Here is a 72,089-nt window from a genome sequence, read left to right as displayed (position 1 = left end):
ATAATGCATGTTCTCCTTGAAGGATTTAAAAACAACAGTAATTTTAGTAGTCACGCTTTGTGTGCTGGGTGTTCAGAACTAAATTGAAAGGCTGGTTGTTGTTATAATAATATTTGGTATTAAGTAGTCCTATTTTTGTTTTTGTTGGAGTGGACATTGCACATCAGCCACATATTCTACATGTTATGGAGTTTTAAGGAATATGTATGTCCTTTGCATGCTAGAAATCAATTTGTTGTAAAGTTATGTTAAGGGAACTTCCTTTTGTTGTAATTTCTTTAAGTGTTGTGTCTTCCTCGAAGCGAGGATTGAGCATGCACCTTTTATCAGCAGTCAGACGGATGCATCTTTCTGAAGATGGGTTTAAACATATTTCATGAGCTCATCATTTCAACAGAATTGGCAACAGGGATCGTTCTTTTGAAATAACTTTGCACAAAGTAGCTCAAACGTGCTTTGGAATGAAATCTGTAGAAACTGGGTTTTGGTTGTCAAATCATCCATTCTCCCTTTTAAAGATTTCTATCAATATCCTATAAACATTGTAAAATTCACTAGAACATGTTTGTTAGAATTGCATGGGGTTGGCTAATATGTTTGATGTGCACGATGTATCTGTGAGAAAGTAGCCTCTTTCTAGCCTTGTTACCCCCACTTTTGGCCTGTTTGTGAGTATATGTCAGGGTGTTTTCACTATCTCACTGGGATCCTGCTAGCCAGGGCCCAGTGCTCATAGTGAAAACCCTATGTTGTCAGTATGTTTATGTGTCACTGGGACCCTGCTAGCCAGGACCCCAGTGCTCATAAGTTTGTGGCCTATACGTATGTGTTCCCTGTGTGATGCCTAACTGTCTCACTGAGGCTCTGCTAACCAGAACCTCAGTGGTTATGCTCTCTCTGCTGTACAAATTGTCACTAACAGGCTAGTGACCAATTTTACCAATTCACATTGGCATACTGGAACACCCTTATAATTCCCTAGTATATGGTACTGAGGTACCCAGGGTATTGGGGTTCCAGGAGATCCCTATGGGCTGCAGCATTTCTTTTGCCACCCATAGGGAGCTCTGACAATTCTTACACAGGCCTGCCGCTGCAGCCTGAGTGAAATAACGTCCACGTTATTTCACAGCCATTTACCACTGCACTTAAGTAACTTATAAGTCACCTATATGTCTAACCTTCACCTGGTGAAGGTTGGGTGCAAAGTTACTTAGTGTGAGGGCACCCTGGCACTAGCCAAGGTGCCCCCACATTGTTCAGGGCAAATTCCCCAGACTTTGTGAGTGGGGGGACACCATTTCACGCGTGCACTATACATAGGTCACTACCTATGTATAGCGTCACAATGGTAACTCCGAACATGGCCATGTAACATGTCTAAGATCATGGAATTGTCACCCCAATGGCATTCTGGCATTGGGGAGACAATTCCATGATCCCCCGAGTCTCTAGCACAGACCCGGGTACTGCCAAACTACCTTTCCCGGGGTTTCACTGCAGCCGCTGCTGCTACCAACCCCTCAGACAGATTTCTGCCCTCCTAGGGTCCAGGAGGGCAGAACAAAGGACTTCCTCAGAGAGAGGGTGTTACACCCTCTCCCTTTGGAAAATGGTGTCAGGGCTGGGGAGGAGTAGCCTCCCCCAGCCTCTGGAAATGCTCTGCATAAACCAGTCTACACCGGTCCAGGGATCCCCCAGCCCTGCTCTGGCACGAAACTGGACAAAGGAAAGGGGAGTGACCACTCCCCTGACCTGCACCTCCCAGGGGAGGCGCCCAGAGCTCCTCCAGTGTGCTCCAGACCTCTGCCTTCTTGGAAACAGAGGTGTTGCTGGCACACTGGACTGCTCTGAGTGGCCAGTACCATCAGGTGACGTCAGAGACTCCTTCTGATAGGCTCTTACCTGTGTTACTAGCCTATCCTCCTTCCTAGGTAGCCAAACCTCTTTTTCTGGTTATTTAGGGTCTCTGCTTTGGGGAATTCTTCAGATACCGAATGCAAGAGCTCACCAGAGTTCCTCTGCATCTCTCTCTTCACCTTCTGCCAAAGGATCGACCGCTGACTGCTTTAGGACGCCAGCAAAACCGCAACAATGTAGCAAAGACGACTACTGCAACCTTGTATTGCTGATCCTTCCACTTTCTCGCCTGTTTCCTGGTGGTGCATGCTCTGGGGGTAGCCTGCCTCCTTTCTGCACCAGGAGCTCTGAAGAAATCTCACGTGGGTCGACGGAATCTTCCCCCTGCAAACGCAGGCAACAAAAGACTGCATCACTGGTCCTCTGGGTCCTCTCTCAGCACGACGAACGTGGTCCCTGGAACTCAGAAACTCTGTCCATGTGACTCCCACAGTCCAGTGACTCTTCAGTCCAAGTTTGGTGGAGGTAAGTCCTTGCCTCCCCACGCTAGACTGCATTGCTGGGTACCGCGTGATTTGCAGCTGCTCCGGCTCCTGTGCACTCTTCCAGGATTTCCTTCGTGCACAGCCAAGCCTGGGTCCCCAACCTGCAGCGCACAACCTCCTGAGTTGTCCTCCGGCGTCGTGGGACTCCCTTTTGTGTCTTCGGGTGGACTCCGGTTCACTCGTCTTCCAAGTGCCTGCTCCGGTACTTCTGTGGGTGCTGTCTGCTTCTGTCAGGGCTCCCTGACTTGCTGGACGCCCCCTCTGTCTCCTCATCCAAGTGGCGACATCCTGGTCCCTCCTGGGCCACAGCAGCATCCAAAAACCCTAACCGCAACCCTTGCAGCTAGCAAGGCTTGTTTGCGGTCTTTCTGCGTGGGAACACCTCTGCAAGCTTCTTCACGACGTGGGACATCCATCCTCCAAAGGGGAAGTTTCTAGCCCTCTTCGTTCTTGCAGAATCCACAGCTTCTACTATCCAGTGGCAGCTCCTTTGCACCCTCAGCTGGCATTTCCTGGGCATCTGCCCACTCTCGACATTGTTGCGACTCTTCGACTTGGTCCCCTTGTTCCACAGGTACTTAGGTCCGGAAATCCACTTTGGTTGCATTGCTGGTGTTGGTCTTCCTTGCAGAATTCCCCTATCACGACTTCTGTGCTCTCTGGGGAGTATAGGTGCACTTTACACCTACTTTTCAGGGTCTTTGGGTGGGCTATTTTTCTAACCCTCACTGTTTTCTTACAGTCCCAGCGACCCTCTACAAACTCACATAGGTTTGGGGTCCATTCGTGGTTCGCATTCCACTTTTGGAGTATATGGTTTGTGTTGCCCCTATACCTATGTGCTCCTATTGCAATCTACTGTAACTTTACATTGCTTCCATTACTTCCTTTTGCTATTACTGCAATTTTTGTTATTGTGTACATATATCTTGTGTATATTTGGCATCCTCATACTGAGGGTACTCACTGAGATACTTTTGGCATATTGTCATAAAAATAAAGTACCTTTATTTTTAGTATATCTGTGTATTATGTTTTCTTATGATATTGTGCATATGACACCAGTGGTATAGTAGGAGCTTTGCATGTCTTCTAGTTCAGCCTAAGCTGCTCTGCTATAGCTACCTTCTATCATCCTAAGCTGCTGGAAACACCTCTTCTACACTAATAAGGGATAACTGGACCTGGTACAGAGTGTAAGTACCCCTTGGTACCCACCACAAGCCAGGCCATCCTCCTACATTGGTTGTGCAGCGGTGGGATAAGTACTTGTAACTACTTACCACTTTGTCATATTGTACTTTTCATAAGAGAAAAATATACAAAACAAGTTCAGTGTATGTACACCTAACCAAAAAGTTTTGCTTTTCTTCTCTTACACTATCTGCTAAGTGCTGAAAAGTACTCTTAAACTTTGAAAAAGTTTCAAAAAGTTGAAAAAGTTTTTTTTTCCTGTTCTTTAAAAAGTCCTAAAACTTTTTCTCTCTTTTATCTCTCCCTAAACCTTTTTCTATCATGCCTGATGTAGGAACTCCTCTTAATTTGGTCAGTACAGCTTATGACCACATTAACTTTAAGGGCCTAAAGAGTCTCTGCATTGATAGAGATTTGGTGGTAGGAAAGAACCCCTCTAGAGAATTATTGTCTGACATGCTTATTGAAAATGATAAGGCCTTAGCTGGCAGTTCAATTGAGAAGTTAGGAGATAGCTCACACTCTGACTCAGGGGAACCCCCAGTAAAAGTGTTAGAGGGTGCCCTTCCTAATCTGCCCCTTAGCAGACCACCTAGCAATGCTGGTAGTAATAGAAGCTCCCATCACAGTAGGGATGTTTTTGTTCCTGCAGGCCAGGTTGCTAGAGTGCCAACTGTTAGGGACAGGTCTCCCTCTGTTCATTCTCATCATGCTTCTGTGTCAAAACATTCCCAACCTACCCACCCTGATGACAGGATGTTAGAAAGGGAACTCAATAAGTTGAGAGTGGAAGAGTCCAGACTGAAGCTTAAACAGCAACAGCTGGCTCTAGACTGGGAATCCCTAGACTTAGAAAAAGAGAGACAGAGGTTGGGGTTTGGACCCCATGGTGGCAGCAGCAGTATTCCAGATTGCAATCCTGTGAGAGAACATGATTCTAGGAATCTGCATAAGATAGTTCCCCCTTACAAGGAGGGGGATGACATTAAAAAGTGGTTTGCTGCACTTGAGAGGGCCTGTATGGTACAGGAGGTCCCTCAAAGGCAGTGGGCTGCTATCCTATGGCTATCTTTCAGTGGAAAGGGTAGGGATAGGCTCCTTACTGTTAAGGAAAGTGATGCCAATAATTTTACAGTTTTGAAGAATGCACTCTTGGATGGATTTGGCTTAACCACTGAACAATTCAGGATTAAGTTCAGAGAAACCAGAAAAGAGTCCTCACAAGACTGGGTAGACTTTGTTGACCATTCAGTGAAGGCCTTGGAGGGGTGGTTACATGGCAGTAAAGTTTCTGGCTATGAAAGACTGTACAATCTAATCCTGAGAGAGCATATTCTGAATAACTGTGTATCTGATTTGTTACACCAATATCTAGTGGACTCAGATCTGACCTCTCCCCAAGAATTGGGAAAGAAGGCAGACAAATGGGTCAGAACAAGAGTGAACAGAAAGGTTCATACAGGGGGTGACAAGGATGGCAAGAAGAAAGATGGTGAGAAATCTCAGGATAAGCATGGGGATAAGGGTAAAACCAAAGATCCTTCTTCAAATCCTAAACACTCTTCAGGGGTTGGGGATAAATCAAATTCTTCCTCTCCTTCACAACCTACACACATTAAAAATCCTTGGTGCTTTGTGTGTAAAAATAAAGGCCATAGGCCAGGGGATAAGTCCTGTCCAGGTAAACCCCCTGAGCCTACCACCACTAATACATCAAACTCTAGTGCCCCTAGCAGTAGTGGTAATAGTGGTGGGACTGCTGGCAACAGTCAAGCTAAGGGTGTAGTTGGGTTCACTTATGGGTCCTTCATAGAAACTGGGGTAGTCAGTCCCAAGACAGTTTCTGTCACACCTAGTGGCATTGGCCTTGCCACACTGGCTACTTGTCCCCTTACAATGGATAAGTACAGGCAGACAGTTTCAATAAATGGTGTTGAGGCCCAGGCCTACAGGGACACAGGTGCCAGTATCACTTTGGTGACTGAAAACCTAGTGGCTCCTGAACAACACATCATTGGACAACAGTACAAGATTATTGATGTCCATAACTCCACTAAGTTTCTTCCCTTAGCTATAGTTCAGATTAGTTGGGGTGGAGTTACTGGCCCTAAGCAGGTGGTAGTATCACCTAGCTTACCTGTAGACTGTCTCTTAGGTAAAGACCTACAGACCTCAGGTAGAGTTGTATACCCATGCAGCCATGCTGGGTATCCCTGAGGAATTGTTCCCTCTCATTTCTACTGAAATGAAAAAGCAAAGGAGAGAAAAAGGCCTGAAAACTCAGGATCCCTCTCCAACAACAGGTAAAAAGGGTATCTCAGTATCCCCTACCCACCCTGCCATTCAGGATACCATTCCTGTGGTGGGAGAAACCTCTCCTGGGGTGGCACCTGTACAAAGGGAATCATCAGCTGGCATAGCTGTACTCCCTGAGGTAGAAGTACCTCTCTGTGGGATAACTAATATTGGTGAGAAAAAGAGCACCATTTTAGTTAACATGGAGCATTCCTCCAACCCTCCCAGGGAAACTTTAGTGCACAAACCCTGCACTGCCTCACAACACTTAGGACAGCAGCCCTGCCCTAGTGTGGAGCTCATAGGACAGCACCCCTGCCCTGCTCCAACTCAAGAGAAACAGCATCCCTGTTCTCTCTTCCAGCCATATGGACAAAGCTTTTGCCCAGCTATGGCTTTAATGAGACAGCAATCCTGTCTGGCATTCTCATCACTAGAAATAGGTCCAGTGGACAATTCCCACTGCTCTAAACTAAAACTTACTGATAGAAACTCTGAAAATATATCTTCACATTGTTGGTTAGCTAAAAAAACTTCAAACAGAGTGGTTTACATCCCCACAGGGAAGTAACCATATAGTGGATGATAAAGGGCGTAACCAGTCTATTGCAGAGCTACTCTCCACTTATCACCACTTAGACAATAAATCTCAACTGGCCAAGGTTAGCCTTATTGTCCTTCGTTGGGGGGGCAGGGGGGGGGGGAAAGTAGCCTCTTTCTAGCCTTCTTACCCCCACTTTTGGCCTGATTGTGAGTATATCTCAGGGTGTTTTCACTGTCTCACTGGGATCCTGCTAGCCAGGGCCCAGTGCTCATAGTGAAAACCCTATGTTGTCAGTATGTTTGTTATGTGTCACTGGGACCCTGCTAGCCAGGACCCCAGTGCTCATAAGTTTGTGGCCTATATGTATGTGTTCCCTGTGTGATGCCTAACTGTCTCACTGAGGCTCTGCTAACCAGAACCTCAGTGGTTATGCTCTCTCTGCTGTACAAATTGTCACTAACAGGCTAGTGACCCATTTTACCAATTCACATTGGCATATGGGAACACCCTTATAATTCCCTAGTATATGGTACTGAGGTACCCAGGGTATTGGGGTTCCAGGAGATCCCTATGGGCTGCAGCATTTCTTTTTCCACCCATAGGGAGCTCTGACAATTCTTACACAGGCCTGCCACTGCAGCCTGAGTGAAATAACGTCCACGTTATTTCACAGCCATTTACCATTGCACTTAAGTAACTTATAAGTCACCTATATGTCTAACCTTCACCTGGTGAAGGTTGGGTGCAAAGTTACTTAGTGTGAGGGCACCCTGGCACTAGCCAAGGTGCCCCTACATTGTTCAGGGCAAATTCCCCGGACTTTGTGAGTGCGGGGACACCATTTCACGTGTGCACTATACATAGGTCACTACCTATGTATAGCGTCACAATGGTAACTCTGAACATGGCCATGTAACATGTCTAAGATCATTAAATTGTCACCCCAATGCCATTCTGGCATTGGGGAGACAATTCCATGATCCCCCGAGTCTCTAGCACAGACCGGGTACTGCCAAACTACCTTTCCCGGGGTTTCACTGCAGCCGCTGCTGCTGCCAACCCCTCAGACAGGTTTCTGCCCTCCTGGGGTCCAGCCAGGCCTGGCCCAGGAGGGCAGAACAAAGGACTTCCTCATAGAGAGGGTGTTACACCCTCTCCCTTTGGAAAATGGTGTGAAGGCAGGGGAGGAGTAGCCTCCCCCAGCCTCTGGATATGCTTTCATGGGCACACATGGTGCCCATTTCTGCATAAGCCAGTCTACACCGGTTCAGGGACCCCTCAGCCCTGCCCTGGCGCGAAACTGGACAAAGGAAAGGGGAGTGACCACTCCCCTTTGGAAAAAGGTATCTGGGCTGGGGAGGAGTAGCCTCCCCCAGCCTCTGGAAATGCTCTGCATAAGCCAGTCTACACCGGTCCAGGGATCCCCCAGCCATGCTCTGGCGTGAAACTGGACAAAGGAAAGGGGAGTGACCACTCCCCTGACCTGCACCTCCCAGGGGGGGCGCCCAGAGCTCCTCCAGTGTGCTCCAGACCTCTGCCATCTTGGAAACAGAGGTGTTGCTGGCACACTGGACTGCTCTGAGTGGCCAGTACCATCAGGTGACGTCAGAGACTCCTTCTGATAGGCTCTTACCTGTGTTACTAGCCTATCCTCCTTCCTAGGTAGCCAAACCTCCTTTTCTGGCTATTTAGGGTCTCTGCTTTGGGGAATTCTTCAGATACCGAATGCAAGAGCTCACCAGAGTTCCTCTGCATCTCTCTCTTCACCTTCTGCCAAAGGATCGACCGCTGACTGCTTTAGGACGCCAGCAAATACCGCAACAATGTAGCAAAGACGACTACTGCAACCTTGTATCGCTGATCCTTCCGCTTTCTCGCCTGTTTCCTGGTGGTGCATGCTCTGGGGGTAGCCTGCCTCCTTTCTGCACCAGGAGCTCTGAAGAAATCTCCCGTGGGTCGACGGAATCTTCCCCCTGCAAACGCAGGCAACAAAAGACTGCATCACTGGTCCTCTGGGTCCCCTCTCAGCACGACGAACGTGGTCCCTGGAACTCAGAAACTCTGTCCACGTGACTCCCACAGTCCAGTGACTCTTCAGTCCAAGTTTGGTGGAGGTAAGTCCTTGCCTCCCCACGCTAGACTGCATTGCTGGGTACCGCTTGATTTGCAGCTGCTCCGGCTCCTGTGCACTCTTTCAGGATTTCCTTCGTGCACAGCCAAGCCTGGGTCCCCGACACTCTAACCTGCAGTGCACAACCTCCTGAGTTGTCCTCTGGCGTTGTGGGACTCCCTTTTATGTCTTCGGGTAGACCCCAATTCACTCCTCTTCCAAGTGCCTGCTCCGGTACTTCTGCGGGTGCTGCCTGCTTCTGTGAGGGCTCCCTGACTTGCTGGGCGCCCCCTCTGTCTCCTCATCCAAGTGGCGACATCCTGGTCACTCCTGGGCCACAGCAGCATTGAAAAACCCTAACTGCAACCCTTGCAGCTAGCAAGGCTTGCTTGCGGTCTTTCTGCGTGGGAACACATCTGCAAGCTTCTTCACGACGTGGGACATCCATCCTCCAAAGGGGAAGTTTCTAGCCCTCTTCTTTCTTGCAGAATCCACAGCTTCTACCATCCAGTGGCAGCTTCTTTGCACCCTCAGCTGGCATTTCCTGGGCATCTGCCCACTCTCGACATTGTCGCGACTCTTTGACTTGGTCCCCTTGTTCCACAGGTACTCAGGTCCGGAAATCCACTTTGGTTGCATTGCTGGTGTTGGTCTTCCTTGCAGAATTCCCCTATCACGACTTCTGTGCTCTCTGGGGAATATAGGTGCACTTTACACCTACTTTTCAGGGTCTTGGGGTGGGCTATTTTTCTAACCCTCACTGTTTTCTTACAGTCCCAGCGACCCTCTACAAGCTCACATAGGTTTGGGGTCCATTCGTGGTTCGCATTCCACTTTTGGAGTATATGGTTTGTGTTGCCCCTATACCTATGTGCTCCTATTGCAATCTACTGTAACTTTACATTGCTTGCATTACTTCCTTTTTCTATTACTGCAATTTTTGTTATTGTGTACATATATCTTGTGTATATTTGGCATCCTCATACTGAGGGTACTCACTGAGATACTTTTGGCATATTGTCATAAAAATAAAGTACCTTTATTTTTAGTATGTCTGTGTATTGTGTTTTCTTATGATATTGTGCATATGACACCAGTGGTATAGTAGGAGCTTTGCATGTCTCCTAGTTCAGCCTAAGCTGCTCTGCTATAGCTACCTTCTATCAGCCTAAGCTGCTAGAAACACCTCTTCTACACTAATAAGGGATAACTGGACCTGGTACAGAGTGTAGGTACCCCTTGGTACCCACTACAAGCCAGGCTAGCCTCCTACAGTATCACTCTATTTTCTTGTATTGGCTCTAAGAATAGCTCCGCCCCATTTTTTCAAGTGTTAACCATTGGCTGACCTCTAAGCCCAACCTTCTCCCAAGTTCAGGTGTAGTTGTGCCCGTGGCCTGAACCATAGTCACAGTCCATGCAAGACAATGACAGAGCTTTCAGACTCGGCTCTAAGAAGAGTTTGTAACATAATACCACACTATGATTGACATCTGAAATATATGAACAGTCACACATGCAGTAAGAGTATAGCATGTTCTGCCGACGACACAGTGACTGCAGCCGTAAGCTTGAGTTGGTTTCATTCACATCAATGCTGGGTACTGCACCATAAACCCAGGCCCAGATGGTTCAGATGAATGACAATTTTAGTCCCAGGCTCAATGACCGTAAAGCTACATAAGGGGCATTAAAAATCGGTTCGCATTGCTGATTTGGGTGCAGACAGGAGTTTTTGCCCAACTGGTAAAACTAGGACAGCAGTAAAGTATTCCCACTGGGACTCAGAGGACAATTCCACTAGATCAAACCTGTTAGGAATTTGTATTTGCAGAAAAGTCTAGAATTAATGAATATTGTGTTGAAATCGGTGTCATGGGACCATTTCCACTTATTATCTTCTGCTCCATAGAGGACCTCCATAGGATCACTTATTATCCCACTGTAGTACCATACCACGAAATGATCAACTCCCACAATATAGGAAATTCCAGGTGCATTATTACAGCAGTTACCACGTTGATCATAACTGGGACTTCAAAGGGAAACGTGAGCACCTTATTAAATGTACTTTCAAAGACTTCTCAATAAAAACGTATTGTAAAAGTCTTATAACTATAGATTGTTGAAGTACCATACCTCGGATAGTTGAAACAGCTTTTATAAAGACACATTTTCCTTGCTGTAATGTTTCTCTTTACTATTTTATCTGAGTATGTCTATTTGGACGCTCAAAGGTTACTCGCGCTCTGCAGCTCAAGCAATTATCTCATTTAAGTGTGTCCAGGTCTCTTCCCTTGGGAACAGCCTTTACAGAGAGGGAAAAGACCAAGAGATAGATGATAATGCAACAAAACAAATCACTATTGTCTTCATAATAAACATTGACAGTACATAATTCCCTTTCTTCCACCACTCAGGGGATTCTGAGTGGGTTTTCAAATGCCGGAAATTACGAGGTTGTGAAGTCTAATGGCTCTAGACGTTGGGAAAGAGGTCGTGTGATAAATTCCACCCTCGGCGCTGTCAGAAAAGGGAGGGGTGAAATTGGAAGCCATTTTGGAGAATGAGAAAGGCAAGAAGAGAAGAAACCAGAGGTTGCTCAGATGGTTGTGCACTGCAGGCTTTTTTATGGTTGTTCGTTCAGAGCCTCACACGTGTTTATAATTGTAGAGAAAAAGAACTGACAACGACCTTATTGACTCACCAAATCTACAATAGAACTTTAACCCCCAAGCCCTACTCATAACATTCCTTGTCTGTTTTCAAAGATGGTAACAGGGTGGCACAATTCCAAGAGTCAGTAACTCATTTTCCACCTATGGACATCAAGACACCAAAGTTTAGAGTTAACGGAAGTGACGTCATAGTAGGGCTCCCTGCCAAACCCTTTGCCCTTCAGTAGACTTCTATGGATGTCAATTCACCAAAATGCCTGGAATAACAGAGGTGACATCGTACACCCTTTGACCCCTGATGACATCATACGTTGGACCCATTGGCTACCATTTAGCCCCTTAACATCTTACTGTTTGTTCTAGAGAGGGGGTAGGCAAATTGGGGTAAGAAAGAACTATAGAAATACATCAGGGTTGTTTGATCCTTGTTTACTCTTTCTACTAGCCACTGGCTTCTTCGCCTCTGAGAGAGTGCTGGGGTTACCAAAGAGCAACCACAGATCCACATCTTCCATTCCTCGTTACTCCGTATTGATGTTCAATCAGCCTCCTCTTTGCTGATTTGAGCAAGGGTAAGAGAAGGCACTGGAAACTGGAAGGTTCCTCTCTGTTCCTTTCATTGCCTTCATGGCCCGAGCGATCTCAGCTAACGGAGGACAGTGCTTGGTGTTGCAAAGGGTTAGGCCGGGATTGCAGCATATGCTCCTTTCTACCGTATGTATTTACATCCATGCTTCTACACATGGGAAGTAAACAACTAAGTAAATGGTGAATTTACTGTTTATGTTGCCCGAAACTAAAAACAAAACCGTGCAGCATAATAAAATAACTGGAATAAAAACTCAGATTTAATTGTTAGTGCTGATACCTCTGTGATTCCCTAGATTGTGAAGTGGATTCTTGGACTGGAATCAGTCAGCCGTCATTGGTAGGACTATGGGCCAGATGTACAAAAATTAGGAATGTAAGAAGCCTTTGGACTTCTAATTAGCTACTCTTAGTGGTTCTCAAATTGCCCTACCTCATGAATATTAATGAGGTAGGTCACAGTTGGTGACCCAATAGGATGATGGCCTGCTGGGGTCAGTAGACCACCGCGACTGTGATTGCTTTTAAATAGAGCTATTTGTTTTAATGCAGCCCATTTTTCTTGAAGAAAAACAGGATGGGTTTAAAAAAACAGAAGTGAAACTATAAAGTTTTATTTTTAAGACGCAGTGGTCTGCTGGTCTTCAAAATATTTTTTGTCTGTTCTCAAAGACGAAGGGTTCCCTTGGGGATGCCTTCTCATTTGCAAACGGGTTACCTCCTTCAAGGAGGTGGTTAAACATGAATGTTCTGCGACTATAATTAGGTTGCCAAAAATTAATACATACCACTGCGATTCAGTATTTGAAAGGGACGCCCTAGACATGCAACTTTCAAACAGCAAACTGCAAAACCAAATTGCAATTCTGTAACAAGCTACTGAATCACACTTTGGCATTAATACATTTCAAAATGCTTGTTTGCAGTTGCAAATGGGCCGATTCTGGTAACTGGGCCATTTGCGACCTCCAAAAAAGTTTTGTACAACTGCCCTACATATTAAGGGCTTAATGTACAAAGACAAGTATGCACGTCAGGGTTTTTTAACACAGCTGGTATTGCAACCCTGCACTCAATTTACAGTAAGACTAAGGTGGATCATTACCTGCTCCATTAACTCTCTCTCCCGATTCACCAAGTGGAAGCTAGTTGATTGTCGGTAATTCAGCAAGAGCAATTGTGGTTGCTAAGTACTGATACATTTATTTTTACTTGCAACGAGGAGGGAGACCACCAAATGATGTCTTGTTCTTTAAGTGATTCGGAATAAGCTTCAAACAACACTTCCCAATTCTAAAAGTTTTTTCTACATTGAGACTTGTGCTATTGTCGTATAAAAACCTGAGCCTTTGTGAATAGCAGTCAAAAGCAGTATCTACTTGAGTTCCACAAAGTCACTCAAGGCAATTCAGAAGATACAAGGAGGCCCAGTGTTTACCCTTTCACAATTTTCTCAGTTTTTGTAGGGATCAATGGTGGCGACAAGTGAAGCCATGATACAGGTGCAACTTGAAGACTCTTGTACAGTGTTTGGTTTCTCTGATGTGTGACTTAAATCATTTAAAGTTTTGCTTAATAAATGCACCAGGAGGCATTCATTCATGACCCATCTTTTGGAAGTACAAATTCACCATGCAGTGTAGCTGACACTCTCACCTAATTGTAGCACAGAACTACACACTACTGACTGCAGAGTCTCACAAAAGTAATCTATAAAAAAAATGGGTTCCTGTTTAATTAGGGGTGAAACCCTTTTCACTCAGCAGCCACAATCCTTGTCAGGGTGCAGTCATAAGCAAACTCCAAATTAACCTGTGATCCACCCTCTGGCAGCTTGGCACTGAGCAACGAGGCTTAACTTTGAGGCGATGTGTAAAGTATCTATACAGCACTGCAAACAGTGATAAAGTGAAAATACAATACAGGAAGAACCCCACACCAAATTAGAAAAATAGAGTAAATAGTATTAAATAAATTCAAGAATAAAACAACAAAAAATCTAATCAGCAGAACCAGAGGTATGCAAGTTTAAATATTTAAGTGAAAATAGCACAAAAAATCACAAAGCGCCAATTAAGATTATCTGGTTGTGCTGAACTGGGGCAAAGGCTGACTGCAATGGAGTGCAGGCCCACTACAGGGACCCACTGAGGTCCCGCTGAACACATTACCTTGTTAACCACAGTAATTCTGGTTGCCAAGAAATGCGGAGTCCCTTCTTGAGGATGCATGGTGCAACAGGGATGATGTGAAGTCTGAGTGAGAAGATGCACTACGTAGCAGCGGCTCCAGGGAGATGCAAAGTGTGAGGTGGTGTCAGATGCGTTGCACAGCGGCAGTTCCATTAGGCTGCGTTAGGTGAGGCGATGTCCTTGCAAGGAGATGAGTCATCTCTGATGGGTTACAATAGCTGATGCGATGTCCCTGTGTCCGGGACATTTGCACGGCACTCGATGCATCAGCTCCACTATAGATGCACTGAACCACAGAAGAGATGTGCCAGTTCTGCTGAATACACAGATGGGCTGACAAAGCACATGCAGGCCCACTTCTAAGGTCCAGGACTGGTGTGGCACCACTTAGGAGGGCAGGACTCTTGGATGGCAGATTCCAGGTGCAGGGTTTAAGGTTGTTTACAGCATGTTCTGTCCCTGAGGCTTCTGATCAGGAGGTCAGCCAAATAGCCCTTGGAGTCACTGTGGGAACCTGGGTTTGGAGATGCACATCCGGTTCTTGTCACCCAGGCAAGAGAGCATCAGAGCAGCAGGTTAGCACAGCATGGTAGCAGTAATTCATGGGAGCATTCCAGTAGAATGACAGTCCTTACAGCAGCACAGCAGTCTTTCTTCCTAGCAGAGTCCATAGGACCAGACGTGTACTAATGGTTTGGGTGTAAGGGTCCAGCATTTATACCCTGTGCCCACTTTGAAGTGGAGGAAACATCTAGAGCTTTCCACACCCTTGAGGTGTCAGGCATCCCGTTCTTCTCTTTCTGGGTCCCAGCTTGCCTGGAGTCCCAAAAACAGGCACAACCCCTTTGTGAGAGTTCTCAGACGTATCCTTTGTGATGTGCAAGTATGTTAAGTGACAGCTCCTCCCCCTTGTTAACTCAGAATGGCCCATCCTTCCTGCCAACACCTTTCCTCCCTTTGTCTCAATGTCTGGAGCAAAATACAAAGACCAACTGCTAGCTACATTTAGTCATGTGACCCAGGATCATGCTGCAGGCACCAAATGGTTAGCACAAGTAAAATGCCAACTTTCTAGAAGTGGCATTTTCTGAATTTTGATTAAAATCCATCTTTACCATTAAAGGGGGCTTTAATTCCAAATCTTTAGTTACCTACCTACTTGCTCCCAGTTGGAAGTTACAGCTTATTGTTAGAAATGGGGTCTCTATACACAAGTAAAGATACACATTTTCGAAGGTTAAATCTTAGTAGAGTACTTAGAAACACAATAGCTCCAATTGGGGCTATCACAGCGTCTTGACAGAGTCAATCCCAACAGTCCAACCCTACTCACGAGGGAGGGTGGGCTGGTAATGGAGTCACACAGGTCCTGGGTACAGTACCTTGGAAAACGATGAGGGAACAAAGACTTTGCACGGAGTTGGGGAGGTGAGGCATCGCTGGAGCCGGTGTGACATTGGTTCCTTACTGCTAGCTGGGAGGTGAGGTGTCATTTCCTTACTGCTAGGCAGGGAGGTGAGGCATTGGTTCCTTATGAAAAGGCGGGGTCGATGGATCCAGCAGGTCAAGATGCAAAGCATCAACTTTGTGGTGTTGCGATCACAACATGGGGCCACAGGTGCTGCAGCAGAGTCATGTGCCATGGATGTCAGTGACACAGCACTCGAGAGTCACGCTATGGTGGGACTCTGGTGGTGCTGTGGCGGTGTTGGGCCTGTGATGCAGGTCACAGTTGTTGCACTCAGTGGGGACCAAGACTCCGGTGTAGGCAGCAGTGTGAAGTCAGACAGCGGCGCTGGTTCCAAAGTTACTCTGGAGTCGTTGTGCTTAGTTTCTTCTTAGTTGCACCAGTGCTGACTTCCAAGGACCCAGGAACTGGAATTGGCACCACTTTGCAAGTCAGGACTTTCAGCAAAAGAGCCCAGCCACTGGCAGATTAAGTTTTTGATGTCCCTAAGACTTCTTAACAGGAGGAAAGCTCAGTTCACGCCGTTGGAGAACCTTGGAAAGCAAGATGTAGAAAGCAAAGTCCAGTCCTTTCAGTCGCAGGATAGAAGCAGCAAGCAGCAGACCAGCACAACAAAGCAACAGGTAGAGTGGGAGTCCCTCATACCGCATCCAGCTCTTCTTCCTGTCAGAAGTCCAGAAGTGTTCTAACTTTGTGGTGTCAGAGGTCCAGTACTTATACCCATTTCTGTCTTTGAAGCAGGCAAACTTCAAAGAGAAGGCCTTGTAGTGCACAAGACCTTGCCTTTCCCTGCCCTCGCCCCAGACACACTCCAGGGAGTTCGAGACTGCTTTGTGTGAGTACAGACAGAGCCCTATTCAGGTGCAAGTGTCAGATCCTCCCACCTCTCCAGCTCAGGAAGACCCACCAGTCTGGTGATGGGCCATTAGGATATGCAGGGCACACCTCAGCTCCCTTTGTGTGACTGTCTAGAGTGAATGCACAAACAGCCCAACTATCATCCTGACCCAGGTGAGTATTCAGCAAACTTTCAGAGGCACAGAATGGTTAAGCAAGAAACTGCCCACTTTCTAAAAGTGGCATTTTCAAACATACAATAGAAAAAACAACTTCACCAAAAGATGTATTTTTAAATTGTGAGTACAGAGACCCCAAACTCCACATCTCCTTCTGCTCCCAAAGGTAAATTACACTTAAAAGATATTTCAAGGCAATTCCTATGTTACTCTATGGAAGAGATAAGCCTTGAAATAGTGATATCTGAAATTAGCAGTATTTCACTATCAGGACATGTCAAACATTTCAACACATGGCCTACCTTTTAAATACCCTGTACTCTGTCCATTGGGCTACCTTGTACCTACTTTGGGGTAGCTTACAGGTAATAAAAGGGAAGGCTTAGCCTGGCAAGAGGGTACACTTGCCAGGTCGAGGGGGCAATTTAAAAGTGCACACACAGGCACTGCCATGAGAGGCCTGAGAATTGTTTGCAGGGCTACTCACGTGAGTGGCATAGTCAGTGCTGCAGGCCCACTAGTAGCATTTGATTTACAGGCTCTGGTCCACCTGTGCACTATACCTAGGACTTGCTAGTAAATCAAATAAGCCAATCAAGGAGAAACCGATCACCAACACATTTTAAACAGAGTTCGTATGCACTTTAACACTGGTTAGCATGGTAAAGTGCTGGGAATCCTAAAGTTAACAAAAACAGGTCAGAAAAAGTAGGAGGAAGAAGGCAAAAAGTTTGGGAATAACCCTGCAAAAAGGGCCAGGTCCAACACTTATTAAATATATTAAGGTAACTCCAGTCTTATCCTATGGGAGAGGTAGGTCTTGCAGGAGTGAAAAACAAATTCAAGCGTTTTTCACTAACAGGATAAGTAAAACTTAAAAGTGCATGTCCAACTTTTTAAATACACTGCACCCTGCCATCTGATTGTTTAGGGCTTACCCTAGAGATGACATATGAATTACAAAAGAAAGTTTGGGCCTGGCAAAAAGTTTATTTTTCCAGGTCGAAATGGCAGTTTAAAACTCCACCCACAAGCTGCAATGGCAGGCCTGAGACATGTTTAAAGGGCAACTAAAGTGGGTAGCACAATCAGTGTAAGAGGCCCACTAGTTGCATGTAATATACAGGGCCTTGACTCAGGGAATGCCACTTTACTGGAGACTTACAACTAAATCAAATAGACCAAATGGGTGTACACCAATTCTACCATGTTTTAAGGAGAGAGCACCACCTCTTTAGCACTGGTTAGAAGTGTTAAGTATGCAGAGCCATAAAGCCCGCAAAAATAAAGTCAGCAAAACAAGAGGGTTGAAGAGAAAAAGTTAGTGGAGACCCACACCAAGGATGCCAGGTCTAACAGAATCAAAAATATGCCTGCGATGGAATACACAGAAAATAGCAGCTTCTGCCTGTGGAAATGCTAAATGGCAACAACAAGTAACTATATACTAGTAAGGGATAAAAGGTAGCTTCTACTTTGGCTGAGCAACAGAAGTGTGCAAATGTCATGCTTCAAAATGGAATTTAGCTGTCACCCTGATAAAAAGACAGCTACAATTTCCGTGGCTCGATCAGTTAAAAATGTACGCCCTGGTTTAATGTTTGGTGGATGGAGCAATGTCTGTTAGCCTGGTGGAGGTATTAACGTTCACCAGGCCAAGACTACTCCGACCGCTAAATTTATAAATGACTGTCAAGGCAGCGGTCATTTCTAAAGCATTGCCAGGAATCCCAACCACAGCAGTTCCTGTCAATGCTTTTTAAAGTTTGACACATGGCTCCGCACACGATCAAATCGTCCATTATATTTTTTGAATTTATTTTAATAAAACAAATTCCCTACTCACCATGGGAGCTAACTCCCATGGTGAGGGGGGCATTTGGACAGTTTGCACTGCCTCTTTCCATCAAATTTCAACTCAGCTTTTGATCTCTTTTTCTATGGCAAAGTTTTGTTGATCTCACATTACAGTCATACATGCTTAATGATAGTCATTATTAGTTTGGGCAACTATCGCCCCACCTTTGTCTGCTTTTTTAATGATACAGTTTGTTCTTGTTTTTAGTTGTGTGTCGCTGTCCTTTGCTCTCTAGACAGATTGTGGTAGGATACTTTTTTTGGGTCGAATGATTCAATATCTCTTACGACCGCTTCTTCAAAGGCAAAAATCTATGGTGGTATTGCATCAACATTAGAAGTTTGCATTCATTACGACATAGTGCATGGATGTAGATGCATGGAATCACATTTTGATGAATAGAGATAACATCTACATAAGCATGTGCTGGAAAAGCTAAAATGCACACTCATAGGTGCTGGGTATTGCAAGAAACATTTGTTTATTGAACAGACAGTGGGGTGAAGGATAACCACAAAAATGGCATATGTTGAGCAACTTATAACAAATATGTTTGTAAAATATATGTGTTGTTTTGTCTATTCTCCTTTCTTTTTTCAGGCAACCAAAGTGGGAAGTCCTGCACTGAACAAAAGCAAAAACTGTCTTTAAAGTATGTTGTATGTATCACATGTGTGCCTTGTTTGTAATTTAGGATTCTGTAATCCAGACATAAAAAGGAATACGATTTGTTCCAGGGCATACAAACACTTCTTAATAGTCCTGATTAAAACCCTGGTCCAATTGGCCTAGTAGAACAGTAGCTGAAACATATCGACTAATACAGAGAGGGCGTGGGATCACTATTTCCACATATTCCCTAAAAACTTATTTTAAATCATACCAGAAGCACCACCAATAAAAGGGATAATTTAGGTGTTTTCTAGGTATTTTTGGCATAGGGCCCCAGCAGGAAAAATAATCCTAAGTGCTCCCAGGAGCATGGTTGAGCCCATCCTGGTTTTTAGGGACCAGGATGAAGAATGACACCAATATGGGTTGTGAGGGTATTTTAAACAACAAAAAAATGATATTGTGACTGTGGACAGAACTCCACTTTACAGAAAACTATAACCCTCCACTGGGAACGGTCAATAGGTGCAGGACACTTGAGGTGAGATTGGTATTGAAGGGAGTTTGTGTCCAAGACCTCCTCTCCTCTCCCCGAGGATGAAGCATGACACAAACTTGGGTTGTCAGGGTCTTTTAAACAACAAAGAACGTGGTATTGTGACTGTGGACAGAGCTCCACATTACAGAAAAATATAACCCTCCACTGGGAAGTGTCAATAGGTGTAGGAAATTTGAGGTGAGATTGGTATTAAATGGGGTTCGCGTCCAAGAGCTCCTCTCCTCTCATCCCCTCTGGTTCTTGGAACATTGTTTTAGAATTTGCAGTATATATGTGGTGACATTAAAGGATTTTTTGACCGAAAGCCAAAGTACATTTTGCCGGTAGGGCTTCTCCCTTGAAGTCCAAGCCCTTAGTCCTAAAACTTGCTCTGCACTCCAGCATGGCTGTTCTCTCATGGATAATGCAGAAGACATTTTCAGCATTCTGAGTTTACATGAGATACTTTGATTTCTTGCATTTGTGTTTTGTTCTTAAATAATCCATTTACACTAAGCTATTATGCACAATTCTTTCACTGCACTTATTTTTCCTCACCTCTCTTTACTGCCTTCTCTTTCTTCCCGCTCACTCACATTGGCAATTTCATTAATGATAACATTGTGCTTAAGACGAGGGGTTATATACAACCAGATTGGCCTCCTAACTATGCTCCAATGCAAGAGAACAATTCAGAACACTATTAAATGTGAGTACACAATGTTACATTTGGTTCCATCTCTAGAATCACTTTTCTGACCAAACATAATACTCCTAACTGTACTCATTTCAGGTTGCCCTCTAGATATTCTGTTACTTACTGTGAGAAAGTAGCCTGTTTCTAGCCTTGTTACCCCCACGTTTGGCCTGTTTGTGAGTGTATGTTAGGGTGTTTTCACTGTCTCACTGGTATCCTGCTAGCTCATAGTAAAAACCCTATGTTTTCAGTATGTTTGTTATGTGTCACTGGGACCCTGCTAGTCAGGACCCCAGGGCTCATAAGTTTGTGACCTATAGGTATGTGTTCCCTGTGTGATGCCTAACTGTCTCACTGAGGCTCTGCTAACCAGAACCTCAGTGGTTATGCTCTCTCATTTCTTTCAAATTGTCACTAACAGGCTAGTGACCAATTTTACCAATTTACATTGGCTTACTGGAACACCCTTATAATTCCCTAGTATATGGTACTGAGGTACCCAGGGTATTGGGGTTCCAGGAGATCCCTATGGGCTGCAGCATTTCTTTTGCCACCCATAGGGAGCTCTTACAATTCTTACACAGGCCTGCCACTGCAGCCTGAGTGAAATAACGTCCACGTTATTTCACAGCCATTTTACACTGCACTTAAGTAACTTATAAGTCACCTATATGTCTAACCTTTACCTGGTAAAGGTTGGGTGCTAAGTTACTTAGTGTGTGGGCACCCTGGCACTAGCCGAGGTGCCCCCACATTGTTCAGGGCCAATTCCCCAGACTTTGTGAGTGCGGGGACACCATTACACGCGTGCACTACATATAGGTCACTACCTATATGTAGCTTCACAATGGTAACTCCGAATATGGCCATGTAACATGTCTATGATCATGGAATTGCCCCCTCTATGCCATCCTGGCATAGTTGGCACAATCCCATGATCCCAGTGGTCTGTAGCACAGACCCTGGTATTGCCAAACTGCCTTTCCCGAGGTTTCACTGCAGCTGCTTCTGCTGCCAACCCCTCAGACAGGCTTCTGCCCTCCTGGGGTCCAACCAGGCCTGGCCCAGGATGGCAGAACAAAGGACTTCCTCTGAGAGAGGGTGTTACACCCTCTCCCTTTGGAAAATGGTGAGAAGGCAGGGGAGGAGTAGCCTCCCCCAGCCTCTGGAAATGCTTTCATGGGCACATATGGTGCCCATTTCTGCATAAGCCAGTCTACACCGGTTCAGGGACCCCTCAGTCCTGCTCTGGCACAAAACTGGACAAAGGAAAGGGGAGTGACCACTCCCCTGACCTGCACCTCCCCTGGGAGGTGCCCAGAGCTCCTCCAGTGTGCTCCAGACCTTTGCCATCTTGGAAACAGAGGTGCTGCTGGCACACTGGACTGCTCTGAGTGGCCAGTGCCAACAGGTGACGTCAGAGACTCCTTCTGATAGGCTCCTTCAGGTGTTGCTAGCCTATCCTCTCTCCTAAGTAGCCAAACCCTCTTTTCTGGCTATTTAGGGTCTCTGTCTGTGGGGATTCCTTAGATAACAAATGCAAGAGCTCATCAGAGTTCCTCTGCATCTCTCTCTTCACCTTCGGCCAAGGAATCGACTGCTGACCGCGCCGGAAGCCTGCAAAACTGCAACAAAGTAGCGAAGACGACTACTGCAACTCTGTAACGCTGATCCTGCCGTCTTCTCGACTGTTTTCCTGGTGGTGCATGCTGTGGGGGTAGTCTGCCTCCTCTCTGCACTAGAAGCTCCGAAGAAATCTCCTGTGGGTCGACGGAATCGTCCCCCTGCAACCGCAGGCACCAAAGAACTGCATCACCGGTACCCTGGGTCTCCTCTCAGCATGACGAGCGAGGTCCCTTGAATCCAGCAACTCTGTCCAAGTGACTCCCACAGTCCAGTGACTCTTCAGTCCAAGTTTGGTGGAGGTAAGTCCTTGCCTCCCCACGCCAGACTGCATTGCTGGGAACCGCGACTTTTGCAGCTACTCCGGTCTCTGTGCACTTCCGGCGGAAATCCTTTGTGCACATCCAAGCCCGGGTCCACAGCACTCTAACCTGCATTGCACGACTTTCTAAGTTGTCCTCCGGCGACGTGGGACTCCTTTGTGCGACTTCGGGTGAGCACCATTTCATGCATCTTCATAGTGCCTGTTCTGGCACTTCTGCGGGTGCTGCCTGCTTCTGAGAGAGCTCCTTATCTTGCTTGACGCCCCCTCTGCCCCCAGACGCAATTGGCGACATCCTGGTCCCTCCTGGGCCACAGCAGCACCCAAAAACCCTAACCGCATGATTTGCAACTAGCAAGGCTTGTTTGCAGTCTTTCGGCGGGAAAACACTTTTGCACAACTCTTAACGGCGTGGGGGATCCATCCTCCAAAGGGGAAGTCTCTAGCCCTTGTCGTTCTTGCAGAATCCTCAGCTTCTACTGTCCAGTAGCAGCTTCATTGCATCCACAGCTGGCATTTCCTGGGCATCTGCCCATCTCCGACTTGCTTGTGACTTTTGGACTTGGTCCCCTTGTTCCACAGGTACCCTCGACTGGAAATCCATCGTTGTTGCATTGCTGATTTGTGTCTTTCCTGCAGAATTCCCCTATCACAACTTCTATGTCCTTTGGGGAACTTTAGTGCACTTTGCACTCACTTTTCAGGGTCTTGGGGTGGGCTATTTTTCTAACCCTTACTATTTTCTAATAGTCCCAGCGACCCTCTACAAGGTCACATAGGTTTGGGGTCCATTCGTGGTTCGCATTCCACTTTTGGAGTATATGGTTTGTGTTGCCCCTATCCCTATGTGTCCCCAATGCATCCTATTGTAACTTTACATTGTTTGCACTGTTTTCTAATACTATGACTGCATATTTTGGTATTGTGTACATATATCTTGTGTATATTTGCTATCCTCATACTGAGTGTACTCACTGAGATACTTTTGGCATATTGTCATAAAAATAAAGTACCTTTATTTTTAGTATATCTGTGTATTGTGTTTTCTTATGATATTGTGCATATGACACTAGTGGTACTGTAGGAGCTTCACTCGTCTCCTAGTTCAGCCTAAGCTGCTTTGCTAAGCTACCATTATCTATCAGCCTAAGCTGCTAGACACCCTATACACTAGTAAGGGATAACTGGGCCTGGTGCAAGGTGCAAGTACCCCTAGGTACTCACTACAAGCCAGTCCAGCCTCCTACACTTACGTTCTATAATACAGAGTGATTCATGATGCCTGCTACAGTCCGCCAATCTATTTGTGTTTCTGCACCCTGTAAATATGTTGTACTGTCCATTATGTGGAAGGTCTTGTGACCAGGAAGGCTTCTTTGTGACTTTCTGTGCAGCACAAAGCAGGCCACAGAAATTCATGAAATTAGGTTGCAGCAACGAATACTATGATTTGTTGAGTCCTGATGCTAAGGGGGTCGGAATGCCAAAGCCCTGATGGAGCGGGGTTCCTTGAATCTCAAACTCAAACTCAAAGAAAATCTCTCACTGGTTGTATGGACATTTGATTGTCGACTTGAGCTAACATCAGCAATACATTTCTCAGGAGCGAGGAAACTCTACGTTGAAGGTGTCAGCATCAGATGAACCAAGTTTAAGGTTCAGGGGAAAAAGTATGAGTGTTCAAGCATAAAGGTCAGCACTCCGGCAGGGGAAAGCAGTAGAGTTGAGAAGTTTTCTTCCAGCGAAATCAGGACAGGATCTCCGGAGCTATTCTAAGGAACAACTAATTAAAGCAGGGAAAAAACTTCTGGAAGGCTCTCCATATCAGATCCCACCAAATGGACCAATCTGGAATCTGGGAGCAGGTCAACTCCCCAGTTTCCCAGTGAGGGCAATGCAGTATACATCTGTGAGACCTTGGATGTAACATCGGTCTGGTCTGCCTGATTTAGGAGACCCTGTTCCACCATCAAGGTCTGTGCAAGTGTATTAAGCATTGCATTTGTGCTCCATTACCTCCTCAATGGTCGTGCTCATCACAGCCCTTGCTATGTGAGGTTTTTCCTCTACCTAGAGACTGGGAATCTAATACTCCTTGCAAGAAGGGAGTCTTGAACTTTATATCTCAACATCCACTCCTCATCTCTTTCCTTTACCCTTGTGTTTTGACACTAACCGCTGCCATTCCTACTTCCTTTAGAGGACTATGAGGAAAATTACTAAGAATCAGAGGTATGAAGCTTATGCTGTAGTTGAGTGTGCTATTATCCCCTCATCCGCCTTGTTCATCACAGTCCTTCTTAGTGCAAGTTAACAAGCAATTGAACAGGCCTACCCCACAGAGTTAAGTTAATGGAGCAATAGTAGAAGGAGATATCTCAGATGATTTCTTTATCATGTTTTGTATGCATTCCTTTGAGTTGAATTACAGCTTATTTCGAGAAAGCAAAGAGGATTTTTGTTAAAGAATGAGATATGCTCTCCAGGGTATACTTTTTGGTGGGGAGTTTATAATATGGCTATTTGTTTCATTGTTGTGCATGATGATGAGTTGTTCTCTTATCATGTTCTTTGTTACTGCATGTAGTGGTGGTAGCTTCTCCATAGGGCATTTAAATTCTGCCCTGACACTTTAATGACAGCTGATTGATCTTCAGTCAAAGACAGCAGTGCCTTGTTACGTTGTTTATTGAAGATAAATGACCAGGCACTATTGCCATGTCACCTCACTCTTTCTAGGCTTTGAGCAGTGATGCAGCCTGTGCATGAGTGGGGCTGTGGCTTCAACAGTATACAATATCCCCCAAGAAGCCCAGAAGTTTCTGTAGAACTGTTAGAAATGGAGTCTTTGGTTGGCAGTCAGGTTACCCCCCTGTCTAAGCAAGGACCCTCTCTCTAGTCAGGGTAAAGGAGAATCACTCTTAGTTAACCCCCACTCACCCCCTTGGTAGCTTGGCATGAGCAGACAGGCTTAACCCTTTGGCAGCCAAGGACGCAACGGTTACGTCCTTGGCTGCAGCGCAGAGGCGCCAAGGATGTAACTGTTACGTCCTGGTACTGGCTCATGGGGGCAGTGCTCCCCTTCCACCCCCGCGGCATCTGGTGACGTCAGGGCGTGATTGTGGGCGCTGACCTCATCAGAGGCCTGCCACTCGGATCAGAAGAGAAATGCTTTTGCATTTCTCTTCCGATCACTGGAGGGCCCGAGAAAGCCATGAAAGGAGAGGAAAGGACTTTCCTCTCCTTTCATGTTTCTCTCAGCATTTCTGTTGCCCACTAGACCCCAGGGAATTTTTTTGGTAATTGGCATGAGGGGAGTGGCCCCTTGGGTAAGGGGCGCTCCCCCAGGAGCCTTTTTTTTTTTAGCCCATTTCTTCCCCCTTGGGAAGAAAACCCCTAGACACCAGGGATATTTATTTTATTTATTTTTTTATAAGTGGGGAGCGACCCGGGGGGCCACATTAATTTTAGGCCATTTCTGCCCCATGTAGGGCAGAAACCACTAGACACCAGGGAACTTTTTTTTTATACTTGCGCATAAGGGGAGCGGCCCCTTGGGCAAGGGCTGTTTCCCAGGGGGAAACAATATTTTTAGGCATTTTCTGCCCCCCCCTTGGGGCACATCGGCCTATTATAATTAGACCGATCTGCCACCAGGGGGCAGAAACCTCTAGACACCAGGGATATATATATTTTTTATTTACTTTATGTTTTTTTGTATGAAGAGCGGCTCCTTAGGCAAGGGTCACTCCCCTGGGGGGCAAATTGTATTTAGGCCAATTCTTCCTGGATAGGCCTATTTTTGTTAGGCCAATCTGCACCCAAGGGGGGGCAGAAACCACTAGACACCAGGGATTGGTGTGTGTGTTTTGTTTGGGGGAGCAGCTCCTTGGGCAAGGGTGGCTCCCCATGGGGGCACATTACTGTTGGCCATGGGGGAAGATTAGCCTATATTTGGAAGGCCCATCTGCCTCCAAGGGGGGCAGAAAGCCCACCAGAGACCAGGGAGGATTTGTTTTTCAAAATAAGACCCCCACCCAAATAAATGGTGCCAAAGTTGTTCTGCCCACCAGTGGGCAAATTGGGAAATTACCTTAGATCCACACCCCTGGGGCCAGAAAGACTACTAGATGCCAGGGAAGAAAAACAAAATAGTGGGGTGGTGGCTACCAACCAGTATGGGCATGGTTATGCCCCCACCCCAACTGAAGGGGGTAACAGTCTTTCAGCTCTCCTCCACACACTAAAACATCTTATCCCACAGCAAGCAAGAGGACATTTGATTATCTGGGGTTTTGGTTTTACATTTGGGCGATGAGAGCTTGTCTAACTCTCAAAGTTGTCCCACCTGGAATGGTGAGGGCTGCAGTTTTTCGACTTTGGGACGCTGCCATGTAGAAAAAGCTACGAGACCTAAACACAACTGAAAACTAAACATCTGCGTGAGTCCAGGGTGGTGTGCTTCACATGCACCTCGCACCATTTTCTTACCCACAATGCCCTGCAAACCTCCAACTTTGCTGGAAATCACACATTTTTCCCACATTTTTGTTCTGAACATTCCGGAATCTGCAGAAATCCACAAAATTTCTACCGCCCAGCACTGTCGCATCTATACCGATAAAAATTCTGCCCCACTTGTCAGCCTAAATTTTTTTTTTCATACTGCCCTTTTGCACCCTCTTTGGTTCCCCCTCAATTTTGACATGTTTTTGGCTCTTCCCTGTCACAGGCACTTGGCCCACCTACACAAATAAGGTATCATTTTTACCAGGAGACTGAGGGGAACATTGGGTGATAGGAAATTTGTCCCGATGTGATGATCTCACACAGAAATGTGGGAAAAATGTGATTTTGTAGCTAAATTTGAGGTTTGCTGAGGATTCTGGGTAAGAAAACATAAAGGAATCCACGCAAGTCACACCTCCCTGGACGTCCACTGGTGTCTAGTTTTCAGAAATGTCTGGGTTTGGTAGGTTTCCCTAAATGGCTGCTGAGCCCAGGAACAAAAAAGCAGGCCCCCGCAAAAACAGGTAGTTTTGTATTTGATAATAGTGTTTTGGGGCATTTACTTTCTCGGGTGCTAGGCATACCCACACAAGTGAGGTACCATTTTATCGGGAGACTTGGAGGAACGCTGGGTGGAAGGAAATTTGTGACTCCTCTCAGATTCCAGAGCTTCCTGTCACTGAAATATGAGGAAAAGGTGTTTTTTTGGCCAAATTTTGAGGTTTGCAAAGGAGTCTGGGTAACAGAACCTGGTGAGAACCCCACAAGTCACCCCATCTTGGATTCCCCTAGGTGTCCAGTTTAAAAAAATGCACAGGTTTGGTAGGTTTCCCTAGGTGCCGGCTGAGCTAGAGGCCAAAATCCACAGCTAGGCACTTTAAAAAAACAGCTCTGTTTTCTTTGGGAAAATGTGATGTGTCCATGTTGTGTTTTGAGGTATTTCCTGTTGTGGGCGCTAGGCCTACCCACACAAGTGAGGTATCATTTTTATCAGGGGACTTGGGGGAACGCTGGGTGGAAGGAAATTTGTGGCTCCTCAGATTCCAGAACTTTGCAGCACCGAAATGTGTGGAAAAAGTGTTTGTTTGGCCAAATTTTGAGGTTTGCAACGGATTATGGGTAACAGAACCTGGTGAGAGACCCACAAATCACCCCATTGTGGATTCCCCTAGGTGTCTAGTTTTAAAAATGCACAGGTTTGGTAGGTTTCCCTAGGTGCCGGCTGAGCTAGAGGCCAAAATCCATAGCTAGGCACTTTGCAAAAAACAGCTCTGTTTTCTTTGGGAAAATGTGATGTGTTCACGTTGTGTTTTGGGGCACTTCCTGTCGCGGGCGCTAGGCCTACCCACACTAGTTAAGTACCATTTTTATCAGGAGACTTGCGGGAACGCTGGGTGGAAGGAAATTTGTGGCTCCTCTCAGATTCCAGAACTTTGTCACTAAAATGAGAGGAAAAAGTGTTTTTTGGCCAAATTTGGAGGTTTGCAAAGGATTCTGGGTAACAGAGCCTGGTGAGAGCCCCACAAGTCACCCTATCTTGGATTACCCTAGGTGTCAAGATTTAAAAAATGTGCAGGTTTGCTAGGTTTCCCTAGGTGCCGGCTGAGCTAGAGGTCAAATTTCACAGCTAGGCACTTTGCAAAAAACAGCTATGTTTTCTTTGGGAAAATGTGATGTGTCCAGGTTGTGTTTTGGGGCACTTCCTGTCATGGGTGCTTGGCCTACCCACACAAGTGAGGTACCATTTTTATCGAGAGACTTAGGGAAACGCTAGGTGGCAGGAAATTTGTGGCTCCTATCAGATTCCAGAACTTTGCAGCACCGAAATGTGAGGAAAACTTTTTGGGGGCAAAATTTTGAGGTTTGCAAAGGATTCTGGGTAACAGAACCTGGTGAGAGCCCCACAAGTCACCCTCTCTTGGATTCCCTGAGGTGTGTAGTTTTCAAAAATGTGCACGTTTGGAAGTTTCCCTAGATGCCGGCTGAGCTAGAGGCCAAAATCTACAGCTAGGCACTTTGCAAAAAACACGTCAGATTTAAATGTAAAAATGTGATGTGTCCATGTTGCGTTTCCTGTCGCAAGCATTAGGCCTACCCACGCAAGTGAGGTACCATTTTTATCAGGAGACTTGGGGGAACACTGAATAGCAGAACAAGTGTTCTTGCCCCCTGTCTTTCTCTACATTGTTCCTTCCAAATATAAGACAGTGTCTAAAAAAGATGTCTATTTGAGAAATGCTCTGTTATTCATATGCTAGTATGGGGACCCCAGAATTCAGAGATGTGCGAATAACCACTGCTGCTCAACACCTTATCTTGTGCCCATTTTGGAAATACAAAGGTTTTCTTGATACCTATTTTTCACTCTTTATGTTTCAGCAAATTAATTGCTGTACACCCAGTATAGAATGAAAACCCATTGCAAGGTGCAGCTCATTTATTGGCTCTGGGTACCTAGGGTTCTTGATGAACCTACAAGTCCTATGTATCCCCACAACCAGAAGAGTCCAGCAGGTGTAATGGCACATTGCTTTAAAAAATCTGACATCGCAGGAAAAAGTTACAGACTAAAATGTAAAGAAAAATGGCTGTTTTTTCACCTCAAGTTCAATATATTTTTATTTCAGCTGTTATTTTCTGTAGGAAACTCTTGTAGGATCTACAAAAATTACCCCTTACTGAATTCAGAATTTTGTCTACTTTTCAGAAATGTTTAGCTTTCTGGGATCCTGAGCGTTGCTGCTCGAGTTGATTTTGCTGCCACTTGAGTTGATTTTGTATTTGAGCGGCAGCTTTCTCACCATGGACAGTCACGACCGCTTGCAACCGTTCGCAGTGAGAAAATCTTGCCAGGTGCCCCCCTAGCACCTGAAAATCATGCAAGGAGATGCCAATTCTCACTACACTTGCTAACTGTCCCTGGGTGAGCTGCATGTGAGAAAAAACTGTACCTCGAGGTAGTTGCTGGAAGGAGGCTGAAAACACAGAAAATAGTAAAAATGGGGTATGTCCAAGTAAAATGCCAAAATTGTGTTGAAAAATTGGGTTTTCTGATTCAAGTCTGCCTGTTCCTGAAAGATGGGAAGATGGTGATTTTATCACATCAAACCCTTTGTTGATGCCATTTTCCGGGAAAAGACCACAAGCCTTCTTCTGTAGCCCGTTTTTCCCATTTTCTTTTTTTAAACAAAACTTTTGCTGTATTTTGGCTAATTTCTTGGTCTCCTTCAGGGGAGCCCACAAACTCTGGGTACCTCTAGAATCCCTAGGTTGTTGGAAAAAAAAGGATGCAAATTTGGCATTGGTAGATTATGTAGACAAAACGTTATGAGGGTCTAAGCGAAAACTGCCCTAAACAGCTAAAAAAAGGCTTGGCACCTGAGGGGGAAAAGGCATGGCAGTGAAGGGGTTAACTTCAGAAGTAAGGTGCAAAGTATTTGTGCCAACACACACAGTAACTCAGTGAAAACACTTCAAAATGACACAACACTGGTTAAGAAAAATAGGTAATATTGATCTATATAAAACAATACCAAAATGACAAAAATCCAATGTACACAAGTAAAATTATGAATTAAAAGGCAAAAATAAAGCCACATGGGCTAGTGTGCACCGAAAAAGGCCAGCGATGTGTCGTTTTCTGACCCACAAGCGGGAACGTGCGTCGTTCCTTCTCCAGTCGTGTCGTCGTGCGTCGTTTCTTCTCTCTCGCAAGAGAGTGATGCATCAATCTGGGCGGGCACCTCGGATCAGGCCAGGCTTTGCGTTGATTTTTTGGAGCCAAGCGGTTACTTCAAAATCCAGTCACACGGTGTCAAGATACCGTGATGCATGGGGGCTTGAGTCCCTAGCAGCAGCTCCTGCGGGTGTTGCACGTCATTGATCCAGCTGCATTGCGTCGATCTCAAGCCGCAATGCAGGTGGAGCATCTATTTTAGCCAAGAGGCCGGCGAGGCGTCGTTTTTCAGCTGCGAGGCAGGTGGTGTGTCAAAACTTTCCCTGTACGGCGGTCTTTGCATGGATTTCTGTCCTTTTCCACCAGTTGCACCTTTCAAGGGCCCAAAGGCAGGTTAGGGCACCACTTGGCAGGCACGACTCTCAGCAGAAAGCACAAGTGCTGGCAGAAAGTCTTTGATGTCCCCGAGACTTCAACAACAGGAGGCAAGCTCAATTCAAGCCCTTGGATTCTTCACCAGTGGGAAGTTGCACAAAAGTCAGTCTTTGTCCTCCCTCAGGCAGAAGCAGCTACTGCAGGCCAACCCAGCAACGCACAGTCACAGGAAAAGGGGCAGTACTCCTCCGCCAGCTTCCAGCTCTTCTCCTTGGCAGAGGTTCCTCTTGGATCCAGAAGTAATCTGGTTTTCAGGGGATTTGGGTACTCTTTTTATACCCCTTTCTGCCTTTGAAGTAGGCCTACTTCAAAGAGAAGTCTTTGTTGTTTAGAAGATGGCCCCTTGCCCAGGCCAGGCCCCAGACACACACCAGGGGGTTGGAGACTGCATTGTGTGAGGGCAGGCACAGCCCTTTCAAGTGTCAGTGAACACTTCTCCCCTCCTCTCAGTCCACATGGCCCATCAGGATTTACAGGATACACCCCAGCTCCCTTTGTGTTAATGTCCAGAGGAGAGGTCCCAACAGCTCAACTGTCAAACTGACCCAGAACGGGAATCCACAAACAAGCAGAGTCACCGAATGGTTTGAGCAAGTAAACACCTACTTTCTAAAAGTGGCATTTTCAAACACACAACCTAAAATCCAACTTCACTAAAAGATGTATTTTTAAATTTTGAGTTCAAAGACCCCAAACTCCAAATGTCTATCTGCTCCCAAAGGGAGTCTGCACTTTAGTAATATTTAAAGGCAGCCCCCATGTTAACCTATGAGAGAGCTAGGCCTTGCAACAGTGAAAACTGAATTTGCCAGCATTTCATTGTCAGGACATGTAAAACTGATAAGTTCATGTCCCAACTTTAACATGCACTGCACCCTGCCCATGGGGCTACCTAGGGCCTACCTTAGGGGTGCCTTACATGTATAAAAAGGGAAGGGTTAGGCCTGGCTAGTGGGTACACTTGGCAAGTCAAATTGGCAATTTAAAACTACACACACAGACACTGCAATAGCAGGTGTGAGCCATGTTTACAGGGCTACTAATGTGGGTGGCACAACTAGTATTGCAGGCCCACTAGTAGCATTTGATTTACAGGCCCTTGGCACCTCTAGTGCACTTTACTAGGTTCTTACTAGTAAATCAAATATGCCAATCATGGATAAGCCAATATACATATACAGGTTATACTGTACAGGGAACACTTACACTTTAGCACTGATCAGCAGTGGTAAAGTGTCCAGAGCAAAGACAAAAACAGCAAAAACAGAGTCCAGCACACATAAACAACCTGGGAAGTAGAGGCAAAAAGTTAGAGGAGACCATGCCATTGATGCCAAGTCTAACACGTGTCCCCCCTGTTGAAAGTGAGAAGCAACTACTCAACCTCATGGGAGTTCTCATCACTAAGGCGGAAGAATCTGGACAGACCATGAGCATTGGTGTGGTTGGTGCCAGAGCAGTGTTCCACCATAAAGTCCATTCCCTATAGGGAGATGGACCACCTCAACAATTTGGGATTCTCAACCCTCATCTGCATGAACCATATGAGGGGCCTTTGGTCTGTCTGAACCCGGAAGTGAGTCCCAAACAAGTAGGGGCTTAGCTTCCTCAGTGTCCAGACCACAACAAAAGCTTCACGCTCAATTGCACACCACCTACGTTCCCTGGGAAGTAACCTCCTGCTAATGAAGGCTACAAGTTGATATAGGACCTCTTCATTCAGCTGTAAGAGTACAGCTGCAATATCATGCTCGGAGGCATCTGTTTGCACAACAAATTCATTGGAATAGTCAGGTGCCTTCAGCACAGGTGCTGTGCACATGGCAGCCTTCAGGACATCAAAAGCCGTCTGTCAAGTCTCAGTCCAGCTCACTTTTCTGGGCTGCTTTTTGAAAGTTATCTTAGTCAAGGGAGCAACAATTGTGCCATACCCCTTGACAAACCTCCTATAGTATCCTGTGGGACCTAAGAAGGCTCTCATCTCAGTCTGTGTCATGGGGGGCTCCAAATCCAGAATGGTTTCAATCTTTGGCTGTAGGGGTGCCATCTGGCCACTACCCATCTGGTGTCCCAAGTACACCTCAGAACCCTGCCCTATTTGGCACTTGCTTGCCTTAATAGGAAGGCCTGCTTTCAGCCAGGCCTTCAACACCTTACAGAAATGTTGCAAGTGTTTCTCCCATGTGGAACTAAAGACAGCAATGCCATCTAGGTAGGCAACACTAAATTCATCCAGCCCAGCCAACACCTGGTTGACCAACCTCTGAAAGGTGGCAGGGGCATTCTTCATTCCAAAGGGCATCACCCTAAACTGATAGTGCCCATCTGGTGTGGAGAATGCAGACTTCTCCTTAGCCCCCTCAGTCAGGGGGATCTGCCACTACCCAGAGGTAAGGTCAAACGTACTTACGTACTTTGCAGCTCCCAATCAGTCATTGAGCCCATCAGCTCGGGGATGGGGTGCACGTTAGTCCTAGTGACCGCATTGAGTCCCCGGTAATCCACACAGAACCTAACTTCTGGAGTGGCACCAGGAACAGCAGGCTTTAGGACCAAAACCACTGGACTGGCCCAAGGGCTGCTGGAAAACTCAATAACCCCCAATGCTAACATTTTAGAGACTTCCACTTTAATGTTAGCCCTTACTGTGTCAGTCACTCTGTAAACTTTGTGTTTAACAGGAGTACTGTCCCCAGTGTCCACAAGTTTGTGACCCCTGGGATCAGGAAGAACAGGGAGGCGAACTGACCTAACACCTGGCGACAGTCCCTCTGCTGCTCTGAGTTCAGGGAGGGGGAGAGGATCACTCCCTCCACAGACCCATCTTTTTCTTCAACAGACAGGAAGTCAGGAAGAGGCTCACTCTTTTTCTCCACCCCATCATCTGTTGCTAGGAGCATGGAAATTCAGTCAGTTCAAAGTGTGGCTTGAGCCGGTTCACGTGCAGGACCCTTAAAGGGTTCCTGAGAGTCCGCAAGCCCACCAGGGAGGTGACTTCACTCTTGTGCTCCACCACCTCAAATGGCCCAGTCCACTTGTCATGGAGCACACTAAACTCCACTGGTGCCATCACCCACACTTTCTGACAAGGTTGAAACTCGGCCAGAGTGGCATTCTAGTCAGACCAGCGTTTCACGTCTTCCTGCCTTGCTTCCAGGTTCTCTTGTGTGAAACTCCTGAAGTGGGCACTCTGGTTTCTCAGAGCCAGCATGTAACCGAATACATCCTGGGGGGTTTACTAGGGGCTTTCTCCAAAGCCTCCTTCACCAGACTCAAAGGTCCCCTCACAGGGTGGCCATAAATCAGCTGAAAAGGACTAAAGCCAAGCCCTTTTTGAGGCACCTTCCTGTAGGCGAACAGAAGGCACGGCAAGAGGATGTCCCATTTACGCCTCAAGGGCTCTGACAGGCCCATGATCATGCCTTTCAAGGTGCGATAGAATCTCTCAACCAGACCATTACTTTGGGGGTGGTAAGGGGTGGTGAACTTGTAGGTCACCCTACACACCTTCCACAGAGACTTCATATACGTGGATATGAAGTTGGTACCCCTATCAGATACCACTTCCTTGGGGAACCCCATGCGGGTAAAAACCCCCATCAGTGCACGACCCACCACAGGGGAAGTGACTGACCTCAGAGGAATGGCTTCTGGGTACCGGGTGGCATGGTCCACCAAGATCAGGATGAAACTGTTGCCCAAGGCTGTCTTGGGGTCCAGAGGCCCCACAATGTCAATACCTACCCTCTCAAAGGGAGTATTAACCAAAGGTAAAGGTTGGAGGGGTGCCTTATATTTCCCCCCTCTCTTGCCACTTGCCTGGCAAGTTGGGCAAGACCTACAGTGTGCAGCAGAATGCTTGCTCATCTGGGGCCAATGGAAGTGGGAGACAAGCCTCTTATAGGTCTTGTCCTGCCCCAGATGTCCTGCCAAAGGCACATCATGAGCCAACCCCAGTAGGAAGGCCCTGAAGCACTGGGGAACCACCAGAATACGAGCTGACCCAGTCTCAGGAACTTTAGGCTCGTCCTCCCAATGATCAGGTGAGTACTTGGCTCCTCTCCAGCCGGCTGGGCTGCAGCCTGCTGCCGCAGTCCCTCTAGAGTAGGGAAAGTTTTCTGTGCTTCCAGAATGCCTCCCTGGTGGGTCCCCCTTCCTGCTGCCACTGCAACGGCTCAGGTACCTCCCCCAGGTCAACCACATGTTCCCCTGTAGGCTCCGGAGCATCACCCTCAGGCTCCACCTCCTCCTGGACCGTGAGAATTTCTGGGGCCGGTTTCCCGCACCCCCTGCCCTTCCTCTTCTTGGCGGTCCCCTGGGCCACTGTTTCAGGCTCCAGGGGCTCTTGACTACCCTGACGGGCTGCCATCGACCAGGTGGATACGCATACCCACCCAGGCAGACCCAACATCTCCAAGTGAGACCTGTGTTCCACCTCCTTCCAAGGGGAATCCTCCAGGTCATTGCCTAGCAAACAATCAACAGGCATGGTTGGACTCACACCTCCCTTCCAGGAACCTGAGACCCCCCCCATTCAAAGGCAACCTGCACCACTCTGCACAGGCACTCTGAGTTGTCCACTGCAACTACTTGGTGAAGTACCCGGGGATCAATCTGCCCTTCAGATACCAGGTGACTCCTCACTGTAGTCACCCTGGCTCCTGTGTCTCTCAGAGCCTCCACCCTCTGTCCATTGATGGTCACCCACTGCTTAGTGTTTTCAGGCACAAGGGTTCTCTGGACCATCTCACTGTCCCCTAGTGAGACAAGGGTCATCTCAGCTGGCTCCCACCCACCTGGAACCAACTCCTCCCCAAGCGCTACACTAGCCAAATCCTGGGACCGCGCACCAGTGGGTGCCGGTGTACTTTTGGGGCATTTGGGGTCCCCCCTCACATGACCCACCTGGTCACATGCATAGCACTTACGTGAGGGACCACCTGCCACTGGCTTCCCTTTGGAGAACCACGGCCTCTTCTCACTGGGGGTGTTGGGAAGCCTTACCCTGGGAATCAGTTTGGGGCCCTTTAGAGAACCCCCCCTGTTTACCCTTACACCCCCTTTCTTCTGAGAGGGACCTTGGCCACCCTTGGGGTGATTATCCCATACCTCTTTTGGACCCTGGTGCTCTCCCAGCGGCCCGCTTCCTGTGCAAGCTTCCTGGGGGTCAGTCAGCTTGCTGTCAATCAGGTGCTGGCACAGCTCTGGAAAACATAAACTGTACAAGTGCTCCCAAGCAATGAGATTGTAAAGCCCCTCATACATAGTTACCTTACTGCCCTTCACCCAACCATCCAGTGACCTGCAATAAATATCAACACATTCCAACCATGTTTGGGATTCCTTTTTCTGTAGGACCTAAACTTATCCTTGTACTGCTCAGAGATGAGATCATACCTTGTGAGTTCGGCATCCTTCATGCTAGAGTAGGTGAGATTCTGAGCATCCGTAGGGCTGTCAGTGTATCCCTCCCCTCTACCTCAAAGTGCTTCCACAGACCCGCCCCCAATGAGCTTCAGGGACCAGATTCATTTGGAGAGCAGACTCATACCCCTTAAACCACAAGTATATGTCGTCCTCCCTTTTATAATCCTTCACAAGATCTTTTGGAATGTGCAACCTCCTTTCAGGCTGCACTGTGATGTGGCTGCCACCATCGCTACTAGACTGGTTGCTCTGATCCAGCTTTCTCAAGCTACGCTCATGATCCAACAAAATCTTTTTCTCTTCTAGGGCTATCCTCATTTTCTCCAACTCCCTCTGGTGCTCCCTCTCTGCCTGTCTGTCCTGCAATTCTTCAGGGGTCAGACGCTTAGATGAGACACTGCTACCTGCCCTGGAGACCCTCTCCCTGGACATAACAGGCCCACCCACAATACCATTGTGTATGGAGTGCTCTTCCTCCTCCTCATCCTCCCCCTCCTCTGATTGCCCTTCAGTGCTTTTGGCTGTCACCCAGGCCCTCAGCGCCTTTTGCAGCTCCTTTTTCTTGGATGAGCTCTTAATGGGACAGTCAAAACGTTTACAGAACTGCTTTAACTCAGCCTTGGTATAACTATCCAATTTCTCTAGGTCAAAAGCAGCTCCAACTGATGAAGATCAGAAGTCAATCAAAGATTACCAAAAAAATGAATTTGAAGGAAAAAATCCAAGCAAATGATCACAAGACAAGCAGTATGTGGTAGTGGTCTGCACTCAAAACATTAGTGTACACCTAATTACTGTATGTCAAGTACAAATACAAGTCCAATCCAAAGCGCTGATCACCAATGTTAGAAATGGGGTCTTTGGTTGGCAGTCAGGTTACTCCCTGTCCAAGCAAGGACCCTCAATCAAGTCAGGGTATTAGAGAATCACGCTCAGCTAACCCCTGCTTACCCCCTTGAGAGCTTGTCACGAGCAGTAGGCTTAACTTCAGAGTGCTAGGTGTAAAGTATTTGTACCAACACACACAGTAACTTAATGAAGACACTACAAAATGGCACAACACAAGTTTAGAAAAATAGAGAATATTTATCTAAACAAAACAAGACCAAAATGACAAAAATCCACAATTCACAAGTCAAGTTATCAATTAAAAGGCAAAAAGAGTCTTCATGTAGTTTTAAACACACACTAATACTGTTAGCGTGAAAATGTACCTTGGGTGCGTCAAAAACAACCCCGCACGGGTGAGTGTGAGTCAAAAAGAGCTTGCGATGCGTCGATTTCACTCACAAGCGAGACCTTGCGTTGTTTCTCCTTTCGTCAGGTGGAGGCGCATCGTTTCTTCTCTGTGCAGGAGAGCCATGCATCGATCCGGTCAGCACTCTTGGGTCCGGGCAGGCCTTGCATTGTTTTTACACGCCCAGCTGTGTTTGCATTAGAAATCCAGCCGCACAATGATCCGAAAACCACGCAGTGAGGGTTGCGATCTCACCAGCCTCCGTCAGCGATGCTGTGCGTAGTTTCTCCAGCTTGGTGCGTTGTTTCTTCGGTCACGTTAAAGGCGAGCATCGATTTTTACCCGTGAAGCCGGTGGCGTGTCCATTTCCCAGCCGCAGATCGGAGTTGTGTCGATCTTTTCCCCGCACGGCGTTCTGTGCATGGATTTCTTCCTCTCAGGCTGCCAGCTTCTCCTTTCAGGGTCCTAGGAACTGGATGGGCACCACAGGGCAGAGAAGGAGCCTCTCCAGAGACTCCAGGTGCTGGCAGAGAGAAGTCTTTGCTGTCCCTGAGACTCCAAACAACAAGAGGCAAACTCTAAATCAAGCCCTTGGAGATCTTTACAAGATGGAAGGCACACAAAGTCCAGTAGTTGCCCTCTTCCTCTGGCAGAAGCAGCAACTGCAGGATAGCTCCACAAAGCACAGTCACAGGCAGGGCAGCTCTTCTTCCTCAGTTCTTCAACTCTTCTCCAGGCAGAGGTTCTTCTTGGTTTCCAGACGTGTTCTAAAGTCTGTAGTTTTGGGTGCCCTTCTTATACCCAATTTCTCCTTTGAAGTAGGCCTATTTCAAAGCAAAGACTCTCTTGAATGTGAAATCCTGCCTTGCCCAGGCCAGGGGGTTGGAGACTGCATTGTGTGAGGGTAGGAACAGCCCTTTCCAGTGTCAGTGACCACTCCTCCACTTCCTCCTAGCACAGATGGCTCATCAGGATATGCAGGCTACACCCCAGCTCCCTTTGTGTCATTGTCTAGTGTGAGGTGCAAACAGCCCAACTGTCAAACTAACCCAGACAGGGAATCCACAAACATGCAGAGTCACAGAAAAGTGGCATTTTCAAACACACAATCTCAAAACCAACTTTACTAAAAGATGTATTTTTAAATTGTGAGTTCAGAGACCCCAAACTCCACATGTCTATGTGCTCCCAAAGGGAATCTACGCTTTAATCATTTTTAAAGGCAGCCTCCTTGTTAATCTATGAGAGAGGTAGGCCTTGCAACAGAGAAAAACGAATTTGGCAGTATTTCACTGTCAGGACACATACAACACATTAGTATATGTCCTATCTAAAACATACACTGCACCCTGCCCATGGGGCTACCTAGGGCCTACCTTAGGAGTGCCTTGCATGTAAGAAAAGGGAAGGTTTAGGCCTGGCGAGTGGGTACATTTGCAAAGTCGAATTGGCTGTTTAAAAACTACACACACAGACACTGCAGTGGGAGGCCTGAGCCATGTTTACAGGGCCACTAATGTGGGTGGCACAACCAGTGCTGCAGGCCCACTAGTAGCATTTGATCTACAGGCCCTAGGCACCTCTAGTGCAGTGTATTAGGAAGGAGGCAAAAAGATTAGGGATGTCCCTGCATAAGGAAAAAAGTCCAACAATAGACTAAATTCTTTTAGGTATATTTAGTACAACTGCAGTTACTGCATTAACTAACTGAGGTTTCTCATTGTAAAAGAGTACATTTTCCACAGTTGAGTTTAACGAACATTGATTTTTCATTTAATGTGTGTGAGCTTTTTTTATAGTTACTGAATATTTTATTGTTTTTAGCCACATCTTTGACCCCCCCAACTCATTGACTATATCCCAGGGCACTCAGGATTACAGTTGCACACTTTAGATGCACTTCAACATTTGCATATTAATGAAGACAGCCTGGTAAGGAGATTTCAGGCCATCTTCATTTACAAGTTCTTGCAGACACATTTGTGCCTTCGTGGGAATGCATTCACAGACCCCGGGTGTGACAAATGTTATCTGGGTAGGAGACAACAGATGAAAAGAAAGGGAAAAATGGTTGGGTATGTACCACTGGGAGGAGTCCAGAAGAAAAGGACAATGAGTATCAGTGTGAACCTACGATATAAATGAGTGGGCTCTAGAAGTAGTGCAGTAGCAGGATGATAGGGAGGAGTACCAGGATCTAGTTTAACATGTGAAAGAAAGAAACCGCTAATCTAGCTGCCAGATGCCTTTACAATCCCCTATGGGTCCTGACTGAAGGTTCGTCGAACTCAAGGAGATCATTTTTAAGAAAAGTAACTGAATAGAACCCTATCCCATTTTCTGTTTTCTTCCTTACCTCCCTCCACATTATGAACAGTGGGCACAAGACCTGCAGGCCCTTTTTCCCTGGTACCTGACTGTGAGCAAATTTTATGACACAACGATGGGGACTTGACAGACAAATGTAGTGAACCGCACTGAATGGAACTCCTGTCCATACTATGGACCAACAATATAATAAACACATGTACAAGGGCCACTCTGTACAATGGCATGATGAAGCAATCATTCGCAAACATGACTTTGAAGTCCAGAGTATGAAGAATACTCAAGAGGAATATCAAATTAGCTACCTCAGGGACAGAACAAGGTTGGTGCTCTAACTAGTCTGCTTCTCCCTATCTATTTCCCCAGGTCACTGAACAACAAGGAGGAGGATTTGTAGCATATGCTCCACCTAAAAGCTGAGGGGGCTAGAGGTACATCTGATAATGCATCTGTATACGGAGCAGCACCAGCGGGACAACCTGCAGCTGGAGCACAAGGAGATAATGCACAAACAAGTACTGGGGTGTGATTGTCTGACCGTAAAGCAACTAGCTCAGAGGCTGAATCCACTCCTGTGAATGGGCATAGCATATGTACATGTTCTGTCTCTGGGCTTAGAGAACGTTGAGAATGAGGTCCTATGATCACCCATAAAAGCTTAAGAGAGACCGCAGCACAACTTCCTCGCAGGCGTCCCCATTTCAAGTGACTACCATGATGAGAGTCTATCCTCTTCCATCCGTCTTCCTTCAGAGGTCGACCAGTGGCCGGAGGTAGAGTTGTGTCCCTTAGATCTCAGCTGATTTTATGAGAAGTGAAAAACAATTCCTCAATGTTTGGGAAAATCCAACCCAGTTCAAGGAAGAACTATAGAGTATATTTGAGGTATATAGACCCAACTAGGCAGATGGGAATTAGTTGATGCTATTAATAGCATCAAATGATGTCGGGGAAAGACTGATGAAGAAAGTGTCATGGCCTAGAGCAGCTTCTGTGAATGATGTGGATTGAATGCTGCAAAAGATGCACTGTTGTATGCATGTGAAAACTGATTGGATTAAGATCTCAAATTGCAAGCGAAATAAGGAGGGTGTCACCAGATGATTATTTGGACAACCTTATGGATGCGTTTCACAGGTATGCGGGTAGAGCCGGTCCAACAGAGATGGTTTAGGAAGCTGCCAGTGCTGCTTTTGTGGAGGGATTAATACCAAATGTTTAAAGTCAGTTGAGCACTACATATATTGGATGGCAAACTAGGAAGCTAGCCGAAGTAGTGATAGTCACCAATCACTGCATACTTTTACAGAAGAAAAAGAAAGGAAATAATGAATCTAAATTAATGTCTTTGAAATTGCGAAAAATGTGGAGAGTGACTAAAGGAGTGGGACGAGGAGCCCCATAATGTGGAGAGGGCAAAGCACAGCAGAGAGGGAGAAGTATTAGAGGAGAACATGGTTGGGGCCAAGGAAAGGCCAGAGTATAGGAGGTTCTTGCTTTGCACGTGCTTTGCTACACAATTTAACATGAGATAATCTCAATACTGCCTCCAATGCGCCAGGACTTCCAGATCAACCAGGGTATCATCAAATTGCTCAGCATCACTACCCCACATTTTAGGAGCCCAAGAGGTAACAACCTTGTTATGTATACCCTAATACCATTAGAGCACAAGGGCCTTGGTCAGTTGAAATGACAATTGTCTTTGATCTTTTGCTGTGCTGCTTGGTATTTTGCATTAAATACTAGTTGGACTGTAGTCTTCCAGATGTGTTGTGTTTCATTTTTAACAGTGTACATTGCTTTCCAACCAGAATGTACTATGCAGACGGGTACCTAGGTGAAACTGTGCAGGTACCTCTCTACGAACCTGCTGTGATGGGAATCCTTGTATAAGGTTCTCGCATAGGACCAGGAAATAAAGAAATCAAGAGAAGAAGAAAGTATTTTTTTTTCTCTTTTCTTTTAGTCCTCGTACAAAATTGTCACCATTGAACTCTGGTCAGGTGCCCCCAACCTCATGAGCTCAGGAAGACACTACCCTCTGGGTCATAGGATGAGACCGGTTCCCAACCTAGCCAGGTCAGGGATGAATGATCATCAGACAATATACATATTGATTGCTCCTTTTGTCCTAGATTTGCTGTAGCAATCCTCAGTCTTGCTAAAACTGAGAGGTTCTTATCTTTGTGTATTTCAGGTTTGGTTTGTACAGAGAGAATAAACAAAGTTTTCCTAACCATAACAAAGGTCTAACCTTTGTTTTTTCATTGAGCTGGCTCACAGTGTAATGATGTAGAGTGGAGTGCCATATAGTGGAACAGCATAGAGTAGAGTGGTGTGGAATTGCCTCTTGTACCGTGGAATAGGGTAGAGTGTAGTGCAGTACAGTGAGTTGGCATACAGGGGAGTGGCATAGAACTGAGTGATGTACAGTGTAAGAATGGACAGTGGATTGTCGTGGAGGTGCCTCAGGTGCAGCAGGCGAGGTGACCCCTCCATTTAATTTTCCTTTAACTTGAATGGAAGGAAAATAGCCAAGTAGGGTCAGGGTTGTGTCCCCCTCCTGAAGGAGGTTGTCACATAGTGGGTGTAGCCACCTTAAGCTAGGCAGCCCACTGGCTGCTACCAGGTACTCCCCCTAAAGCCCCCTAAATGCAGTATTGAATGTCTGATTTAATGGACACAAGAAGACCGGAGACACGAGAACTGAAGCCCTGCTGCACAAAGAAAAATATGCCAAACCCCATCTACTGCTCCAAGGACTTGACCATCATTGCTGTGGTGTTGCCTGGAACCTTCAGGACTCCACAAAACCCCCAGAGCACCTCCAGCCTTCTGAGAATTTCCAAGAACATCCCTCAGAGTGAAGGTATTTACTCTCCTGCATCTTGCAGGCTATGAAATCTGGAAGTCCGGTTTGGTGACCTGCTGCTGCCCGACGAACTCAACGCATGAACCGAACCAAAAACTGCAGAGCAGCTCTGGAGAACCAGACCTGCCTCCTTACCAAGTTTGGTGGCAGCAAGACCTACCCGAGCTGTGGTGTACCAATATCATGTGCACTGGCCCCCCAATGGCAGCCACCAAGAAGAAGAGTCCCTGACAGACTCCCAAAACACCAGAAGCAAGCACTACTCAAGGGATTTCAGGACACCCAGGACCCACCTCCTGAGTGACCTGGCTGACCTGCAATCCTCCCTCAAAGCTGCCTGCTCCTGACCGCGAGGACCTGAGGATGCACGAAGCCTGGCTGACCTATCCAGGCTTCACCTGGCCACAGCAGCCCCTGCACTAACCAACCAGCTGTGCTCCCATGGGACCCAAGCCTGTGCAACCTCCTCCATCCAAGAAAACCCTTTGGGTTTAACTTTAAGTCCTTTTTTGCAGTGTGTTTCCAAGTGGCCCCCTTCTCCGGTGTGCACCAGCTCCAAGACCTTCAGCCGCTGCTCCCGGACAAACCGGGAGTCACCTAAACTTGTGCTGCTGGACCTTTGGACCTGGCCACGACCTCGACCTAAAAACAAAAAAAGGTGACACTTGTGAGAGCATTGCTGATTTTATATGCATTTTTCTAATATTGTGTAATTACACATAAAATCATTACATTTTACGAACTTTGAAAAATCATAACTTCGAAAGTACTTACCTTGTAATGAAGTTCTTGGTCTTAAAAATATATACAAATCAGTGTTATTTTTGTAAATTGGACTCAAGGTATTCTTTTGAGTGTGTGTCTTCATTTATTAATACTGTGAGTATAACAAATGCTTAGCATGACTCCTAGCGATCTATTTGTACCTCTGGATACCAAGGTGGGGTTGCCTGGACTCTATGTACAGTGCATATCATTTTCATTCACTGTTTAGCGAGCCAGTTTCCTACAGACTGTCATACAGTGGAGTAGTGTATATTACAGTGGCATACAGTGGAGTGGCATAGAGTGGAATAGCACAGAGTGGAGGGTCATATAACGGAGTTGCATACAGTGGAATGGTGTAGAGTGTATTGGTGTGTAGTGTAGTAATGTACAGTGGAGTGGTGTAATTTGGAGTGGTGTACAGTTGAGCACCAAATAGTGCAATACCATACTGTGGAGTGGTATGCAGTTCAGTGGCTTACACCGGAACGTGTTAGAGTGGAGTGACATACAGTGGAACGTCATAGAGTAGAGAGAGATATACTGGAGTGGCATTGAGGTGAGTGAAGTACAGTGTAGTGGTATAGAGTGGAATAACTTACTGTGGAGAGGTGTAGAGTGGAGTGTTGTATACTGTAGTGGCACATAGTGAAATAGCGTACACTGGAATGAGGTACAGTGGAGAGGATTAGAATATAATAGCACAGAGTGGAATGGCATATCATGGAGTGTTGAAGAGTGGACTGGTATAGAGTAGAGTGAAGTACAGTGTAGTGGTGTGCAGTGGAATATCATAGAGTAGAGTGGGGTGGAGTGGAGTGTTGTTTACTGGTGTGACTAACAGTAGAACAGTATACACTGTATTGGGGGGGAGTGGAGTGGTGTAGAGGGGAGAGGCTTTTAATGAAAAAGCATACAGTGGAGTAGCATAGAGTAGAGTGATGTTGAGAAGAGTAAGGTACAGTCCAGTGGCACACAATAAAATAGCATAGACTAAAGTGGTGTAGAGTAGAGTTGCATACAATCCAGTGGCATGGAGTGGAGTGTTGTAGGGTGGAATACCCTAGGGGGGAGTGTTGGAGTGTGAAGCAGGGTACAGTGTAGAGTGTAGTGTTATACAGTGAAATAGCGTATGTTAGAGTGGCATAAAGTAGAGTGGCATGGATTGGAATATCGTATGGCGCAGTGTCGTACTGGGGTATTAACTACAGTGGAATAGTGTACAGTATATTAGCATATAGTGAAGTAGCATACAGTAGATTGAAGTGTCTGACAGTTGAGCAGCAAACAGTGGATTAGCATACGGTAGAGTGATGTACAATGCTGTGGTGTACACCCAAGTTTGTTAGTGTGGAGTGACATGTAGGGGAATAGCAAAATATAGAGAGTCATACAGTGGAGTAGCATAGAGTGGAGTGGTGCACATTGGAGGGTTGTAGAGTGGACTGGCATAGAGTGTGGTGAAGTACAGTGTAGTGAAGTACAGCAGAACAGCATAGCGAGTAGTGGCGTAGAGTGGAATGTTGTACACTAAAGTGATGAATACTGAAGTTGCATACAGTGAAATAGCGTACATGGAAAAGGGTTGAGTGAAGTGAAGTTGAGCTGAGTGGAATGTAGTAGCATAAAGTAGAATATCATAGACCGGCGCAGTGATTCCCGACGGCGCTGGGAGTCTCGATGACGTCGATGAGGCTTCGGCAAGGAGGATTTTCTATGGTGCCTCTTCTCCTTTCTCTTCGACTTCGACTTCGCCATAAAAAGTTTGGCCTCTCGCTCCTTCAGGGCTTTCGGATTCATGTGTTGACATGAATCACGCCTGGCCACATCATGGTCGGAACTCAAACACCACAAACAGTCCAAATGTGGGTCAGTAACCGACATTTTGCCCCCACATTCTCGACAGGGCTTAAAACCAGACTTCCTCTGAGACATAGTAACCTCAGAGAAAAAACATGCAGCAAAAAAAACAAAAACACACTGTAACCGTCGAACAGCAACAGTAGCTCCCTCGAAGATAACCGTTTAGAATGGCACGGAAAAAAGGGAACTGACGTCGGCACGTCGGCGAGGACTTCTTATTGCCTGTATGACGTCAGACAGCGTCGCGTGGGCAACTTTGACGTCCTCGTCGACATGCAGAAGCTAGGAAGAAGATTTCCATTGAATGCTGGCGCAATGGGAGTATTCATTAGGTGAGGAATCCACAGGTAGTTGTATCCATCAGAATAGAGAGGCATAGAGAGGCGTAGAATAAAGTATAGTCGCAAACAATGAAACAGCATAGATTATAGTGGTGTATAGTGCAGTTTGGTACAGACTAGTGAATAGAGTGGAGTGTTGTAGAGTGGAGAGGTGAAGTGTAAGGGAGTAGAATGTAGTGATGCACAGTGAAATCACATTCTGTGGAGTGACATAGGGTTGAGTTTTGCAGAGTGTAGTGGTGTACAATGGTATAGCATAGAGTGGAGCAGCATAGTGTGGAGTGGCATAGTCTGGAGTAGTGTACAGTAGAGTTGTGTAGTTGGGAATAACATTAACTGTTACTGGTTTACAGTGAAGAGTGGAGTGCCTATAGGGTTGAATGGTGTAGAGTGAAATAGCATAGAGTGGGGTGAAGTTGACTACAGTGCAATAGTCTACAGGGTATTAGCCTTTACTGTAGTAGTGTACAGTAGACTGAAGTGTTGTACAGTTAAGCAGCATACAGTGTAATAGCAGACAATGGTGTGGTGTGCAGTGCAGTGGTGTATGTTAGCGTGGAGTGGTGTACAGATGAATTGATTAGAGTGGTATACAGTGGAGTGGCAAAGAGTGAAGTTTTGCAGAGTGAGGTTTGTAGAGTACAGTGAGGTACATTGTATCGGCATACAGTGGAATAGATTAAAGTAGAGTGGAGTAGGATGGAGTGTTGTACACTGGAGTGGCATACAGTTGAATAGTGTACACTGTAGTTGGGTAGAGTGGTGTAGTGCCAAGTAGAGTGCCACACAGTGGAATAGCAATGGAGCGGAGTGCTGTACAGTGGAGTATAATAGATTAGAGTGGAATAGATTGGAGTAACATGCAAGGTAGTGGCGTTCAGTTAAATAGCATAGACTGGAGTGATGTAGAGTGGGTGTCATGCAGGGTGGTGGTGTAGAGTGGAGTGTTGTACAGTGTAATACGGTAGAGTGAAGCGCGGTACAGTGTAGTCAGGTAGGCTGTAGGGGGTTACATTGGAGTAGCATACAGTGGAGTGATGTAGAGTGGAATATCATTGAGTGATAATGGCACACTGTGCAGTGATGAAGAGTAGAGTGGCACAGAGTGCATAGTATAGAGTGGCTTAGACTGGAGTGTTGTACAGTGGAATAGGGTAGGGTGTAGTAGAGTGGATTGGTGTAGAACTGAGAGGTGTACAGTGTGGTGGTACAGAATGGAGTGATGTGCATTGTAATAGCGTACAGTGGATTGTCCTAGAGTAGAGTGATGTTTAGTGGAGTGGCATACACTGCACTGGTATTGACTGGAGTGGCACAGACTGAAGAGTTGCAGAGTGGACCTGCATAGATAAGAGTGTAGTAGAGTGGATCGGGGTACAGTAGGGTGCCATAGAGTAGAGTGGCATATTAGAATAGCATATATTAGGGTGGCATGCAGTGGAGTGACGTAGAGTGGAATAGCACACAGTGAAGTGTCATACAATGGAGTTAGGTACAGTAGAATAGTTTACAGTGTATTGGCATATGGGGGTCATTACAACATTGGTGGTAAAAGCCGCTTACCGCCGTGCAGAAGACTGCCAACGCACCGCCGCGGCCGCGGAATTCCACCACAGCTATTATGACCCACATCTCGGAATCCGCCAAAAGTCAGACACCCACACAAATCCGCCACACCAAAGGTCAGTGATAAACTAGCGAAAACAAAACCTCCACCGTCACGCCAACAGAAATACACCGACACTATCATGACACACAAATCCATGCGGTGGTCTTTCAACTGCTGTATTCCATTGGCGGTACATACCGCCGCGCTCAAAATACACACACATTTACAAAACACCACCACATTGGACAATTCGAAATACACACACCTGACACACATACACACACACCCATTGCAATATAAAATACACATCCACTTCACCCACAAACCCCTACGACCAAAAATTCTGAAAGAAGGCCAGAGAGAGACAGCACCAGCAAGAACCACAGCATCCACAGGCACATAACACCATCACCCACCCATCTTCCACGCACCTCACACAACACACCACTACATATCACCACACTTATCACCACACACTCCACCCCACCCCACACATCACCTACACCACCCCATGGCATGGCAAAGACACCCCAGGTTCTCGGAGGAGGAGCTCAGGGTCATGGTGGAGGAAATCGTCCGGGTAGAGTCACAGCTATTCGGATCACAGGTGCAGCACACCTCCATTGCAAGGAAGATGAAGCTATGGCGAAGAATAGTGGACAGGGTCAATGCAGTGGGACAACACCCAAGAAATCGGGAGGACATCAGGAAAAGGTGGAACGACCTACGGGGGAAGGTGTGTTCCGTGGTCTCAAGACACCACCTGGCGGTTCAGCGGACTGGCGGCGGACCCCCACCTCCTCACCCACAACTAACAACATGGGACGAGCAGGTCTTGGCGATTCTGCATCCTGAGGGCCTCGCAGGAGTAGGTGGAGGAATGGACTCTGGTAAGTCAAACCTTTACTATTACATCCCCCACCCTACCTGCATGCTATCACATACCCCCACCCTCGCCCTCACCCCCATCACTCCAACTCCTCACAAATGTCCCAATATCACCCATCCCAACACCAATCCCTGCATGCAACACCAAAGCATGGAACCCCATCACCAAAGCATGCCCCACTGCACATACCCATACACCCCCCTAAACTATTATCACAGAATGTCCCACACAAGAATGGAAGCACTGGGGTACAGGGTGACCCACCCATTGTACACCATGGCACACACAGATGCAATAATCGTGCCTTTCCACCCCTGAAGGACCCCTACCCAACGTCACCAGACAAGAGGGTCCAGACATGTCCACTCCACCCACAGAAGAGGCCCACATTGATGACAGCAGCTCTGTCCAACTGGATCTAGATGACCAGCCCGGACCATCGGGGACCTCTGGACAGTCGGTACTCCTCACACAGGCACAGGCCACCACAGACCTTCCCCCCTCTGGAAATAACAGCACAGCACCCACCCAGTGGGCCAATACCTCCGTCCCCAGGACAAGTCAATCAGCTGTGTGTCCACCACTACAGGGAACCCAGGATAACCCACCACCCCAACAACAACAGGGACCTGGGGGCAGTGGCAGTGGGCACACGGTCCAGGGGACTGTGGCCCAGGAACACAGGGGAACTAGGAGGGCTGCCATGCGACAGGGGGCGGACAGGCCAAGGGAACCCACTCTCCACGAGGCCCTCTCCTCCATCATGGTAGCATACCACCACTCCCAGGAGACGATGGCAACAGTACTGGCCAAGTTTCAGGAGACCCAGCGCATGCAGGAGGAACAGTATATGGGCTTCAGGGAGGAACTCAGAACCATCAGCTCCACCCTGGGCACCATTGTAGGGGTGCTGAAGGAATTACTCAACACCAGGAGGGACACTAGCATGGACGATGAACTGCCCACCACCTCCGCCGGCGCTATTGGACAGGACGCCCCGCCACAGGACCACCACACCAGCACCCCACCCCCTGTAGACGGAGAACCACCTCGCAAATAGTCCCTGAGATCCAGGAACAAGACAGAGAACGATGCCAAGACCCCCGCCAAGAAATGAGACCACCCTGATTGTCATCCTACTGTCCCACTTTGTCACCCTGTCCATACTTAAACTGCCCCAGTTCCACTTCCTATGGCCATATGGGCAATGCACCTGTGAGACTAATAGACTGGACTCTGCCATGGACACTCCTCCGCCATCACCCCTCACCATTAAACTTCCCCCTCCAATATTTTGCATTTAAATAAATACACCTAAAGCACAAAATGATCTGGAGTCTGTCTGTGATTTCGAAATAGTGTATTTGCAATTACAGTGACAAAATGTTTTTGAAAATAGTAATGTCAACATACCTATGTCACACAGCTCTAGTCCATGTTGAATTTAAGCAGATGTCACACAGTGGGACCCACATCTGTGAAACCGTAAGGGAAAGTGACAACTCAGTGACCATACACTGGGTGAAAACGACAGACAGGAGAGAGGTAGTAGTGAAAAAGTACATGTAGTAGGCAGGATTGTATTCTTACCTGTGTTTCACTGGAAATATTGCTGGATCACTGAGTCCCTGTTCTGCATGTCTTCTTCCTCTGCTTCATCCTCATCACTGTCCACAGGCTCCACAGCTGCCACAACACCGCCATCTGGACCATCCTCCTGCAGAAAAGGCACCTGTCGTCGCAAAGCCAAGTTGTGAAGCATACAGCAGGCCACGATGATCTGGCACACCTTCTTTGGTGAGTAGAATAGGGATCCACCTGTCATATGGAGGCACCTGAACCTGGCCTTCAGGAGGCCGAAGGTCCGCTCGATCACCCTCCTAGTTCTCCCATGGGCCTCATTGTAGCGTTCCCCTGCCCTGGTCCTGGGATTCCTCACTGGGGTCAGTAGCCATGACAGGTTGGGGTAACCAGAGTCACCTGCAAATGACGAGGGACAACTGTTAGACACACACTAACCTGTAGGGATATCCCCAGACAACCAATCCCACTGACTTGCTTCCAGGTGCCCACCTAATAGCCACACACGCTGCCTCTGGAGTTGACCCATCACATAAGGGATGCTGCTATTCCACAGGATGTAGGCGTCATGCACTGAGCCAGGGAACATGGCATTCACATGGGAGATGTACTGGTCTGCCAAACATACCATCTGTACATTCATAGAATGATAACTCTTCTGGTTTCTGTACACCTGTTCACTCCTGTGGGGGGGGGTCAAAGCCACATGGGTCCCATCAATGGCACCTATGATGCTGGGGATATGTCCCAGGGCATAGAAATCACCTTTCACTGTAGGCAAATCCTCCACCTGAGGGAACACGATGTATCTCCGCATGTGTTTCAGAAGGGCAGACAACACTCTGGACAATACGTTGGAAAACATAGGCTGGGACATCCCTGATGCCATGGCCACAATTGTTTGAAAAGACCCACTTCAAGGAAATGGAGCACTGACAGCACCTGCACTTGAGGGGGATTCCTGTGGGATGGCGGATTGCTGACATCAGGTCTGGCTCCAACTGGGTACACAGTTCCTGGATTGTGGCACGGTCAAACCTGTAGGTAATTATCAAATGTCGCTCCTCCATTGTCGACAGGTCCACCAACGGTCGGTACACCGGAGGATGCCGCCATCTCCTTACATGTCCCAGCGGACGATGCCTATGAAGGACAACAGCGAGCACAGAATCAAACAACTCAGAGTTACGTACCCACAGTTTACACAGAACACCAATCATACAAAAAAGGTGGCCTGTATGTGTGTTGAGTCTAGGCCTAGGTATGTGTGACTCAGTTGAAAATGAGGCCATGTGGGCCACTGAAATGGCAGCTGCCTGACCTCTAAAGTGGGACAATGGGATGTAAGGTAACTGCGCTGGCGTTGTACACCGTCGCGGTAGGCGATCGGAGACCGCGGCGCAATGCTGCATTGGTTAACATTGGACCCTATGGGTCCCAGGAGCCAATGACGATGTACGCCGGCGGTGATGGTACGCACTGCTGCGGATGTGACCGCCATTTTCTATCTGTTCAATCACTCGATACCTGATCTTCAACAGGAGAGGACCTACACTGCAAGTGCTGCTGTGAATTTGGTCTGGAAGAGACAATGGCTCGTGGGTCTGGGGAAAGGGCCCCCGCCTTCACATCAGAGGAGTTGGAGAAGCTCGTGGATGGGGTCCTCTCCCATTACACGCTACTCTACGGTCCTCCAGACAAACAGGTAAGTACACAGGGAGCATGTTGTATGGGCTATGCCTGTGTGGAGAGGGCTGGATGTAAGAAGGAAGGGGGCAGAGTGCTGCGTGCATGAAAGACGGTGTATGCATGTACCACATGGCAAGGGTAGGGATTGGGGCCAATCACTTTGACGGTGCAGTTGGTAATGACTTCTCTTCTTCCCCTGTACATTTCATGTAGCTCAGCGCCCACCAGAAGAAAGATATATGGCGTGCTATCGCCAAGGACATCCGGACCCTGGGGGTCTACCACAGACGGAGCACCCACTGCCGGAAAAGATAGGAGGACATTCGCCGCTGGAGCAAGAAGACGGCGGAGGCTCAGGTGGGGATGGCCTCCCAACGTGGGAGGGGTGCCCATCGCACCATGACCCCCCTGATGTTCAGGATCCTGGCTGTGGACTACCCGGAGTTGGATGGGTGCTTGAGGGCATCACAGCAGACACAAGGGGGTGAGTACACCCTTATTCTGCTGACTTTGCGTGCAGTGGAGGTGTCTGGGTGCGGGAGGTGGGATGTGGGCTTCCCTAGGCCAGGGCGAGTTCCGTAAGCAAGGCCTCTCCATAAGGCAGGCCATGTGGCACCCCAGCCCACCTCTGTAGACTGCCAAGTACAGCTATTCATGCCCCTGTGTCATCTGTGTGTGCAGATGTTGTCCATAGGCTTGTAGTCCATTTCCCAGTAATTGAACAGTGGAGCCCAAGAGCGCGCCATAGTGCAGGGGGCTTCTGTGTCTGTCTTGTCTACCAACGGTAGCGGTAATCCATGCACTCAACATGTCTTTCTTCTGTCACCCCCCCCTTTTTTGTGTTCTCCCTGTTCTTGTGTGCATTAGCATCATCAGGCGGAGGAGCAGTGGCACCGGAGCACGAGGGAGCTGCATCCCACATGGCCCTGGAGGGCGAGACTACGGACTCGGAATTCACCAGTGGGATGGAGGGCGAGGGGAGCTTCACGACGGGGACAGGATCTGACACCAGCGACACGGACAAGTCCTCTGATGGGAGCTCCCTTGTGGTGGCGGCAACATCTGTGTCCCCCGCATCTACAGGTACAGACGCCACAACCCCCAACCAGCACCGTCCTCCCAGCAGCCCCTCTGCCTTCGCCCCGTGCCCGCTCACCCAGGAGGGTGGGCATCACCTTCGCCCCAGGCACCTCAGCCCCTGCCCGTCACCCCTGTTGCCCTCAGTGAGGAGGCCATTGACCTCCTCAGGTCCCTCACTGTTGGGCAGTCTACCATTTTGAATGCCATCTAGGGTGTAGAAACGCAGTTGCAACAAACTAATGCATTTCTGGAGGGCATTCATTCTGGTCAGGCGGCCCTTCAACGAGCTTTTCAAACTCTGGCCTCAGCACTGATGGCAGCCATTGTCCCCGTCTATAGCCTCCCCCCTCCAACTTCCTCCACCCAGACCCAATCCCCTGTACCTCTGCCTATCCCAAGCACACCATCAGACCACCCTGCACACACCTCACCACACAAGGGAAGCTCAGGCAAACATAAGCACCACACTTCCCACAGGCACTCACACAAGCAACACACACATGCAGACACACCAACATCCACTGCCTCCCCTGTGTCCCCCTCCTCGTCGTCTCCCTCCTCCCTCCCAGTCTCGTCTACACTCACACCTGCATGCACTACCTCTACAGCCACTACGTCCCTCACCAGCACACCCACCAGCATACCCCGCACACGTGCAGTCACCACCCCCACTACCATTCATACGTCCCCTGTGTCCACTCCCAGTGTGTCCGTGACGCCCCCTCCCAAGGTACACAAACGCAGCCACACACCCACCCAACAGTCATCCACCTCACGACAGCCTCCAGCGCATGCACCTGCACCCAAAGTCACCGAACGTACACCTCCTACTACCACCACCTCTTCCTCCACTCCCAAACCCCCTCCAGCTACCCGTCCTAGTGTGTCCAAGAAACTTTTCCTGTCCACCCTTGACCTCCTTCCCACACCTCCCCCACCCCGTCCATCTCATAGGTCCCGAAGTAGCACCTCAGCCACAACATCTCCGGGACCAGTGGTGCCTGTAGTCACCGGAATGTGGAATGCACCGGCCACCAGAACAGTCAGTGTGGCACGGAGCCACAGCACAGCCAGTCCCCCACCTGTGAAGCATCAGAAGTTGGCCCGTGCCCGGCGGGAGAGGGGGAAGACTCCAGCCACCAAAACCGCTCCCAGGGGTCCCGGTGGGAGTGTGGAGTCAGCTGTGACACCTCCCAAGGTGGGGAAGGGCCACAAGAAACCCAGCAAGTCTGGGAAGAGCTGCAAGGAGGAGAAGACCGCCATCATCCCGCTGCCCAGGAGGCTACTGCCAGCCCCAGCCCAGCTGCCCAGGAGACCACCACCAGCCCCAGCCCAGCTGCCCAGGAGGCCACCGCCAGCCCCAGCCCAGCTGCCCAGGAGGCCACCGCCAGCCCCAGCCCAGCTGCCCAGGATGCCACCGCCAGCCCAGCTGCCCAGGAGGCCACTGCCAGCCCCAGCCCAGCTACCCAGGAGGCCACCGCCAGCCCCAGCCTAGCTGATCCGTGAAGGACCGCCAGCACAAGCACCGCTGGGCCATGAAGGACTGCCAGCACAAGCACCGCTGAACAGGGCACCGCCAGCACAAGCACCGCTGGGCCATGAAGGACCGCCAACACAAGCACCGCTGAACAGGGCACCGCCAGCACAAGCACCGCTGGGCCATGAAGGACCGCCAGCACAAGCACCGCTGGGCCATGAAGGACCACCAACTCAAGCCCCGCTGGGCCATGAAGGACCGCCAGCACAAGCACCGCTGGGCCATAAAGGACCGCCAGCACAAGCACCGCTGGGCCATGAAGGACCGCCAACTCAAGCACCGCTAGCCCATGAGCGGCAGGGGCACTGAGGCAACTGGGTCCGTCGCGGGGTGAGTGATGCACTCTGGGCACCAGTCCCTCTCCAGAACCAGTGGAGACATCCATCCACTACTTCTGTCCTTCACAGGATGAAGCGCTCTGGGCACCAGTCCCCCTCCAGAACCAGTGGAGACATCCATCCACTATCTCTGTCCTTCACAGGATGAAGCACTCTGGGCACCAGTCCCCCTCAGAACCAGTGGAGACATCCATCCACTATCTCTGATCCACTACCTCTGTCCTTCACAGGATGAAGCACTCTGGGCACCAGTCGCCCTCCAGAACCAGTGGAGACATCCATCCACTATCTCTGTCTTTCACAGGATGAAGCACTCTGGGCACCAGTCCCCCTCCAGAATCAGTGGAGAGATCCATCCACTATCTCTGATCCACTACCTCTGTCCTTCACAGGATGAAGCACTCTGGGCACCAGCACCCCTCCAGAACCAGTGGAGGATGTTATCCACTTGAGAGACTGTGGCTTGCACTCCCCAGGATTGAACAGTGGGCAACCCACCCACTATAGAGACGTGAGAGACTGTGGCTTTGCACTCCCCAGGATATGGCAGTGGGCAACCCACCCACTGTAGAGACTTGAGAGACTGTGGCTTTGCACTCCCCAGTATTGAATAGTGGGCTACCCACCCACTGTAGAGACTTGATAGACTGTGGCTTTGCACTCCCCAGGATACATCAGTGGGCATTGAGCCCTCTTGTGGTTACGGCGTCGTACACTCACCCGGCTGAGGTGCCCCCCCTTCCATTCCCCCTGAGGTGCCTGTTGTATTTCTATCTGATGCCCCTGCAGTGTTCTCTCTGTTTTGATCGGGTATCGAGTGTGGGACTCGCCCATGCATTTTGGGCCCAGTGGTCCACGGACTATAAATGGTCCAATACCTGAACTTGTATTATTGGTGTATTTATTTGTTTATGGTGTATTTATATTTTGGAGTACTGGATTTTAATAGATTACAATCGTTACTATAATTTCCTTTTGTCTTTGCATTCTTCCGGGGGGCCTGGGGGGGTGTAACTGTAATGTATCAACATGTATTAGTGTGTGTGTTGTAGTGGGTGAGGGTGGGGGTGGGGGTGTTGCGTATTGCGTGTGTGTGTCCCTGTTTTTTCCCTCCCCCCTCCCCTGTGTCGTAGGTGCAGTACTCACCGTGGTCTTCGCCACCGGCGTTCGTCCTCCTGGTAGAGGAGCAAGAAGACTATCGCAGGTAGAATTTGGAGTTCCTGTTCCATGGTGTCCTCGTTCCTCGTGGGGTGTGTAGAGGTGAGCGTTTTCCCTTCGGGATTCCTGTTTCCGCCGTGTTTTTATCCGCGGTGAATCCGCCCCAGAAAAGGTGGTGGATTGGCCTGTCATAATAGTGTGGGCGGTACATTGTCTCCCGCCTGTCTGTTGGCGGTGACCGCCGTGCTGTTTGTTTCTACCGCCGTGGCGGTCTGAGTGTTAAAGTGGCTGTCTTTGTTGGCGGTTTCTGCCACGGTCGTAATTGCAAATTGTTTACTGCCGGCCTGTTGTCGGTCTTACCGCCGCTTTAACACCGTCCGCCAGGGTTGTAATGACCCCCATAGTGTAGTAGCATACAGAGGAGTGGCATAAACAGGAGTGAGCTGCAAATAGAGGAATAATGTACAGTGAAGTGGTGTACAGTGAGGTGGCATAGACTTAAGTATGTTAGAGTGAAGTGGAGTACAAATGAATACCATAGAGTAGAGAGGCATGTATTGGAGTGGCATAGAATGGAGTTGTGTACAATGAAGTATTGTAGAGTGGACTGACAGAGTGGAGCGAAGTACAGCGTAGTTGCGTACATTTGAAAAGCCCAGAGTAGAGTAGCGTGGAGTTGAGTGTTGTATACTAGAGTAGCATAGAGTGGAATAGTGTACACTGGAAAGGTGTAGATTGGAGTGGTGGAGAGTGGAGAGGCATAGAATATAATAGAGTAGATTGGATTTGCAAACAGTAAAGTAGCATAGAGTAGGGTGGCATAGAGTGGAGGGAGATATAGTATAGTGGCATACAGTGGAATAGTGTAGACTAAAGTGGCATAAAATGGAGTTGCATACTGTCTTCAGACGTAGAGAGGAGTGTTGTAGAGTGGAATACCATAGAGTGGCATGCTGTAGAGTGCAGCCTGGTACAGCATAAGGGGGGTAGAGCTTAGTGGCTTACAGTGAAAAAGAATACTGCGGAGTGGCAAAGTGGAGAATAGTAGAGTGGAGTGGCATACCGTGGAATAGCATAGATTGTAGTAGCATAAAGTGGAGTGGCGTACACTAGATTGGTATAAAGAAGAACAACTTAGAATGTTACTGACATACAATGCATAGTTGAGCAATATATAGTGGAATAGCTCAGAGTATAGTGGTGTAGCGTGCAGTGTTGTACAGTGGAATTGTGTAGAGTGTAGTATGCTAGTGAGGGGTTGCCATACAGTAGAGTCACATAGAGTGTAGTACAGTACCGTGTATTGTTGTAGCGTATAGTGTCACATAGTGGAGTAGCGTACAGTGGAGTGGCATAAAGTGCAGTGGTGTAAAGGGAATAGTGGGTGGACAGTCAAATGACGTACAGTGGAGTGCCGCAGATTGTAATAGCATAGACTGTAGTGTCCTAAAGTGGAGTTTCATACAGTGGAATAATGTATGGTGGAATAGCTGAGAGTGGAACAGAGTACAGTGTATTGGCGTACACTGGAGTGTCATCAAATGAAGTGATGCAGAGTGTAATAGCGTACATTGTAGTGGAGTATAGTGTTGCAGAGTGGAGAGGGGCATAGTGGAATGGCGTACAGTTGATTACTGTAGAGTGGAGTAGCATATATTGATGGAGATTGGAGTGGAATAGAATGTAATTGCATAGAATGGAGTGACGTAGAGAGGAGTGGCATAGAGTATAGTTGTGTACGGTGGCATTTGACATTTGAAACAGAAGTGGCATAAAGTATATTAACAGATATAGATGTAATGTAGCAGGAAAACATATTATTAGAGTGTAGCTGGTAATTTTTGCTATCATGCGTGGTTAGTGTACGCATTTTAAAGTTCTAATTTTTAAAATACCTAGGTGTATATTGTGCCGCAGTATACCATGTTGAGTTCACAGAATTCCACAGTACATGCACATCATAATGTAGTGTGTAATTGCTTAATGGCTGTGTTTACCAAAGGTGAAAGGGAGACATGTAATTTTGAGCACATTGTATCTGCATACTTCATTCTGTGCTTCAGTCTGTTCTGGGTTAGGGACTTAGATGTTGGTAAATAGTAGGTTTTATTGTTGTTCCCTACCTTTTACCATTTTGTTAAAGTGGTAATAGACAGAGAAACATATTTATGATGCTTTTTATATTTTTACAGCAGTGTAGGGAGACCTCCACATTAAAAAAAAAAAAAAAAAAAGTACTTTGGTAATTTGTAGGTATTACTGCTGTCTCTGCAGACTCTTTACAGAAGATGTGAAGATGTTAAAAATGGAAAATACACTGTAGTATACTATGATTATAAAATATAGGGTATTATGGTGTATTCTGAAATTTTGAACATTTTTTATTCTTGATACAGCAGTACTCTCAAGACAGTTTCATGATACTCCATGCTTTTTTAATAAATATATAAAAACTCATAAATATTTTTACCTATCTATTATCTCTTTACCAAAGTGGTAATAGGTAAGGGAAAATATAAAACCTAATACTTACCTACATCAAAGTGCGAAAAGCAGAACACAAGCAAACCATGCCTAAAAACAACATGGCTGCCTTTCATTTTTGTAAATGTAGTGGTTCGCAGATCATCTAATGACTTGTCATCGCTATGTCCCTTGTTAGTACATACGTATATACATAGAACATACATACATACTTACATACACAAACACACACATGTGTGCTCCCCTCAAGCAGTCCTCTCCTTGACTTGTGGCACCGCGACACAAGCACTGACACATCCACGGCCAGCAATGGTGCAAAAAATGACAAATATTTTATTGGTGAGCCACCAATGTTTTAATAAATGAGTGCAAACAAAATTGTACAAAAAAATTCTGACACGGCTGACGTGTTTTGTTTTACCGCTTTCCACTGGGCCTCCCCTAGTGTCATGGTGGACCTCATTTAGGGCCAGATGTAGGAAGATATGCTTTTGCGAGTCTGAAATTGCGAGTCGGTGCGACTCGCAATTTCAGACTCGCAAAAGCATATGCAGAATGGTGTCTCAGACACCTTCTGCGACTCGCTATGGGGTCGCAAAGACCCACCTCATTAACATTCATGAGGTGGGTCGCAATTTGCGACCCCATAGCGAGTCCCTGCACTCACAGAGATGGTGGCCTGCTGTAGTCAGAAGACCTCCATGTCTGTGACTGCTTTATAAATAAAGCAGTTTTTTTTTTCATTTTGCAGCCCGTTTTCCTTAAAGGAAAACGAGTTGCAAAATGAAAAATAAACCGAAACCATTTGGTTTCGTTTTTTTCAGAGTAGGCAGTGGTCCATAGGACCACTGCCTGCTCTGAAGAAATATTTTTGTCGACATTCACAAAGGCCCCTTTCCTTTTGCGAATGAGTTACCACCAGTGTGACACTGGTGGTAACTGCGAGTTGGTTTGCGACCGTATTCGCGGTCACAAAGCAACTCTGAATTGCGATGCGAGTCGCAAATAGGAAGGGAACACCCCTTCCTATTTGCGATTCTGAAATGCATTTTGCGAGTCGGTCCCGACTCGCAAAATGCATTTCTGCATTGGAAACACGCATTTGCGAGTCACAAACGGCAAATTTTGCCGTTTGCGAGTAGCAAAGTGTTTCCTGCATCTGGCCCTAGCTCCCTTCTCCATTTTGTTGGCCTCAAACACTAAAGCGGTTACCATTCCACAACCTAACCCATTTTGTCCTCTATTTTGTCACATATCGTTAACTCCATCTGTTCTCAATGCTGTAACCCAAATGGCCACATATTGCATACAATAGCTGAGCCCACAAATTCCTTTTCTTTCAAAGAGGAAATCCGTTTCGCATTGCGACTATTCCATTAATCAGCACGAACTACACATTGCCATTGCTCATCTACAACCATAGAGGAAAGATTAACAAAAAGATCCTCATATTGGCAGATCATTTAGGTGGACTTAAGATAGATATATTGCACATCCCCCTCAGCACAAGCTACCTTATTTATAAATAAATAGACATTTGAGCAAAGTGTCTGGCTGAGTAATATGCTTTCAAGACGGCATTCACATGCTATACATTACATCTCCCCTTCGGCATAAATACCAATCCAGTACGCCTAAAAGAGCACAGATCTAATTGCGCTTTTTGAGGGGAACATATATGTAAAAAATATACAGCACAGTTCATATTTTATATCATATATGGTGTGAACTATGATTGACCTAGCAATGACCGATGCTTTTAAAACCACTATTAAATATTGCACACTCCCTATAATATGGAAACTAATTCAGTCAATTGGTCTCAAGATGATTATTCATACCACATATTGGACATACCCTTCAATGTAAATGCTACTCCAATGGTCATAAAGTGACGTGCTAATACAATGTGCATGATGTATGTATACAATGCGGCCTTGTGGATAACCGTGTTGACAACATTAACCCAGTTGCATTCTTCTTAAATCTCAATCCACACCTATATATTTATTTCACGTATCAACAATGTATATTGCACAGTCCCTTTAGCATGGACCAAATGTAAAGTGCCAGAAGTAACATGCCCACAGTATGTGAAAGTGCCCATGCTCATTCTAGAGGTAACTTGTGTACAACATACAAAGTACCTTTGCTCATTTTAGGAGTGCCATGTGCAAAATGTACATTGCACAAGGCACAGAGGTCGGCTTAATCTAGTCCACAGTTTCCACCCAAGTTTGCATGACTCTTTTCATCAACAAAAATGCACTATCGGCATGACTCCAATATCGCTAAATTGTGGAAGCAATATGTGCTCAAGGGTGAGACTCAATTTCAGGATTTAAGAGGATAGGAGGAGCAACGCAAGCAGGTCGTCATCCAAACCTTCATCAACACACTCATGAAAGTGCTGTGTGCTCAATATATACAAACCAATGTTCGTAATAAGACTTTTGATCAAACAAGATCATGAAGAAGTTAGATGCATTAGTCTGTGATTGGAAGGAGGGTGAGAATCTAAAAGTGTTTTAAAGACATTGACCAAGCAAAATTGTTAACCAGCCAAAGAGACTAATCCGTGCTCCTAGAAAGAGAGTCTGAAACATGGGAAGATGAGGGTGGAGTGGGGGATAATTTTAGGCATATTTCATTGGTCAATACTCATTTTTCACTCATGAGCTAGAGGGACATCAAACTCTAAATCTGTGTTGTGCCCCCAAGCAGCCTCTGTGCCTAAAATCAAGATCAGCCATGATTCCTCAGTTCTCAACTCTTTATCTCTATTCCTTCCTCGCGGGTGAGCTCTAATATATTTGATCCCAAAGTACTTGAAGCCTGCCAAAGTTTGTTCATTATATTGTTTCAAGTTGCAGGGGAAAACTCCTCTATCCATTCTTTTTGGCCCATATATGCTGAAAAATCCTAATTTGTAACTTATTGATGGTGCTGCCACATAACTTATTGTAATTATACTTTAGTACATACACAAGATGGTCCGTGTTGCACATAATCCTGTCTTGAATTGCAATGCTGTGACCCTTGAATATCTGCTAGATTTTTGGTTCAATCTATAAAGGCAGGCTTTACAAGAATTGTACTTAATAAAACCTTTCATGTTGTCCAATAACCATTTTCCCTCATCCTGGGTCAAAAAAGCTACATGTGACGATTTCACCCAATGATCTAGTTTACTTAAATGATCCCAGGACCAGAGCAAACAACATCCTCTAAATGTTCCTGTTTAGTCAGCTGATGCCCATTTTTCATTTTTCTGCAAGATCTTTTAAATGCTGGGTTGGGCTAAATTATATTTCAGAAAGAGCATATATATGTAAACTTAAAAAAAGAAGTAACTATAACTCGTGCCCTAAGGTGACTATAACTTACTCCCCCGCCATGCAGAGTTATCTCATCAATAATTTTACTGCAAATGTTACAGTGAGATTACCAGTGTGTTATAAAATATGTCACATCTGGGGTAATTAGCCATGCATGGCGAGGGCTTGAGTAATAGTTACCTTTGAGCACGAGCTATGGTTACTTGAAATAACTCTATAACTGCTGAATTTCTATGGCTTTGTACATTTAAAATGCAAGCTTAACTATAACGTCCTGGTAACCTTTGTTTTTTTAAGTGAATTTCTCAGTTTTTTAAATAATATTTCCTAACTATAACAACCATGTAACCTTTGTTTTTTCCAGCGAATTTCTTTCTGTTTTTGATGTAAAGTATTTGTAATTACTATACGCTAATTCAACCACCACCCTGCACAGCCGAAGCCCAGGGCCTGCAGGCAACACCCTATGGCGCTCATTACAACCCTGGCGGTTTGTGTTAAAGCAGCGATAATACCGCCAACAGGCCGGTGGAAAAAAAAATGGAATCACGACCATGGCGGAAACCACCAACATAGTCAGCCACTTTAACACTCCGACCGCCACGGCTGTAGCAGCAAACAATGTGGCGGTAACTGCCAAAGACAGGCGGAACACAAGGTTCCGCCCACTGTATTACAACACGCCTATCCGCCACCTTTTCCGGGGCGGAACCAACGCTATCAAAAGCACAGCGGAAAAAGTACACAGAAGGGAAACCACTCACCTCTCAACACCCAACGAGGAACCTGGACGCCATGGAGCCCGAGTTACAGGTCCTGCCCATGCTGGTCTTCCTCCTTCTGCTTCAGGAGCAGGACAGACGCCGTCGACAACAACGGTCAGTACTGCACCTACAACACAGGGGAGGGGGGAGGGAAAAGAGAGTGACACACACATGCAACACACAATACCCCCACCCTCACCACCATAAACACAAATACATGCAGCAACATTACATATACACCCGCTCGCCCCCTGGAAGAACGCAAGGACAAAAGGAAATTATTGTAACGAGTGTAATCAAGAAAAATCAGATAGTGCAATTTCTAAAATCAGTATATACAAATATGTACACCAGCTACAGAAGTCCGGATAGTGTTCCAATCATTGTCTGTGGACCAGTGGTCCCAAAATGCATGGGCGAAGCAGACACAAGATACCTGACTTGAAACGGAGAGAACACTGCAGGGGCATCAGATCAAAATAAACAGGCACCTCGGTGGAGGGGGAGGGGTGGCACCCCAGCCCGATGAACGCACAATGCCACTGCTGCACGAGGGGGCTCCATGCCCATTGCTATATCCTGGGGAGTGCAAGGCCACAGTCTCTCAAGTCTTTCCAGTGGGTGGTTGGCTCACTGCTCTATCCTGCGGAGGGCAAAGCCACAGTCTTTCAAGTCTCTTCAGTGGGTGGTTTGCCCACTACCTTATCCTGAGGAGTGCAAAGCCACAGTCTCTCAAGTCTTTCCAGTGGGAGGTTTGCCCACTGCTTAATCCTGGGGAGTGCAAAGCCACAGTCTCTCAAGTCTTTCCAGTGGGTGGTTTGCCCACTGCTCTATCCTGGTGAGTGCAAACCCACAGTCTCTCAAGTCTTTCTAGTGGGTGATTTGCCCACTGCCTTATCCTGGGGAGTGCAAAGCCACAGTCTCTCAAGTGGATAACAGTCTCCACTGGTTCTGGAGGGGGCTTTGTGCCCAGAGTGCTTCATCCTGCCAAGGACTGAGGTAGTGGATGTCAATCTCCACTGGTTCTGGAGGGGGCTTTGTGCCCAGAGTGCTTCAACCTGCCAAGGACTGAGGTAGTCAATGTCAATCTCCACTGGGTCTGGAGGGGGCTTTGTGCCCAGAGTGCTTCATCCTGCCAAGGGCTGAGGTAGTGGATGTCAATCTCCACTGGTTCTTGAGGGGGCTTGGTGCCCAGAGTGCTTCACATGCAGTGTGGCTGGTCCCATTACCTCACATAGGTGTGTGTGCCACGAGATTGCCTAAGAACAGGTAGCATGATACGCCATGGAGGCAGGGACATACCCCACCCTGCTGCGGCTTCGCCTGCCACATGCAGGTGCAAACAGTGATGAAAGTCATGCCTCATGGAAGCTGGGTGGGGTCCATGTAGTCTCCTCAAGCCTCGGACAGCTGCCCACTGGGGATGGTAGCCTTGTCAGATGTGTTGCCACTGTCTGAGCATGTCTGTCGCAGGGCTGGTAGCGGTGCTTGCGGCGGTGTCTGTGGTGGAGGTGCTGGCGGTGGTGCATGTGTCAGCACCTGTTGAGGGACACAGCAGGACGTCTCCTGCAGCCTCGGATGGTTGCCCACTGGGTATGATGCTGGTGACTGTTGCTGAGGCAGCAGACGTGCATGTGGCGGTGCAGGTGGCAGTGCAGGTGGCGGTGCTGGTGGCCGTGCAGGTGGTGGTGCAGGTGGCAGTGCAAGTGGCGGTGTCCACCACCGTACATGTTGGTGTAGTGGTTGACAGAAGGGGTGACTCTAGTCCCTCATTCAGAGCCACCGTGCCCTGTCCTGACCTGGTCTTTGGCTTGTGTCCCTTCCCCACCGTTGATGTTGCCACAGGTGTCTTGCCACTGTCCCCTTTTGATTTGGAGGAGCCCTGGGTGGCTGGTAGGTGCGGCTTCTCCCTCCGGGATGTGGGCACCTTCTTCACCTTGGCAGGTGGTGGAATGTCCTTGGCCTCGCTAGGTGGCACACTGGCAGCCCTGATGGGTGGCTCACTCGATGAGACCGCAGTTGCTGGCACCACTGTGCCTGGGGATTTGGTGGCTGAGGTGCTGGGCTGGGACCTGGAAAGACTGGCGCTAGGGGAAGGCTGTGGGGGGTCAATGTTAGCCAGGAAAAGTTTTTTAGACACACTGGGACGGGAAGATGGAGGGGGTTCGGGAGTGGAGGAAGAGGTATTGGTTGTAGGAGGTGTACGTTTGCTGAATTTGGGTGAAGGTGCATGGGCCGGAGGCTGTTGTGAGGTGGATGGCTGTTGGGTGGGTGTGTGCCTGCGTTTGTGTACTTTGGGAGGAGGGCTCACAGACACACTGGGAGAGGACACTGGGGATTTGTGAATGGTAGTGGGGGTGGTGATTGAACGTGAGTGGTGTGTGGTGATGGGCGTGCTGGTTATGGAGGTAGTGGCTGAGGATGTAGTGCATGTAGGTGTGAGTGGAGATGAGACAGGGAGGGAGGAGGAGGACGTGGAGGAGGGGGACACAGTGGAGGCAGTGGATGTTGCTGTGTTTGCATGGGGATGGTGCTTGTGTGAGTGCCTGTGGGATGTGTGGTGCTTATGTTTGCAGGGTACAGGGGATTGGGTCTGGGTGGAGGAAGTTGGAGTGGGGATGCTGGCCACAGGGACAATGGCTGCCATCAGTACTGAGGCCAGAGCCTGAAATGCACTCTGTTGGGCTGCCTGCCCAGAATGAATGCCCTCCAGGTATGCATTTGTTTGTTGCAAATACCTCTCAACACCCTGGATGGCATTCAAAATGGTAGATTGCCCAACAGTGAGGGATCTAAGGAGGTCAATAGCCTCCTCACTGAGGGCAGCAGGGCTGACTGGGGCAGGGGCTGAGGTGCCTGGGGCGAAGAAGATGCCCACCCTCCTGGGTGAGTGGGCACGGGACACACACTGAGTGGCTGCTGGGAGGGCGGTGCTGGTATGGGGGGTGGCGGCTGTACCTGTTGATGCGGTGGGCACATTGCTTCACCCTCCAGGGCCATGTGGGATGCAGCTCCCTCCTGCTCCGGTGCCACTGCTCCTCTGCCAAATGATGCTAATGCACGCAAGAACAGGGTGACAAAACAAAAAGGGGGGGAAAGACAGAAGAAACACATGTTCAGTGCATGCAGCACCACTACCGTTGGTGAACACAACACACAGGGAGAAGCCCTATGCACTAAGCCATGCACTAACAGTTCTTAGGAAATTCACATGCCCATGGGGGATGATGCCTAAGCCCAATTGCTGCACACCCTGAAGCCACAGGAGCCTGACTAGGTGTAGATGGCTATTACTAGTAGTAGGGTTTGGGTGCCACAGAGCCTGCCTCACAAGGGACCCAGCCTACCAAGTTTGCCCTGGCCTAGGGGAACCCACAGCCCACTTCCCCCACCCAGACATCTCGTAAAGCGCGCCGAGTCAGCTGAATGAGAGTGTACTCACCTCCTTGTGGCTGCTGTGATGCCCTCAATCGCCCATCCAATAACGGATATTCCAGCGACAGGATCCGGTACATCGGGGGGTCATGGTGCGACGGGCACCCCTTCCACGTGGGGAGGCCACCCCCAGCTGGGCCTCCGCCATCTTCTTGCTCCAGCGGCGCAGGTCCTCCCATCTTTTCCGGCAGTGGGTGCTCCGTCTATGGTAGACCCCCAGGGTCCGGACGTCCTTGGCGATGGCACGCCAAATGCCCTTCTTCTAGTGGGTGCTGACCTAGAGGATAAGTGAAGTTAGAATGGATGTTACTATCCCGTACATTTCATCTCACGCATTGCCAAACACCTCCCACCCTGTGCCAGACATACATTCACACATATTATCCTGACATGCTGGCCTGTCCCCCTCCCCACCCTCTTCCATCCACGACACTCCATACGATCATGTGCCATCCACCATGATCACAGTGTACTCACCTGTTTGTCTGGAGGACCATACAGTTGCGTGTACTGGGGGAGTACCATATCCAACAGTTTCTCCAACTCCTCCGAAGTGAAGGCAGGGGCCCTTTCCCCAGACACTGTAGCCATCTTCGCTTCGAGAAACAGGTCACAGCAGCACTTGCAGTGTAGGTCCTATCCTGTTGAAGGTCAGGTATCAAGTGGGGGAACAGCTAGAAAATGGCGGCCACGTCCGCGGCGGTGCGTACCGTCACCGTCAGCATACATCGTCATTGGCTCCTGGAACCATAGGACCCAATGTTAACCAATGCTGAATTGTGCTGCATTCTTTGACCGCCTACCGCGACGGTGTACTACGCCAGCGCATTTACCTTATTTTCCCCTGCCCCACCTTACAGGTCAGGCAGACACCATTTCATGGGGCCACATGTCAGGGGAAAAAACGGTGTCACACCTATTTAGGCCTGGAATACGGACAGTTAAAGGCACATTGCGAATTACCAACGTTTTAGCAAATAACACAATGTGATACCTAAGTGTGGGATGACCCTCTGCTCACTGTTCTACTCCATAGGGCACGTCTGCTGGGGCAGGTGATGAGATGGCTGCAGCCTCCGGTGTACAGACCCCTGGTGGACCTGTCAACAATGGAAGAGAGACACATCATTATCACTTACAGACTTGATCGTGCAACAATCCTGGAACTGTGTGCCCAGTTGGAGCCAGACCTGATGTCAGCTATCCGCCAACCCACAGGAATCCCCCCTCTAGAGCAGGTTCTGTCTGTACTCCATTTCCTGGCCAGTAGGTCTTTTCAAACAACAGTGGCCATGGCATCAGGGATGTCCCAGCCAGTGTTCTCTAACGTGTTGTCCAGAGTGTTGTCTGCCCTGCTGAAACACATGCACAGCTACATCGTTTTCCCTCAAGTGGAGGATTTTCCCACAGTGAAAGGTGACTTCTATGCCCTGGGACATATCCCCAACATCATTGGTGCCATTGATGGTACACATGTGGCATTTGTCCCCCCCGCAGGAATGAACAGGTGTGCAGAAAACGGAAAAGCTACCATTCAATGAATGTGCAGATGGTGTGTTTGGCAGACCAGTACATCTCCCATGTGAATGCCAAGTATCCTGGCTCAGTGTATGACACTTACATTTTGAGGAATAGCAGCATCCCTTATGTGATGGGGCAACTGCAGAGGCACCATGTGTGGCTAATAGGTGAGCCCAAGGTCCCAAAACAGTTGACATAGGTGTCTGGGTGTAGGGTTGTCCCTAAGGGTTAGTGTCTGTCTAACAATTGTCCCTCGACATGTTCCTGTGGCGGTGCCTCCTGTCCACTAGCGCCGGCGGAGGCGGAGAGCTGTTCATCGTCCAGGCTAGTGTCAGGGGCCCGTTGGTGTGCCACTGTGTCCCACCTGGTGCTGACAAGGTCTGCCAGCACCCCTGCAATGGTGACCTGGGTTTTGTTAATGGACTTCAGGTCCTCTCTGATCCCCAGGTAGTGTTCCTCCAGCAGCCGCTGGGTCTCCTGAAACTTGTCCAATACCGTGTCCATGGTCTCCTGGGAATGGTGGTAAGCTCCCATGATGTTGGAGAGTGTCTCCTGGGGAGTGGGTTCCCTGGGCCTGGCCTCCCCCTGTGGCACAGCAGTCCTCCCAGCTTCCCTGTTATCCTGTGCCTCTGTCCCCTGAACCGTGTGCCCACTGCCACTGACCCCAGGTCCCTGGTTTTCTTGGGTTGGTGGGTTTGCCTGGGTTCCCTGTAGTGGTGGACACACTGCTGATTGACGTGTCCTGGGGACAGAGGGATGGGCCCACTGGGTGGGTGTTGTGGTGGTGTTTCCTGACGGGGGAGGTTCTGTGGTGGTTTGTGCCTATGTTAGGGGAACCGACTGTCCCGAAGTCCATGATGGGCTGGGCTGGTCATCTTGATCCAGGCATGCAGAGCTGCTTTCATCACTGTGGGCCTCTTCTGTGGGGGGACTGGATATGTCTGGCACCTCCTGTCTGGTGACGTTGGGTATGGGTCCTGTTGGGGTGTGAATGCATAATCTTAGTATCTGTGTATGCCATCTTGTGCAATGGGTGAGTTCACCTTACATTATTGCCGTGGCCCTTGTGTGGTGATTTTTGGGCATGAGTGAGTCTCTCTACTGGACATGCTTTGGTAATGGGTGTCCATGCATTGGTGTTACATGCAGGGCTTGGTTTTGGGATGTGTGGGTTGTGGTAGTGGGGTATCTGTGGGGTGTTGGAGTGATGGGAGTGAGGGTGAGGGTGGGAGTATGTGATGGCATGCAGGTAGGGTGGGGGATATAGTAGTAAAGATTTGCCTTACCAGAGTCCAGTCCTACTGCTACTCCTGCGAGGCCCTCAGGACGCATGATCGCCAAGACTTGCTCCTCCCATGTTGTTAGTTGTAGGGGAGGAGGTGGGGGTCCACCGCCAGTCCTCTGTACAGCAATCCAGTGTCTGGATACCACGGAACGTACCTTCCCCCGTAGGTCGTTCCACTTTTTTCTGATGTCATCCCGTGTTCTTGGATGCTTTCCCACTGTGTTGACCCTGTCGATGATTCCCGCCATAGCTCCATCTTCATAGCAATGGATGTCTGCTGCACCTGTGATCTGAATAGCTGCGGCTCTACCCGGATGATTTCCTCCACCATGACCCTGAGCTCCTCCTCAGAAAACCTGGGATGTCTTTGAGGTGCCATGATGTGGTGTGGGTGATGTGTGAGGTACTGTCTGTTGTGATGTGTGAGGGGATGTGTTTGTGTGTGTTTGAGGTGCATGGATGTTGTATAAGTGATGGTGTTTTTTTGTCTGTTGATGCTGGTGTTGTGTTAGCTAATCTCTCTCTCTCTGGCCTTCTTTCAAATTTTTGGTTGTAAGGGTTTGTGGGTGATGTGGGTGTGTGCTTTATATTGGTTTGGGTGTGTGGGTGTGGTGTGGTGTGTGTATGTGTATCAGGTGTGTGTATTTGGAATTGTCCAATGTGGTTGTGTTTTGTGAGTGTGTGTGTATTTTGAGCGCAGCGGTGTGTACCGCCAATGGATTACCGCGGTTGAATGACCGCCGCTGTGATTCGTGGGTCGTGATAGTGTCGGCATATTCTTGTTGGCGTGACGGTGTGGGTTTTGGTATCACCAGTTTATCACTGACCTTTGGTGTGGTGGACTTGTGTGGGTATCTGTATTGTGGCAGATTCCTAGCTGTGAGTCGTAATACCTGTAGCGGAAGTCCGCCATCGCAACGGTATGTTGGCGGTCTTCCGCATGGCGGAAAGCAGGATTTACCGCAGGGTTGTATTGAGGGCCTATAATCACCCAACCCTACGCCATGAGTGGCAGGAGTTGGCTGCCAGGCCTGGGCTGTGGCCAGGCCCGTTGGCCAACTCCCTATATCCACCCAACCCCAGGACGGGTTTGACCAAAGTTCCCACCAAGCAAAAGCTATCTCCCGAGGGTAGACACGTCGTGAAGTAGCAGTGGCTGGCCTGGGGATGGTGGTTCCAAGGGCCATCTTTTTCACACAATTTTCTCATCAATAATTTTCTTGCAAATGTTGCAGTATTAATATCAATGATGCCATAGAAGGTGTCATCAGTGATGTAATATGTGGAGTAACTAGCTGTGCATGGGAAAGGAGTGAGTTACCTTAGGGTTCAAGATATAGTTACTTATGTTAATCATAACTATAACTGCTGAATTTACATGGTTTTGTGCGAGTAGATTCAGAACCTGACTTTAATGTCCCTGTAACCTTTGTTTTTTTCAGTGAAAAAAATATATATAGTGAAAGAAACAAAGGTTGAAGTGACATTATAGTTAGGTGAAAATGCCAGGTAACACTTATAGTTTTTAAATGAACAAAAGCACTGAAATTCTCCACTTATAGTTGTCTGAAGTAAGTATTACTTGTGCCCTAAAGTAATTATTAAACCCCTCATTCACAGTCTTTTTCATCAATTATGTCATTTTAAATGTTGCAGTGATATTATCAATTATGTCATAGAAGAGGTAATGAGTGATGTAATATGCGATTAAATAGTAGTCCATGGCAGGGTTGCAAGTTATAGTTACTTGAGGTAACTATAACTGGTGTATTTTAATGGGTTTGTTAGTCTAAAATGGCAAGCTTTGACTGACATTTTCCCCTAACTATGAAGTCACTTTAACCTTTGGATTTTTCAGTGAATTTATGTTTTTTTTTAAATTTAAAGTAAGATATTATTACAATTCCTAACTATAACGTCACATTTACCTCTGTTTTTTTCAGCGAATGTAAAGCATGATGCCGATCAACGTGCATGGCGTATGCACAGGGCACAGGGCCCTGGCTGCAGATCTTCGAACTCACCCCCTGTACCGCATGGCTTTTGGCCATGTGCAGCATGGGGTTAGGGTGCAGGGCCTGTCCTGCGGCCAGGCCCTGCAACCAACCCAGCAGGTTTAATATGTGATGTTACAGTATAAAGTAAACTTTTATTAAAGCCAGACTACTGGCCATGTCAAAGGATCAGAACACCACACCAAAATTAAAAAAGTGGGCCGATCACTAATACCTAAAATCAAATGTATAATTCATTAATTCACACATTGCAATGTTTAATCAAGTGTTATTAAAAAAAAAAAAAAAAAATATGCCTTTGAGTATTTCCATTTTTCCATTTTCAGCCCACAAATGCAGCCATTGAAACAACCAGAAGAGGACCCCGCACTCAAGGTGAAGAGCATAGGGTTCCAGCTAAGAGTGTTTTAGAATATGATACGATCTCCTGGGGTCATGGATTTTTTGACCCAGGAGATTTACTATGTTTTCAATGATGCTGGGGCACTAATACGCTTCCTGCTGTCTACTACGACATAAAACAAATGTTTGGTGGTACCCCTGCCTCTTCCAGTGTCACAATCAAGACAATATATGTAAACAAAAAACCCTCTCAAGGCATTATGGGTTGCTCCATTCAGGAGTAGTCAATAATGAATGAGCATCTCCTGCAGCCCATTTATTATTAATGTTTTCTCTTTATTATTCTTTGGGTGTTTCATTGCTTATTTTAGGCACCCACATCTTTATTTTTTGTATGGAGCGATGGGGGAGCCCAACAGTCCCAGTGGCCTTCCACGTTCCTGCAAGTGGCTTCATGGACCATGGAGCAGCCAGCAACAAGTTTTTTAAATGTTTGTTTTATTAGACAGCTGAGTTGCCTCAATGCCCATTTAGGACAGTCTTTAGGGACCACAGGGTGGAGCTCCAAAGTCCGTAAGCCAGGGCTGGCTCTGCAGCCAGCACCATACTGGATGCTGGTGGGAGCTGGAACCATTCTTTTACTCCCGCCTGGGCAGCAGCAGTATTTTTTAACTTCTGGGACCAAACTTCAGTTTTTCTCCTGTGAGAGTGTGGGTTGAGTATGCTTGCTCTCTCCTGAGCAGGAAACTACAGTGTCCTGAGGGATAGGGTCTTGAGGATACTGCAAAGCATTGGGCCGTGAATGATGGGGTCCCTGGGGTCGATCATGGCTCAGGGAAGGATGCCAGACACCGACTTCCGAGGTAAAAATGTGGCCTTGGCGATGGGATGTCTGGGGCCTTATCAAGGCTTGGCAAGGGGAGCTGCTCGCCTGTTCCTCTGTGTATGATCAATGGCCACAGGGTATGGGTTCCCAGGGCCCTCATATAGGCTAGGGGCAGGGTAGCGCATGCCACCCTCCCTAATAAACAGATTTAGCTGCCCCCCCAGACCATAGCCACCCTAGGGTTTTTTTTAAAGCACATGAGGCCGTGCTTTCTTTTTTAAAAAATTACTGGAGATTTGCAGATCAACAGCAAATTTGCTTTTACATTTATTTATTTTTAAAGATTTTTGGCGTCAGTGGGGCCCTCGGGGACTCCCCATGAGGCCTATGGGGGGAAGCGTATCCCTATCCTGCTCCCTTTATATATTTTTTACTTTATTTTCAGGACAAGGAACTCAGACCACATCCTACAATGGCCATGCAAATCCTCCACAGCACGATATATCTCTACATTTTCATTTTTAATTTCTCGAAAATATTAACAGATTTACACCAAATTAGAAAAAGCATGTTTTCTTGACCAAAAGCTAGCCAATTTGCTG

The sequence above is a fragment of the Pleurodeles waltl genome, chromosome 7 (assembly GCF_031143425.1).
Source record: "Pleurodeles waltl isolate 20211129_DDA chromosome 7, aPleWal1.hap1.20221129, whole genome shotgun sequence".
Classification (NCBI taxonomy): Eukaryota; Metazoa; Chordata; class Amphibia; order Caudata; family Salamandridae; genus Pleurodeles; species Pleurodeles waltl.
Note: the sequence above shows the minus strand (reverse complement) of the source record.